Source organism: Parasteatoda tepidariorum, chromosome 10 (assembly GCF_043381705.1).
Source record: "Parasteatoda tepidariorum isolate YZ-2023 chromosome 10, CAS_Ptep_4.0, whole genome shotgun sequence".
In the NCBI taxonomy this organism is placed as follows: Eukaryota; Metazoa; Arthropoda; class Arachnida; order Araneae; family Theridiidae; genus Parasteatoda; species Parasteatoda tepidariorum.
The window spans coordinates 66,062,141-66,134,229 of record NC_092213.1 but is presented as its reverse complement, the minus strand read 5'-3'; the positions used below and the strand labels follow the sequence as shown (position 1 = coordinate 66,134,229).

Here is a 72,089-nt window from a genome sequence, read left to right as displayed (position 1 = left end):
GTGAATAATAAAGAAATAAGCGATTACGCAGGACTTCAAATTTTAAACCTCGGAAACTTTAATTGATTTCATCAAATAGTTTTAAACTTCATAAATTACTGCGATGTAATGCCTAATGGTTATCATAAGAGACATTTTTTACATTGGCAAATGGGAATGTAAAATTATTGTTGCATACTATTTTTGGCTAAAAATTCGCAAATCATATTTAACTTACTAATATACGACTTTTAATATTTTATTTTAAAACCAGCGGTGTTGAACAGTCGATCTAATTTTTGGGCTTACGACTACTAATGTTCATCTCCGTAGCCTTGTAATTTTGAGCCCAATCAAGAAGACAAGGGAACTCCAGGATCAAGTATTGGGAGAAATACTTTTTGATGGAACTAACCCTCGTTTGCGTTACATGAAGAGGAAAAGCCCGAAAACCTTCCACTGTTAGCCCGACGGCAAGGGGACTCTAACCCATGATCCGTCTACCACTGAGAATATTTTCTATCAGCACTATGGTCGGTTCAAGCTTTTTAATATTTTATTTTATTTTATAACCGTCGTTGAACAGCCGACCCAATTTTCGGGTTTACGACTACTAATGTTCAACTCCGTAGCCTTGTAATTTTGAACTCAATCCAGAGGACAAGGGAACTCCTGGATCAAGTATTGGGAGAAATTTGCCTACGTGGAGGACTTCTTGGTGGAACTAACCCGCATTTGCGTTACATGGAGAGGAAGACCACGAGAGCCCACGGTTAATCTGACGGCAAGGGGACTCTAACCCATGATCCGTTTACCACTGAGGTTATTTCACGTCAGCACTGTGGTCGGTGCAAGTTGGAAGCGGATTCGTATCGACCAGCCGTCGGTGGGATTCGAACCCGGTTTACCTCATTGGAAGGCGAACGCTCTAGCCACTGAGCCATCATAGCTCAGATTTTTAATATTAGGCAGTTTTAAAGTTGTTTCGAAATGTAAGCCCACATTTAAGTATATAATTAATAACATAAAATAATAACAATAACAGAGATCACCCTAAAATTAAAAAAGGGCATGATGCTTTTTCCGAAACAAGGCTACTTTCAGTTTTGAAGGGCGTTATCTTGCAAAATATATTAATTTTATCTAGATAAATTTGCGTCCTTCATAACGGAATTGAAAATACTCAAATAAATATGATAAATAATAACATTTTATATTAATTATGCCTAAAAATAATTTGCAGCAGTTATGGTAATCTATCTCTGGTTTCGTCTAATAAAATATCTTCCTTTAAAATAAAATAAGAGCATTTTTTTCGAAATAAAAGGGGTACAACACTTCGCAAAACGTGCAAGTAAGGTGCATTTACTTCTGTAAAAAGGCAGGCAGGGTGTAGGCCACCCTTCTAAAACCATCTAGGGCAGGGGTGGCGAACCTTTATACACCAACGTGCCATTTTTTCTAAAAAATTGTTTGATGAGGTCATAGACGTGCCGTCAAATAATTTTGACTTCGTGATTATTGGGAAAATAATAATACTAAATACTATCAACTCAAAACTCTTTATTTACATTGAAAAAAAAAAGAAAAACATTTTGCAATGTCTCAGTTATACGCGTAATTCAACTTAAAGTAACATCAGTGTGACTTCTGTTGTTGCAGATTAGATGACAAATAACTTATATTAGGTTGTAAGATGTTAATTTAAGCAGGACTGTTAATTTTTTTGCTAGTTATTTATTGTTAGCTTGTTTTTTATGGTTATTAATTGTTTCTTTAGCATTAATTGTTAATTTTTATTAATAATTGTTTATTATTTTGTGTATTTTTTGTGCATTTTAATTTGTTACATATGCTTCATAGTGTAATACCATTTGTGTAATAACAAATGTGATCGGTGGCGTGCCCGAAATATTGTGTCGGGTGCCATAAATGGCACGCGTGCCATTGGTTCGCCATCCCTGATCTAGGGAGAACACTGATAGTAAAAATTCAGATTTAAAACTTCTGAAATTTTAATCGAATTTAGCTTATTAGTGGTTCCCCTCTTGAACTATTAAGAACGAAAATATCTGATCATTAAATCAAAAGTTATTCAGGGTGGATCGTTTATTTTTTTGCGCATTGAACACTAAACATATATATCAATTATCGTTAATAAATTTTCACTAAATTTTAATAATTTCTTAAAAAAATTTTGCTTATTATATGTGGCACCATGAACTAATATGATATATTAAAAAGTCAAAATTAAAGAAGTGGAAAAATGGGATAAAAATATGAATGATCAGCAAATAATGTATATGCAAATAATATCAAAGAATAAATATTAATATTTCTGTAGTAAATTAAGTTAGAATTCGTTTATGATTAACTGAAAAGTAGATTTTAATTCAATTTTTTAAAAAAATATTTACTTAACTGGCAGAAAATATTTACCTATAAATATGAAATATTTTATAGGAAAAATGTTTTTCTCCGTTGAATAAGGTAAAAAAGTATTTTTTTTAAAGAAAGAGATAGATTATTAAACAAAAGGCGAATAAAAATGCAACGATTATCGTCGTTAGTATATTAATTTTTTCTCCAAATAAAACTGAAGTTAGGGAATTAAATCCTGTTTTTAGGTTAAATTAAACATACTCTATTTGTTACGTAACGTCATAATAGGATTAATTAAATAAAATAAAAAAAATGCAGTTCAGCAAAATAAAAACTCAACAGTTACTTAATTACTTGTAATGCATTTAAAAACTGCTATGAGTATTTGTATTTTTTTTCTTTAACAGAGTAAGTTTGATCATAATAAAACAGAAAAACGATATGAATTTATTTATTTTTTATTAATGTTACTTAACTAACATAAAGATTGTTTAATTAGAATTCATTTCAATATATTAGTTCTATTAATATTAGTAATTCTATTTTTTCGTGCAATTATCATGAATGGTTACAAAAATTAGGTTAGTTTCGAATTTTTGATATGTTGTATTGATTGGAACAGTAATAAAAATCCTAGTTTTCCAATTTCTCCAACCACCAACTGCGCCGCCATCTTGAAAAAAGAAAACCCATAAGATTTTAGTTTTTTTCGTTCTTTCCAAATGTGTCCTAAAGTGTTGGTGTTACAAAAATATTTAAAGTGATGATATTTACGAAATAAAATTATTTACAATTTGAGATAAACATGAAGCTTATAACTGGCTTACTTCTTGAGAAACTGTTTGAATTTTAAGAATTTTCCCGAAATATTTGAAATTTAGTAGGTATTTATTCTTAACACAAGGCCGGATTTACGTATAATCTAAATAAGCTGTAACTTGCGGCCCCGAGATGGCAAGGGCCCACAGATCGTCACTTAATGTTTTTCGTTTTCTATGGAGACCATTGGTTTTTAAATTTTTACCAAGCAAAATTAAACATTCCAGCAACATCCTGTTGTGGGTTATAGGGAGTCAAAAGGGTTGAAGCTTAGCAATCTTGAGACAAACCCCAAAATGGTGGTAATGCGTCCAGTAATGACAGCCTTCACCTCACAGCCAAAACTTGTACCCATCGTTTAAAAGCTGGGTGGATTTCAAAATGCTGCTGGAGACCGAACCCAGACTTTCATAATAACAGCTTAGTGCTTTAACCACTCTACTATCGATTTTCAAAATTTCTAATTAAGTTGATTTTTAAATTTCTTCTTAAAATCACTGAATAAGTAAATGAATAAGTAAGTCAGTTTGTTTTGCAACACTGAATAAAAATAATGATAGATAAAATAAACTAATAAATAAAATAAACTTAGAAAAAAATAAATAAATAAAATTAATTATTAAATAAAATTTTTTAAGATCAGTATAGTGCAGTGACGAAGTGGAACTCGTATTTGCCCTAAGTGGATTGCCTTGGAAGTACCTTGAGAAGGCTTAAATTTAAAGAGTCAATTTCCTATTAAATGAATTTTTTTTAAGCAATCTCCGCCCTGTTTTTATACGTTGTACAAGTTAAATTAATTTTTCTATGTCAATTGTATCCTTTGAATAAATAAAAATAAATGGAAAAAATCAGTTCTTTTAATTTAATTCTAAAACCGATCATTATTATTATTTTTTCTTACATTAGATTTAGAATAGCCAACTTTTAAAAATATTTTCAACAATACTTTTACAACAATAAAGTAATAGAGAGTTTAAAAACATTTTATGCAAGATATTATTTAAACAATGGTTCATTTTAAAACATTGTTGCAAAAGGTACATCTGTTAGTTCGATTAAAATTTTTTTTTACTCCTTCTTGCTTGAGATTTCTCAAATACTGGTAGTCTTTTGTGAAATTAAAAAGCGAGAATTATGCGCGATTTATATCGTTTTGCTCTATCGAATTATTGGAGAAAGGAAAGGGAAAAATATCCCTTACCCAATTATAAGTATCAAAACATACTTTTTCATATTTTTGTAGTTTTAGTTTAGCTACTTCTTGACATGGAACTAGAATATTGTTAAAACGATATAAAACTTCTGTACAGTGATCAACATTAAGCCTAAATTTAAAGAAGATTGAGGAAATTTCATAAACATTAAAAAAAAAAAAAAAAGGAAAAACTTTTAGACATTTATTATAAATAATATGATGGAGATGAAAGCTGAGCTGCAAACCTCTGCTGATGATATTGAAGATGAACTTGATGATAATGGATTTGATGGAGCTGAGTTAGTTGGTGATGAAGTTGAAGATAAGGTAGTTATGAATGAAGTTGAGGATGATGAGGTTGAGGATGGCGAGTTTGAGGATGGTGAGGTTGAGGAGGATGAGGATTATGGAGATGAGGAGTTTATTAGGTACGGTAATTAGCATATTTCTTAAAGGTATTTTAGTTAAAACGAGCTTCAGTGTTTCAATTAATGATTTTTTTTAACGTATGTCAAATAGTACTTTCGTAACTATTTTAGAATAAAATGGTGACATAAAAATTTAAATGATTACAAATCTGCTGATTAGTTTAAGTTTATTTTTAATCCCAATGAACCAATAGTACAGGTGATTTAAATTGAATTTATTGCGCATGAATCGATTGAATGCATCCGATTATTTAAAAAATTAAATTCTTCGCTTCCCCCCCCCCGAAAAAAAAACATTTAAGTATTTTTAAACAATTTAAAGTACATTAACTTTGCAAGAACTTTCCAAATAAAATAAAATAATTAAAAATACAAATGCTTAAGGAAGGGCAAAGTTACTCGTATAAACCAAATTTCTGAAAAGGATTAAAAAATTCGGTAAAAAATAAATTTTTATGAAGTACCTCAAGATATAAGAGATCTAAACAATTATACACATGGAAAGACATTTATTTTGATACAAAAAAAATATTAAAATGAATTACATCTGAACATTTTTATTGTAGATTTGATCTCATTATTTTATACTGCTTTAACGTATTTTCTTTGTAAACGTCAGTTATTTTTTCATCGACCATTCTCTATAAAAGAATTACCGAAAAAACAATACAAATTGAGTAAAAAACAAAATCTCTGTTTCATAAATTTTAGGTAAAAAAAAAAAAAAAAAAAAAAAAAAAAAAAAAAAAAAAAAGCGAATGTGGCTGATAACTAAATGGCAAACATACTTTAAATAATATAAACTGTAAAATATTTTTAAATAATCCATGGACACTATTTTGGAGTTTACTTATCATTGCTACTTTAACTAACACTCTCACGACGATCTACGTGCTTTTTTTATAAAATAAATAATTAAAACAAGTATTTAAGATAAATACTTCCATATAGTAACATTTTTAAAACATCTTATTTTTGGTTAGTTGATAAATATATTTAATCTTTAACAACAAACTTATTAAGCAAAAACACTATTTTGAAATTAAATATTTTTTTTCCCTTTTAGAGATATTTCTACATTCCCAACTTGCTTTTTCACTGAGGAAAAGATTGCAAGATTATATAAGTTGGATGTAGTACATGATAAGGACTCAATCGAATATGGCATTGAGGACGACAGGTATTTAAGCTTTTTCGAAACATTTTAAATATAAACATTGTCTTAGAACATATGTAAAGTAATGATTTTCATTTAATTTCATTAATATATATATACAAAAAATTCTTTTTGTTATCTATAATTATATTTTTAACACGTGCAAATCCACCAATATTCAATAAATATTTTTTTTAACAAATGTAAATAATTTCTCTTGAAATTAATAAATAAAATTGAATAAGAATTTTGTATTATCCAAATAATATATTAATACCTTGCGCAAGTCCAGTATTCGGGCCTATTCAAGGTAAGCGAGAAATCAAATGTGGTTCTGTTCTTCAGCAAGAACGTGACTAAAAAATATATCCTATTAATATCTATTTACCCTTTAATTTCATATTTTGTTGTTGTTGTAGTCATTTACGTCGCACTGGAGCTGCACAATAGGCTATTGGCGATGGTCTGGGAAACATCCCTGAGGATGATTCGAAGACATGCCATCACAATTTTGATCCTCTGCGGAGTATAGCCCAGCGACCAGAGTACGAAGTCGAGCACTTTACGGTAGAACAGTTTAACGAAGACCAATACTGCACATGCACTCTGTCCCTAAGCAAACTAATCCAACTAGTTCTATATATGTAAACTAAACTCAGTGGCGCGACAGCTCATAGAGAGCCAAGGCCATCTGTGCCCATCTCAGTTTTCTTGACCTTGGGCTCTGGGGTGCAGGAGCAGATGTTCCGGTCAGGTGGTCAGCCGAACGCGGAACCCCCAGTGTTTAGTTCCCAAACATGCTCGGTACTCATTTATCGACCCACTGAACGGATGAAAGGCTGAGTCAACCTTGCCCGGCCCGAGGATCGAACCAGGGACAGTTCTTTATATGTACAAGCCAATATTTTGCATTTGATTTAACCTCTAAGTTTCAAAATTTGTCCCATTTATAATTACAATGTAAGCAAACAGGATGCCAAGCCGTAAAATTATAAATTAATCAGTTGGAGACAATGGAGCCTAATTGTTATGTTTCCATTATAATAAAAGAATATATGTTTCTGTTCTATATATATATATATATAACGGACAATATCTTCTCTTAAAATTAGTCTGTAATTTTGAAATTCGGGTAAAATAATAAACTATCATTCCAAGCTACAAAATTGTAGACGAATTAGGGGCATATGAGGATGCGCCCTATGCAAATGCGCGGAACTCACTTAGAAGTTTGATTAACGCTATTTGGGGTGGTTAAATCAAATACAAAATATTGGCCTATTTAACAATAATTAGCCTTTTTACTTACATCGGTACTACAGATCACCCCGGGGTTTGAACTCGCTCTCTTCATACCACAGGACCATGTTATTCTGGCTCTTTACTCGGACGGAAACTTTTAAGTCATTTCTGTGGATTCGAATGGGGCACACCCTATTATGCCCCATTTTGCAACCCTTAGTTCATCCATAACTTTGAAGCTTGGTGTAATAGTTTAGTATGTTAAAACAATATATCTGACCAAGTATGTATGTTTAAAAATTATGTATGTTTAAAAATTGAGCTATATACTTCTAATGTAAACGAAGTATTGACATTAATATTAAACCCCATTGTGCCCAAACTATTTCGTAATTTATTTTGTGACTTGGCCTCGTGTTTACTAACATTGAAATGACTGCGACAAAGTTTAAAAATTAGAAGTTAAATCAAATACAAAATATAGGCTTTCGACACCAATTATTAATTTTGGTAATAGACGCTTTTAGTATGATGGCAATCGGTGCAGTTTGAAAAGGCACCAAATGTAATAATATCGGTATAATTAACATATTTAGTATCTGTTAAAGCTGCATCAATAATGTATAGTATAAATATAGATACTGTGGAAATTGGTTTTTTAAGGGCCCTCGAAAGGGATAAGAATCAGAGAAAATCCCTTAATTGTGGTAAACTTAGACTATCACGAGTTCACCTCAACCAAAAGAATCATGCCCAAATGATACTAAATACAATTAATCTTTATTTTGATGAGATTAACGACAAAAACGTGTTTTGTTTAATCTATTAACGTAAATCCATCAGCAAGGACAAAAATAATAATTAATAAAAACAAAATTGAAATTATTTTAGCTTTATTAAATTGTTTTAATATGTTTTTTAGTTTAGTGCATTTCACAGCGTTGTTCAATACTGATTGCCTACTTTTTTTTTTACTCCGTACGGAAAACGGGTATTCAGCTAGTTCAAAATAAATTAGGGACTGAGATATCATTTCAAAAAGTCACATATGCGGCACATTAAAAGATATCATAGAAAATGATAAAGAAAGTTCTGAGAATGGAACTGAAGAAATCAAATATCAGTCTGATCTAGAAGTAATAGTGATGAAGAAAGCAATAGAATTACAAATATTTCTAGAAGTCGTATATTAGTGTAATTAAATTAATAATTATAAATTAAACAATGGAATTTTAAATATTTATAGAAGTCGAAGATTAGTCTCATTGAAAGTAACAGTGATGAAGAAAACAAGAGAATTACAAATATTTCTAGAAGAAGCCGATTATCAGTTTGATTAAAAGTAATAGTGATGAAGAAAACAATAGAATTAAAAATATTTCTAGAATAATCGAAACATTTCTTTAGAATAGTTTAGGGCGATTGAAAATTTACAGGCAAAAAAACTGTGGAACTGCAGAAAGACTCATTTGCCAAATCCTTTAACAGCAGACTTTATCACATTTCATTTACTGAACAAGTTTGGAATATTATTTACTTAAAATTTATGTACCTTAATAAATTGATGATTTGTTTGTAGAACTTTCTGCAAATAAATGTTAAGAAAAGAAAAATTGTAGACTAATAGTTTTTCTCGTAAGAATATAATTACCTTATACAGTCAAACCCCGCTATAGTGAACCTTCAAGGGACAAAAATTTCGGTTCACTATAACCGGGAGTTCACTATATCCGTTACACAGGTAATTTCACTAATGGTTCCCAAATTCCTCCCTTTTATTACATTATATTCATATAAATGACTGAAAAATATTATGTAGTAGCGAAAAATGTGTTATTTTTCATCACTCTTCGTCTTGTGCACAAATAAAAATTAGTAATCTTTAGCTGATGAGCAATCCTCAACATCAGATATGGAAACACTTCCCGACTCTCAGATAATTTTTCCTGAGTGTCTGTTATTCCTCTTTTTAAACCTGTCTAACCAGCCATTCGAGCACATAAAAGTAGTTTCCATAGATGGTTTTAAAAATCGGTATATGTATTTATTTTGAAGTAGAAATTTCTAAATTATTACAAAGAAAATGGGGGGGGGGGGGAATCAGTTGAAGACAGAAAAAAGTTCATTATATCCAACTTCCTCACTTTTTTGGTTCACTATATCCACTAAAAATAACATTACACGTGTATAGCAAGGCACGGGACCGAGCATTTCGTTCACTATATCCGGAAGTTCACTATAAGCCGTGTTCACTACACCGGGGTTTGACTGTATATTCTTACAAGAAAAACTATTATAATATAATATTTATATTCTAACAATAAGAATTGCTACACCTTAGAAACCTTATCAAAATTATCTCAGGAATAATACTGATAAATAAAAGTTCAATCACATTTTTAAATAGAATTAGTAGGTTAAAGACAACAGGCAATTTGTTACACACATAGAATCACATATCTGACATAGTTGTCAATTTGTGTTTTAAAGTTAAATACCTTAAAACACTCTACTGATATTTCATTTTTAAAAAAATGGAAGATATAATTTAAATAAAATATGAAAATCCTTTTTTGTATAAAATTGGAAATAAATCTTCGAGCAAAATTTAGTTTTTGATGATATCGACTAAATGTGACATTGTACTTTTAAAAACTCCATTATAACTGTAATTAAATTTTTATTTTATTTTGCTGTCTCTAACACGATACCTCCAGGAAATTATAATAATAGCAAATAAATAAAAAATAGCTGACCATTTAGGAATCTGAGCATAGATTCCAGCTTTTCCCGACTCTAGTTACATTCCTACACAACAAACCAGTATTTCTGCTATTGGAAAGTAGAACATGGAAGGAGAATTTCACTCAAACTTTTCCAGAAGTGTGACACATAAAAGGTTGGTACAAAGTCCTAATAATACCTTCTTTGAATTTGTAATTAGCTTTAGCAGGTGTCCACGTGCATTTATTTGTAAACACCTGCTAAAGCTAATATAAAATTTTTTGATAAAGACATTTTTAGGTATATTTGTAAACAAAAATGTAAAGTTAAAAATATTTTAAGTGATGAAGACTTAAAATAAATATAAAAATTAATGGCACAAGAGCCAAATGTAGTCCTACTGTGCTAAATTCAAAGCAAAACATTATCCATCATATAAACGTAAAGTACCGGCATTAAACATTGGTATAAACTAAGTTTGAGAGAACAAAAATAAATAAATAAAAAATAAAAAAAAGAATAGTCCGTCACTCCAAATTTCTTTAAGAATACTTTCAGTAATTAGAACAAAATAAATACTTTTATGTTTAGATTTTATAGCTTTGTGTAAGTTTTATGAATATTAAGAGATGAAATATTCTTCTTCTTCTCATTGGCACGACAGCCCAGGATGGGCAAGACAACAAGCCTATGCCAAGACATTCTTCCCTTAGCCAAGGTTCTCCAGTTAATTATCTTTAAAATTTGTAGGTCCTTTTCAAGGCAGTCTAAAAATCTTAGGTTTGGTCGTCCTCTTTTTCCTGTACCTGTTGGCCTGGCACAGAAAACTTTTTTGGTTGTCCTGCTATCCTCTATTCCTATAATGTGGCCTGCCCATTTAATCCTTTGAATTTTGATAAATTTAATGACATCAGGTTCTTTATATGCTTTGTAGAGTTCCGTATTTGATCTTCTAAACCAGGTACCATTTTTACTTATTCCACCAAAAATGCTTCGTAGTATTTTTCTCTCAAAACTAGCTATCATATTTTCATCTCCACGGGTCATTGTCCAGGTCTCACATGCGTATGTGAGCACTGATCGATTACATATTTATTATACAATATGCAAGTTTGCTTTACAAGATTTGTGGGTAGTTTTTAAAAAAAATAAATATGATAAATGAGGTAACGAACAAAATAAGAGAACTAATATTTATTATGAGTAATGCAAACAAAATAAATACTTTTATCTTTTGATTTCATAACTTTGTGTAAGTTTTATGAATAAAAACTAACAGATATGAAACATTAAATATTTATTGTACAATATGCAAGTTTGCTTTACAAATTTGTGGGCAGTTTTTTTTTTGAAAATAAATATGATGAATGAGTTAAAGAACAAAATAAGAGAACAAATTAGAACTGAGAGAAATAAATAAATAAATAAAAAAGAATAGTCAGTTACCTAGTTACCTTATATTTCTTTAAGAATACCTCCAGCAATGTGAACAGAATAAATATTTTTATCTTTAGATTTTTATAACTTTGAGTAAGTTTTATGAATAAAAACTAACAGATATGAAACATTAAATATTTATTGTACAACATGCATGTTTGCTTTACAAATTTGTGGGTAGTTTTTTTAAAAAAAATAAATATGATGAATGAGTTACAAATAAAACTTTGAAGCAATGCAAACCTGTACACTCTACAAACTACATTAGTACAAGTAGTTTTAAAAATTTTTAACACTATAACCTACTACTACATAGTTTAATTTTTTCAAAAAGTTTATTTTCTTGGTACAATTTCTCTGTATCAGATGCACCTCCAATGCATTCTGAATTTATAAATACTCGTGGAACCTGTAACAAAACATAACAATTACTAAACAATGATGCAAATACATAAATGACTTAATATTCAACATATTTTATCCAGCATAATGAGCTTTAGAAATTGCTTTGCTAATTTTAATCATTATCATATTATAGTTAATAAACAAACAAAAAATAAAAGTGCTACATAAATGGAAGCTGAGAATAAATTCAAACTGTTAAATGTAAACTGCAAAAGTAAGTTTTAATGTAAAGAGATAAACATATGTAATGAACATTAACAAATATTTATATGTTACATTTAATTATTTTATATTTTAAACAGATGAAAAATGAAGAAAATTAATTCATTTTAAATGCAGTATACAAGCCTTTATTTTATTAGTTTCATTGAAACAAAAGAAATATTTATCTTCTTGTAGCAAAAAATAAAATCAATAGATTATACAGTTGGACCTCATTAACACGAAATTGCTTAAAGTGAAACACCGCTTTACATAAAATACATGTCTCGTCCTGTGTGTCAATATCTTTGTTTTTCTTCATTTGACTTAACGTTTTGTTGAATTTCTTCAGTTTGTTCCCTTTCTTCTTCTGAGATCTCTCTCTATGCCATAACCTCTTTTAATACCTCTAATTCTTCCCAATCATGATATGAGTCATAGTTTTGTTGAATTTCTTCAGTTTGTTCCCTTTCTTCTTCTGAGATCTCTCTCTATGCCATAACCTCTTTTAATACCTCTAATTCTTCCCAATCATGATATGAGTCATAGTTTTGTCCACGATGGTTACTTCTTCATGATTATTTTTCTTTAGGATTCATTAAAATAGAAAACATAGTTTGTTTATAGAAAGAACTTGCCTCACCACAAAGTCTAAAGGGGTCTGCTGCTGTGGAAACATGAAATAGTGCAGGGGAGCTGCTTCTTTCCTGATTCCCAATATCTCTCTAATCTGAGCCAAAACCTGTCTTAAATTATGACCCAACTTGAAATAATTAAACCTCGCAACCATAGAGACAGCCACTATTCCTGACAAATGGCAAGGGAAGTTCTTTTCATACACAAACTGTGCTGTCACATCTTACGGGTGGATTTTCTTATCTATGCAAAAAATATAATATATCTTCCAAATCTACCACTTTAAGAATGAATGATTCAACTTCATTTTAAACATTTCCATATCTTTCTTAATAGGGCTTCAACAATCGAAACAGAAATTAATTCAAGAACAATTTAAATAATTTTCAGTAATTAGGAAAAAAAAAGTCTTTTTTTTTTGGTGCTTAAAAATATTTTGTGAAATCAAAGTTCACCAAGCAATGCATTAATCTAAAAAATTTTTGCGATAATCGGTCAACAAATACATAAAAAAATCCTATTTTTTTTGCATTATCAAAAAATTAGTTTTATTGAAACTTGTCAGGGCTGTTAGTACTCAACAAAATAGAAAAACTGGTAAAAACCATCTTAATTCTAGAATTTTTTTTAAAAAAGTAACAATACAGCTTTCACTATTTTTAATTATAAACAATCCAGATAAAAAACAGTTCTGTATGGTGAAAGTCTTGAGAGTAAGGGATACTTTACTCTATTCCAAAATAAAGATTGATATAAACTAGTTTTAATGTCTGTTTTTCTCTTTCTTGGGGTGCAAGCAATGGCGGTATATGATGTCATTCAGAATTGAATGCATAAGTCAACACATCATAAAAATAAATGAAATTGTCCCAATCAGACTGAAAATATTATTTTTAGTTCTAATTCTACAGCAAAATTCAAACCCAGAAGGTCATATCTAATATAAATTTACTATGATCATGATTTTCCTTTCGCAAGATAAGATTTAAAAAGAAAGTTGTACATAAAAATTCAACATTAATATTCAAATTGTCTTCCATTTCCAAATAATATAAAATTGTATTACTGTTCTGGAGCCTGTAATTTCATGAAGAACATCCTGCATATTACTTCCATCTTCCCTTTTGTCTAATTCAATAGTTGTGAAATTTATATTGTTTTCATCAAATAACTGAAAAGATAGAAAAGTTTAGTTTATGAATAAATTTTATTAGTATGAGATAAAAATATGACTTATTTTTTTAATGCTTTTATCAGTTTTAATTGAATTTTATAATTTTCTAAACCTTTCAATTTCAGTTAGAACATTGTTTCCTTCTAAGATAATTTATTCTGAAAAAATAAATATAGCAACTAATAAAGAACTTAGTAAAAAATTAGGCATTTAATAATAATTAAATAATTAACAATTTGGGATTTAAGATAAACTGAAATCCAAATTTAGATTACAATAAAAAACAGTTTTCAAATTGACAGAAATTTTTCCTTTTCTTATTACAAATGTGATATTTATTAATGTTAGACTTATAAAATTATTACTCTGGAACTGCTCTCATTATTACAATAAACTAATTCCTGTCATTTAACTCATATGATAAAACTCTTCTGATTTAGATAGTTCGATGACCATATAACCAGTAATACCTAATAATTCCACAGTTAATTAAGCACCACTGGTATCAATAATAGTTTGACAATTTTTTACAGCCCTTTCATCTTAATTATAATTTTTTTTCAACTGAACTTAATTATTAATAAAACTATAATGTAAATATTGAGTTAATAAATTTACTTGTAATGTCATTAAAGTTAAGTTTCATATTTTTAAAACAACTTTTTAAGTAAAAAAAAAGTTACATTTTTGATGAAAATATTTTTTTTTATTAATATTCAGTAATAATAAGCAATTAAAATGGTTTACAGGAGGCACAGCTGACTTGCAAAAACTCATTGTTCTTCCATGATAAATGTGCAGTTAATCTGGTTAGGAATGTTACATTTGTGAGGGGCTACTTTTGCATAGCGTCTGAAGAGTGTGACAAAAATACTTTCATAGTTAATACAGGTTTAGTAGTGGTTCAAAATAAAATTAGGACAAAGTTTAAAAAAAAAAAATCAAAATTAAATTACATATATTCCACATACTAAAAAAACAAAGGCCTATCAAGAAATGCCTAATGCAAAGTTTTGAGATCAAAAATGCTGAGTTTCTTTTTCATGAGGTGATCAAAAGATTTAAACAAGATTACAAGTTTGAACAATGAATAATTGGTTGATGGCCATTAAATTAGAACTATTATATGATTACAATGTCTAAGAATTATAAATTTTATTATTATTAAAAAGAATAAAAAAGAAGATATAAGCATCCCAAAACAACTAAGTTTTGTAGTGTATCAAAACTACACAATCAGAAATAAACAAATAATCAGCGAATAAAAAATAAAGTTAATTGATCATTGATCATTTAATTGAAAACTGAATTTAAATGATCATTTTCATTACTTATTAAAATAGAATAATAGGAAAAAAAAAGAAAGGTTGACTGCAATCTGAAAATAAAGTGCAATATGACTTTAAACTTCATATTTTTAGATAACTTTTAGTGAGAACTAGGAATTTTTATTTTAAACAAAAATTATGGAAACTTTAAGGCATCAAGGTAAAAAAAAAACTTTTGTCACTTAGAATTCTTCTTCTTCTGTGGCCTACTTGTGAGAAACCTGCTTCACAGAACTTAGGGGTCAAGTGCCTGTTACAGATTAAGGATGAAAATAGGTATAAAATGACAAAAATTCAAAATGATTCTGTAATAAAGGTGGGAAGAATAAAGAAAATGTTTGTTCCAACGCTGATTCAGTAATAATCTATTCTAATATAAATGAAGATAAAGGGGTCCTGTTTTTCCCACTAACCTCTTTTCATTTAAAAAAAAATTTTTATTTCATAATTTTAATTTTTGAGTAAAAACATACTAGTTTTAACATTGATAGGTGTAGTTTTTATTAACTTCTTACACGTGAAAGAAATTTTTAAAAATCCAAATGATTTTTTTAACATGACACATTCGTCAAAATGTCATATTTTGAACAAAAAAAAAACAAAAAAAATAATTTAGGAACATAATGACAAAAATAAAGGAAAAAAAATGCTTTGCATCCAGAAAATCAAGACAACTGCAAAACCTGATTTATATACTAAGTGCTAGAGAGAAGATGTTATTTTTAATAAAAAGAATTTGATAACAATTTAAAATTATTTATATTTTGTAACAATGTTTTACTATTCATGCAAATAGCAAAAAATATTATTAAGAAAACAAATTTTAATAAAATTTTTTATAATTACTTGAATAAATAACTATATATAACTTTTTTCATGTATGTTTTAAGAATAATAAAAATTACTAATTTGACCCTAAAGTAAGTATGAAAATAATTAAAAATATGTTTGAACTTGTACATTAAGCAAAAGTTAATAGCCGAGTTTTTCCTCTTTCTCACTTCTTCTCAGTGATAAAAAATATATTTAACACACATTGAAAAATAAAAAGCAAACAAATTTTTTTCTATAATTAATTTAGAATCAAAGATGAATGCTGCAGAACGAGAATTTGAAATCAAAGATGAATATGACAGAACGAAAATTTGAAATCAAAGATGAATGTGACAGAACCAAAATTGGTATAAACATATAGTAGCAAACTTAATAATAATAAGTAATATTTAATTGTATTTGTGTATTTATGGACACTTAAGAATAATATAAAATTTAATAACCTTTTTCACTTTTCGACAGTATATACAATGAGATTTGGAAAAAATAACAACACAGTGTTTGTTTATTAATTCATTAATAAGTTTTCGCTCAACACTAGAAAACATTTTTGGAGAAGAGCTAGAAAAACGAGTGCCCATACTCAGGATTACTATCTTTAATAATCTGCAAATAATTTGGAGAACATAAAATCTTTCAGTTTTCACGACCATGAATTTCAAATGATTGATTGATTTGATCAAGAATGATTGTTTATTTTTATTTTGACGCTCCTAACAGTTTATTTCTGTGCGAAGTAATATTTGGAAGAAAGTATGTGGATCTTACACTTAACAGAAAGAGGCAGATGTAGACGTACCTTTTGAAGGCAACTTGACAACAAACAAATTTTGAAACATTTTTGACCGGAATCGCCCCTTTATAGTGTTAAATTGCAATTTTTATTTACTTAAAGATGATTTTTTCGTCTGGTTTATCATTGATGTTACTAGTGCTCAATGTGTGCTTTGCAATTGGTGATTTTTGCATTTCTTTTACAATTTTTTTAAAGTCTTAAAATTACTTTTATTTCATTAAATGCATATTTCATTATAATAAATTAGACATTCTTTTAAATTCCTGTAAAATACCTAATACAAAAGATTTAATAAAGGGGATATATCTTCCCTTAATAGATATGATCAGTGAATTAATGGAATGGCTTTTTAGTTTTATTAGGAATAATCAGGTTAATAATTTATTCATAGTAAATATTGATTTTTCTACTTTGTACATATTTATATCATTTTCTTCTTATTTTATAATTTGAGGGAATAAATCACATTTGAAATATTTTTCTTCCAAAAAATGCATTTTGGAATTTATTTTTTAAATGTATTGATTGACATTTGACACACTTAATTGGTTATACTAATTCATATATGTTGTGTTCCATAATATGTTGGCACACAGCATTTACGCTTGCTTTCTTATTTTGAAACAACTTTTTTAATGATTTAAAAAAAAAAATTGTTGGTTTTCTCTTTTTTAAAAAATTTAATTACTGCTTTGTTACCAATGAAAACTAAGAAATAACATAAGTTCTACTATTTTTAACATCACTGTTTATATGGTATCGATTACAATATATATGCTAATAGCTACAGTAGATAGATTTCAAAATAACGTGTATTATCACTGGTATAAAACTTTCTTCTAATTCTTTTTTCTTTTTCATAACATTTTCTTATTTTTTCTAAATTTCATCTAAAAAATATATAACTTCTTCTAAAAAAATTATTTTTCTTAAATTTTTTTTCTTCCAGGTGCATCTATAGTTATAATAAAATTTTTTTTTTAAATTTTTAGTATTTAGGATTATAATCTTTTTTTATAACCACTGATTATTCTTTGCATTTTAGATTCTGATATTAGGGAGGAAGACTTGGGAAATAAGATTTCTCTCAAAGTTCCTCAATTGTCTGAAGAAGAAAATAGAAGTAATCACATGCCTACCAATTTGAGATGTGATGCATGTCTTGCTGTTGTTTATCAAGTAAGGCTACTGATGAAATTACATTCTCTTATTATCTTTCTTATTTTGATAATTTTTAACATTAAAAACTATTGTTTGTAAATAATTGACTAATTACAGTCAATTTAAATTATCCCTTTCGATACATAAAATAAAATACGTCCATATAATATCTAATTTTTTTAAAACTGTTATGATTTCTGAAGAAAAGGGAAATCCAGTTTTTAATTTTATTTATTTCTTAAAGATGGATAATAAAATAATTACACTCTCTGTATGATACCTAGTTCCTTTGAAGTTGTTATAATTGCTGTAGCTATAGGGATTTTTCTCAAAACGGATGAACCTGTCCAGACACCTTATCCAAATTTATCTCTATTATCATGAACCAGATTCATCCTATTTAATAAATGGGTGTAAAACCTTTAAAGCTTGATCACCTATCTTGTAGATTGGCTGTTGAAATAAGTCAAATTTGCCAAGGGGCATTATTGATTATATTCTGAATTTTTCACAAGAACAAAAATTTTATTAAGAAATTTTTTGATTATGTTTTACTTTAAAATTTCACTGAATTGGTGAAATAGGATTGAAAGATAAAAAAGAGTAATAGGATATTTGTAAGTGCACCAACTAATTTTAAAAGTTCAAATGAATGAAATGAAGGTTTTTTATTAAATGTTCTGTATTGATATGTGTAATAATTTATTTATACTCAATAACTAGCATTCTCCACTAACAAAGCATACATGCTTACTTTCTTAAACTAATCAGTTTGTACAAGTTCTAATTCATTCAATAATTAATATTATTTTTTAATTAAAGGTTTTTGCTGACTACTATTTGAAAGTTATGTATAAACTGAATTACATTTATTTTTATTTTGACTATCATATGCATAATATGATACATATAAGAATAACATAAAGTAAGAAATGATTTTTTTAAAAAAAAGGTTTATTCCCATTTATAAATTGAGGACAGATATTTTTCAAGTGATTGTAATTCATATAAATGCTTTTATATTCTAGTTATATACTGCTCTGTTTGTAGAACAAAGTAAATTGGATAAGTCCAAAAAAAGAAAATCTCTGAAAGAGTATGAGATATTAGAAACCATTGAAAATGTTTGCAATAAAAATTTTGAAGAGTAAGTTGCATTATATTTTTAACAGAAAATTCTTTGACCTATACTTAAACATTTGTGTATGCATAGAATTTATTGTTATATAATATTTTAGAAGACTATTGCACAATCAACAATTTTCTATGGAAGTTTATTTTAGAGTATATAAATTTTTTCCTGAGATTTATATGAGTAATTTTCAAAATATGTCTTAAGTAGTACTTTTAGTAAGATTTCTTAAAGTTTAACTAGTTTATTTGAAATAATGCAGATGTTTTAAACAAACTTAATATTTTATTTTTTCTTTAATTTTTCGAAAATTTCATGAAATATTATTTCAGTAGTTGTATTAAAATTGAAAACTTTTTCTTTAGCCAAAGCAAATTATGAGAGACAAACTCAAAATTTTAGTTTTTATTCACTGCAATTGTAAATATCTCTGGGTAACAAATATTTGATTGCATTTATAGAAATACTTGATCTTGCCTAATTCGAGTGTCAGGCTTTCTAATCAGAATTTAGATTTGCTCCTAAAGCCACAGATTTTTTTAAAATAAAATTTATGATTGATTTTTTTTCAAAATGTACAAGTTTATATATGTTATATATAAGAAGGAGTAAAGGGAATTAAAGACACATCGTCAGGATTAAAATTGCATAGTAACCTTTGCCCAAAAATGCCATTGGGTAGGCTAGAGTTACTTCCCTATTATGACTTGTTCTGAAGTATATCAGAAAATAATTCATAATAGGGATGTGCCCCTGGCGTTGTATGACAACATTTTCAGACATTAGTTCTATGCAGTTTTAATTCTGGTGATGTACTCTAACTCCTCTAGAACTTTGTGACAACATTTATGCAACCCTTTGTGGTATATAATGTTTTTAAACTTGTACATTTCTATGAAAAAATAGACTGAAGTGCCATTTAAAAAAAGCTGTCTCTTGGAGAAAGCAACCAATTGCAGATTTAAAAAAAAAACTATAATCCAGTGTAATCATTTAACTCAATGATTTCTTAATGCACTTTATGTCAAGTCTACATATCATTGCATAATAAGTTATAAAATTTTTTTCTTCTAGATATATGGATCTGCAAGATAGCATTGTAATTGTAATAATAAAAGAGAAATAAAAGATCATGTATAAAGCAGTTAATTCCAAAGGAAAGTTGCGCAATGCAGCAGAAATTCCATAAGAAAATTGAAACCAATAGAAAATTTAAAAGAAAATAATAAAAATATAAAAAAGACAACGGAAGCTGACGTCATCAGGGGGTACCTGCTCTGGAAGTCAGAAAAACAGAAAACCTTTTCTATCGAGAGAGCACGACAAATGTCTAAAAACTGCTCTCTCTGTACCCCAAAGTTTTCTGGTTTTGTAAAGAGAAGAGTAATAAAAAAACAAAATATTTTGTATGATGTATTTCTTTTTCCTATTCCTGGACTTTTTACAAAACCTTTGGGTACAGAGAGAGAGCAATTTTTAGACAGTTGTCGTGCTCTCTCGATAGAAAAAGTTTGTATTTCATGACTTCTGGAGCTGGTAGCCTCCGATGACGTCAGCTTCGGTTGTCATTTTTATATCTTTTCATTGTTTTCTTCCTTTAAAATTTTCTATTATAATTATAAATAATAATTATTTTTTAAAAAATTTCCTATAGTATATTGTATCACAATGTTTGAAGAAGGAGCAATATATTTTAAAAACGTGTTATACTTACATATATTAATATTATTATTTTTTAAAAAGAAGCTTTGATAAAAGTTAATGATTCTTTAGTTCTGTATTTGAAATGCATTACTTAAAACATATATGCTACATTTGTATTGATGGATGGCTAGTAAAATGTCTATTTCTAGTTTCAAATTTTTACTTTATCTTATCTTGTTATGATTATTTCTTCTGTCACTTTCAATAATTCTTATAACTGTTCTCTCGCTTATATGATGATACTGTCAATAAATATACTCTGATACAAATTGTGTTATTTTAAGTGAAACTTTTCAGGTCATTTTAAGTTAAGCATGAAAATGTGTCTTTTGTAATTCCAATATTATGAAAAATTGAACCTAAAAAATAGTTATAATTATATGTTTATAATTTTAGATATGGAGTAAAGCAAGTTGATGGCCTAAATAGATTATCTGGTCCAGGTTTAGAGACACAAGGAGTTATGGGCATGACGCAAATGGGTGGCAGGTGGCCACATAGGTATCTTACATATTAAAATTTTCCTTTTCCCCATTTTTGAAGTCAATATTCACCACATATAATCCAGTTTGTAAATATTCACTAATGAGTACTACTGCTCATTGATTTGTTCCCTTATTATTGTTTCCATACCATTTTATGCTATTATATCATAGCTTAATTTATATTCTAATTCAACTAAATTAATGTAATTATTATATTATTTTAGCTGATTATTTGATTATACTTTTTTGTACTTAAAATAGAGGTTCATAAGATGCAATAGATTTCTACAAATGTTCCACAAATTTGCCAAATTCATTTGTCGAGGAAATAATATTTTAATTAATATTTTAATTGATAAACAATTTTGAAATTGTCAATGAATAAGTAGAATGTGTTGAAAGTTGGCTAAATATGTCATTTTAAGCTATTGTCCTTGTAGAAAATGCTTTTGAATAAATATACCTTTATGTTTAATAACTAACAATAGAATCTTTTTAAATAACTAGGGGGCTAAGCCCCCTGTTCACTGCCTCTCACCAACCCCAATGATTGCTTCACAATAATTGTCTTTTCTTGGCAGAAAACAGTTTTTCTACTAAAGTTAAAATTATTCCCTTAACATATATGTACTAAAAGGGATTCTATTTGCTTACGCTTGTGCCTCTACTTCCCACGTCCAAATATTACTATCTATTAATATTATGAACATTTAGATCTCTTGGTGAACAGAAGTGATTTTTCGAAGTAATCATTTTTTAAAATAACATTTATTTTCTTATAACATTATATTGTTCAAACAAATTTGATGAGTTCACAACCATAATTTTATACTTTCGCTAATAATAGCAGTACTTGAGTATTGAGTGTAGTAAATTGCGGCGGGCTCTCTGCTTTCCCTTATAGCACTGCGTTTCAATAGGTAAGGCTTAATTTTGTCTAATAAGATTTATTTGAGCTCTGAGGCTCTTCTTCAAATTCAACATGCTTCCACCACAAACCACGGACTAGGTTTTCGCTGTACTGGATATATCTTTAAATTAGGGATATAAAAATATTTAAAAGGAAACAATACCTTTACGACTTTTGTTAATTTTATGCTGATGACAACCAAAACAATATTGAAATGAATGAGGAAAAAGTGGATCCTACCATGTGATTTTTCGTCCAATAAAAATGCACCGACAACAATGGAAAACTGTGTTGGACCATTCTTTTTTTTATGTTGCATAGAGATACTTTTGGTGTAGCATGTTTTCTTCAATGAAATGTCTTACTCTGTAAATATGCATTTTCTTTATTCTACTGTACAAGTGAATTTCTATAACTTAAGTTTTAGATTTTTCATTTTCAGATTTAAGATATCAAGGTTTGATTGTTTATTGTTTCAAAATCAATGCTGTAACTTCATGAACAAGCTATATTAAAGAAATATGTGGTCTACAGTGCTATAAATGTAACCAAAGTTTATCTATGCACCTCACATTTTAAAACCTATACTATACTCAACATATCCCTTTATGAACCTTGTGCCACTATACCCCACATACAATTTAATTTTAGGAAGTGCTCACTGACAGGAATAGTGAATATTTAAAAACTATCTTTTTAGGTATAGGGTTTAAAAATTGATGCAAAATTAGCAGAATAATAAGGTGCAAATTTGTTTGCAAGTTGGAAAACCTAACGCCCTAGTCCTCAAGATAAGGGCACCCAACATCATTTGCTTACATATGCAATTAGTTGTCTCTATTTGTAAAAATTTTATCTATAGTATGCAAACCTATCTAATCTGTTTGAATAACTTTTGATGAAGAGATTTCTATGCAACATCAACTATTAATAAGATGCAATATTAATAGTTGGAGGCTCATACCTCAAATATGCTAATTAACTAGTCGGAATTACACAATTTCGGATTAGATGCAAAAATATACTTTCTCTAAATATACGTCTTTTGAATATTTGATCATCAAAATATAGAGAATAGCAGCAAATTGGAAAACATTGTTCCAAAATTTTAGTCAGGGGAGCAGTAAAATGTTTGAGTTCCTAAAATATTTATCTTATTTTTGTGTATCCTATTTGTGTTCACAATATCTTTTTAATAATTTTTATAAATAAAATATTTTTTTGTGTGCACAGAATTGAAAAACCTTAAAATTTTTAAGAAATTGGTTTACTAGTTATCACACTACAAAGTTTCAAAAAAGTTACTTTTTTAATTCTTATGACCAACTAACATGAATAACTAGTTTTTTTCTGATCTTGGATTATAACCTTTTTTAGTTGTATTAATTAAGACAACGTTCATACTTATACCTTTCCACTTTTTTTCTGTATGGAGTTACATTTAGGTTAAAAAATTTTATAGTTGCCTGCAATTTTTTTTAATACTTTTAATCTCTTTTCTGGACTGACCTATCAAGATCATTTTTTCGAGATTGCAGTTTTTCTCTACATTTTGAGTTCTGATCCCTTGAAAAAATAAAAGTATATTTACACAGAAAAATTATATTTTTGTGTCTAGTTTCTGACCTTAAAATACCTGTGTTCTATAGTGTATATAAGGTTGACCCATCGAACCACTAACATTACATTTTAATATCTGTATGAATATCTGTTTATTAGATTAAAAGTTATTCAGGATTCAATATTTTTTCTTGCATACCATACATCATAAAATATGGAACTCAATGAATTTATTTATTTATTTATATCCATTCATTTATAGGTTGCAAGAAATGTGTCATTATTATATTGGAGAGGCTGGTGAGTTTGATATCTATGAGATGTTCCTTGAAGGTAAAAGTAAATTGACTGAATTTTTGTGCTATGGCAAAGGAACTTATGGACACTGCGCACAGCTAAAGTCATCAACAAAAACTGAGTTATAACACATTTCTGTTGAACACTACTGAGGACTATTAATGTATCATTAATGAGGCACATCTTAGCACTTACAGCCTGTGATATTTTTATTTTCAGGCTCATTTGTATTATACTAGGCTCAGAAAACGTTTAAATTTTTACATGCCCTGCCGGGACTCTTAGTCTATTATTAATCTGTTGAAAAAATTATAATAACAGCATACATATATATATCAACAAATTTATTTTATATATAATTCAGAAGTATTGAATATTATTAATAAAGAATAATTAGGCATTATTTACTGCAAAGTATAATGAGTAAAATTTGAGTCAATGATAAAACATAACATTTGAGTCAATGACAACAAAGAAGTAGAAAACATGCAGAAAATCATTTTTAACAAAGAAGTTATAATGTCAAAACAATTAAGAACTATTGACATGTACATGCTCTTAATCATGTTACTTAAAAATGATCTTCTAAATTTTAATATTAATTGTTTTCTTGTGTACTGCAATAGGGATAATCTTTTTTTCATATTATTTTCTTTTTCCCTTTTTTGTCACGTTTTCTCCTTATCCAAAATTTTGGTGATTTTTGTTTAAATTTAAGAACTTTTTTATCAGTACTTTTTTCTATTTCTAATTTGATATTTACATGGCCGGTTCGGAATTTAGGGGTAAAAAATGCATGCCAGATCAGAATTCTTGCATGCCCCAGCATGTCGAGAGATATAATTTTTGAGCTCTGGTGTAATATTTAGAGTCATGATCTCATCTGATAGTCAACGTAAAGTCGTAATATTTAATCATTTTTGAAAGGACAATCCACTTCATAAAAGTTTTTTGTGTGTTAAAAATTATTAAACAATCTTTCTTATTGATTAAAATCTGATAATTTTAAACTAATTTCAAAAAGTTTTAATGACTAACAAAACTGTGGTAAAAGAATTGATGCTCTCCCCACACAAATAAAGTTACCAGTAGAAACTGAATTCTATCCAGTTGATAAATACTTAAGATTATAAAGAGGTTTTACTAAGTTCTTACACCCAGTCATTCTTTTATTTTCAGGTCCATTTGTATAGCATTTATAGTCATATTCTTATCAGTTTAAGAATCTTATTTCTGTTAGCTATCATAAAATCATAATATATTGTTATTCTGAAATGATCGATCCACATGAAAAAATGTTTTGTAAATGGTTCAAAAGCCCATCAGTGTAGGTCACGGTCTTCTTCATGAAAACTTTTCAGGTATCTCTTCTAAAACCAACATGCCTCCAATTTTTAACATGTCTGGTTAGAAAGTTAGTTCCAATGTCATCAGCCTATCAAAGTATAGGTCTTCCTCTATGTTGGGTTACAAATGGTTAAGCCATAAAAATCTTCAAAAGTAGTAATCATTTTTAAATAACCTGTCTATTTCAGTTAAGTCGATTTAACTTATGTGAATTATATCTGGTTCTTTGTTGGTTTTGTGCAATTCTGAATTGAAACATTTATGGTACACATTGTTAATCTGTACTCTTTTAAACTTAGCCTTACATTCTAAAAATCTTACATTCAAAATTATCAATCCTATTTTTAACTTTCTTTGTTAGAAATCAACATCAAATATTTCTTAGTACTTGATCCATTCTTATGCGCCCAAAGAAAATTTATATCGCATTCCTCATTTAAGAAATTTTACAACCAAACATATTTTTTTAGGTTTTCACTTCTGAAAATTGTACTATTTTTTAAAAAAAACTATGCTTTAACTACTTTTGTGACTTATTATTTTTTTTACTTTTATATGTATACTACTTATTTTTGGTTTACATATGTACATTACTTATTATGATTACAAAATGTTTTGTTTTTGATAATATACTACAAGCAGTTGTTGATAAAAATAACTACATTTATAAATGGAGTTAGAATTTCATTCCTAATAAATGTTTGTCGTGTATTGAAACATATAAAGAAATAAATGAGAATCTATTTAAAGAAATCAATGAAATATTTAACTGTATAAATTGTATATGTTTACCTGAATAAAAAAAAGAAGTATGTATGAAAATCTAGTTTAATAACATTAAACTAAACGTGTTTTATTCAATCTAGCTTAACAACAATAATGATCATCAATAAAAAATTTATATCTAGTTATAATTAGTATGTTTAGATAATTTATTTTCTGATTGTACGAATTGTAGAAATATATTAATCTAAGTTACATGCTTTTTAGTTTTGTTAATAGTTGTACTTGATAATATTTATCTAAAAAACCATTATTTATTGCGGTTTAAATCTGTTTTTTTAAAAAAACACCTATACTAATTACTAGTTTTAAATGAATAATCCTAAAAAATTGAAATAGTAAGATTTGACCTGTTAAAAACTTTGTGGCTTTAATGCAGATAGAAATAACAGTTGACGCCTTTCAAGCACTCAAAAACAGACGCCCATTCTCAAGACTTGTCGAACGACGTGATAGCGAAAAAATAAGTTGTCAACAAAAAAATGGAAAAAAAGGTGAGAAACAAAACCATAGAGTAAACGAGAGTAAAACAAAAATAAAGATGAAAAAACAGGACAAAGAAAGCTACTATTGCCTAGTGGGGCAATTTAGCATAAAATGTATCCCCCTAATGGTTGCCTATTTTTGATCACTTGACATGTGGACTTTAATTTCCATTTACATATTTTTAAAGCCAATGAAGTTTTATAATAAGTAATTTTTTTCCCCTACTAAATTATGTCTTCTAATTTATCAATAAAAAAAATGGTGGAACAATTGAACAAAAATAGCAAAAAAAAAGTTATATTAACACTTACATTGTGTAATATTTTTTCCCTGTGATATAATAAAGTCTATGAATTTAAAAATCATAAATAAAATTTATTTTATCAGTCTACTTCTATGATTATTGTATTAATAACACCAAATTATCTTTTAAACTAGTTTTTAGAGTATGTATATTTTAGTCACTAAAAGGATGTTAAGGCACTTGTAAAGTACAAAATTGTTTGATTCTGCCAAACTTGCTCTATTCCACATGAAAACATTTAATTATACACCAGTAGATTATAACAAAACCACATAAAAATATTGTGATTCAATGTATTCAGTGTCATGCAAAATACAAATTATGCTTATTTTATTGTACGCAGTACTTTATAATAGTGCAATATATTTTGTATATCATGTCAACATATGTTGTACATTTTGTGACACTGTGTTAAATCATAATAATGTTTCATGATTTAATTCTTTTCTAAAAATACTTAAATGAATGTATAAAACATCAAAATTCATTTTTAATGGAGCAATTTTATAAATGGATTATGCTGAAGAACACATTTAAATCATCATTAATTTAATATTTTGAATAATCATTTCAACCTTGTGTACCAATGTTATATGCAACAAGCGGAAAAAAGATGAAACTAAATACACATTTATTTTGAAACTATTAATTTTGATATTTAATAAGAAAAAATCCGTTTTAATTAGATTTGCTCATCGCTTTTTTTAATTCGTTCACTAAAAAAGTATTCAAAAATCTTAATATATGTAAGCAAACTTAAATAAAAATAGTAATCAGTGCTAAATTTGTTGGAATGTTCAGTGTGTTGCTTTTTAAATAATTAATATTATAAAAACAATTTTCAATAAATTATTACATTAAATGTAAAGAATAGTGTTTTATTATTAAACTGAAAATTTATGAAATATTTTCGAATTTGTTAATTTTTACATTAATGTTGACTATTTTCAAACTCAAACTGATATTTATTCTGTGTAGCATGAAAAGCTCAAATTTGAAATTTGTGCAACTTCTAATTTCAGAATAAATGGATTTTTCTAAGAGTATATCAATATAAAATAGAATAGTATGAAAATATATAAAATAGGAATTTTTGTGATGTTTTTTTTCCAATCGACTGCTTATACACAATTCTAAGACATTAAATTTAATTTAACAAAATATTCATATTGTATTTATTATCTCTTTAGACTATTAACGCAATCTGAAGTATTGTATTTTTTTTTAAATAAACTATAAAGAAAAGTAATACACAATAGTTAGTTTTCAATTTATTTTGTAAAATATTTTATTATACTTAAAATATTTATGCTTACACGTGAATTTTAAACTTTTTAATAATAAAATTATATTTTAATATTAAAAAAGGTGCAAACACAGTAGAGTACTTTAAAAGTATGTTTTTAATTTAACATTTAATATATTTTAATTTCGAATAACCATGAACACTAGATAGTTGTAGGAAAATTTAAAAATTGGGTGTCACAAAAATGCTTTCCCGGGTAATTTTAAAATGTGGCTTTTCATTATATAATCTCAAACTCTTCACCTTAAGTATTAATATATTTTGGAATATTTTACTTGTTACTCTTATTTTATTTGTTCTTATTTTACTTATCACACTGTATTTTTAATGCCATATTTTTGTGTCTCATACTTTGACATTTTAATTAGTGTAAATTTTTTATGAAACTAAAATAAATATTTTTTCTGTAACTAAATTACAAAGAAAGATGCACTCTTAAAATAAGTTTTATTTCTAAAAATTTCAGAACAGTTTTATAATTAAGACACAGAGTGTTACAAAGAAAATTATAAAATTCAAAAATTTCAAAGGTAAGTACATATTTTCTATAAATATATGTTATAAAATTATAGCATTTCCAAAAGAAATGAAAGACAATTAAAAAAATAGAAAACTGTTATGATATAAATCTTTATCTAAATTAGCTAAGCTCATTTTATTGCTATCAGAGATATCACAAATGACAAATTTTAGTTAAGGAGTACACTACAATTTCTCTTAACACATTGTTTGTTAAACATACTATCTTCACAAACTGTGGCTTACTAGCGATATTTCACATTGAATTGTTTTCCCTACATTTTTATATTATTAAGTACTCATTCCACATTCATTTGCACATAAATAATAGTTTTTATAACAAAAATGAATGCATGCTTAGATAGAAAAAAAACTTCCTCACTTAACTGTGTTGAAATTGATAAGAGGCTGGCAGATATAACAATAATAGTATTTAAAGACATTATTGGTATATACCAAACTGTATGCGGATAGGAATTTTTGATGTTAGATTAAAAGTTTTGTATAGTTTCAGTACAGAGTTGAGCATACTGCTCTGAAACAGTTTTCTGTTTTGTACGTCACATAATTTGCAGAATTCTAAACATTAAAAGGAAATTCCATGATAACAGAGTTATAGATAAACAAATAATGGTTTTACTCTATTAAAAAAATTAATCCAACTATAATTAGAATGTGACCTTAAAAATAATATAAATGTACTTATAAATAATAAAATAAATTCTTTAAAAAATTATAATTAAAAAAATGCTGTTAAAACAGATAAATAGAAATCACCTTTTGTTTTTAGGCACCTTTATATTTAAACATATTAATTATAAAATATTGCATATTTTATAGAAAAAAAATAATGCATTTTATTTAATAACGAATTCAAAAATGTTGCTTTTACAAAATTTAACTGCTATTAAAATTTAAACAAAAGATAATTCTTTCCTGTAACAGACTAAAATCTGGAGCAACAAATTTTAACTATTTTTTTTTAGTTAATATTTAAAATGATGTTTTGCAATTTACTGCAGGTTATTTGCCTAGTAAATTCAGTAATTCAAGATGAATTATATACCACCTAACATCTGATTGACCTTTAAAAGAGGAATAAAAGCAACATTAGCATGGAATGGCCCTATAGTATTATGTACTTCTAGCTCGGCAATAGACATCAATGAAGCATATAAATAGTATGAATAGTCTCAAAATAATTCAATGTGAAATAATAAAACAACAAAAAAGTGCACAAATTACTCTGATTAGTAATAACATTTGTATTTGGGAACAAGAATTCTTAATTTCTGGAGAAATAAAAATTTATACGAGCTGTTTGTGATTGTAATGGCAATAAAAGTTTTTAATTTAATATTTGATTTTGGAAGAAATGACATATTCGTTATTAAAACTAGCATCAATAATTTAGAATTTATGTAGCCAGTTCAATAACGACTTGACTCGTCGGAAAGAATTAAATTTATTTGACTCAACTAAATTATTTACGTTCTTATATATTGTTGTATGTTATTTATTACTGCAGTACAAATATACCCTTTGTTAATTGCTAGCATATTAGCATTTAAATCTTAACATGTATTTAAGAATCTCTTTTGTACAAAAAGATACGAAGAGACAAATAAGTTTCTCTCATTAAATATTATTAAAAATATATAATTAATATTTTTTCAATAAGTTACAAAGCATCAATCATATTTCGATTTCATTAACCAACTGGAAACAATACATCATTCGTATAATCAAGTTCCACTGTACTGAAATACTATATACAATAAGGCTACTGTTTCTCTATACAAGTTTAGACTTCTAATATTTTATTTCTATCTATTTATCTCTTTTTTTTCAGATTTTAGTCTAAATTAATATACAGTAAACAAGCTACAATCTAAATACCTATCTTTAAAAGTTACTTTTTATGTAGACAAATACTGTAAAAAAGACATTTTCGTGATATACAAATTATTCACTTAGTAACAAAAAATAAACAAGTAATTCACATTTTAATAAATACATTACTTTCAAAGCTAACATAATTAAATGCAAGATTTGTACTTTTGTTACAACTACTGTAATATATTTGTTTTCCAGAACAGCACTATAATAAAGCCTATCTGCTGGTGTATCTGTAAGGTTTCTTTTATAACTAACTACTGACTAACTCTTTTTTAATTATAATATACATGTCATAAAAAAATCACAAAGTTTATTTTTACAATACTTGTTAATTTTTAAATAGATTACTTAATATATATTTTCAAAATTGAGAAATCACAGAGGACCATGATGTATGTAAAAGAATTAAAGTTTACGTATATATATATATATATTTTGGTTGTCATTTAATAAGTTAGTGCACTTTGTTTCATTGATGAAAGTAGAATAATTTTATTTTATTCTTAATAACTAAATTTTGGATTATCAATATATTTTCAAATCTAGTTTGGGAGAGATTTTTAATAATAATACTCGATAGTTTAAATAATAATGTTTTGTTACAAATAATATAAATACTTTAAATATAAAAATACATAACTACACAGTTAAAATAAAACAAAAATTACAACGTATAAATAATTTTTAATGTAATATTAAGTACAAGAAATGAAAACTTCAACAATTTAAATTTGCAGTCAGACAAATATCCAATTCAAACAAATATCCAAGATAAAAGAGGAAATAACACTTCAAAATAAATTTTCTGGAATAAATAATAAAATGTACTAATCTAACAATCCTTATTCAAATTAAAATAGCAAATGCAATAAAGAGATAAAAATACTAATTTATGCAACTTGTTATAATTATTGTATAAAATTTTTTTTAAAGGCAAACTGAAATTTAGTGTAAAGGAAGAAATAACTTGCCTATTCCTATAAATTAATTTACACATAAACTATTTTAATCATTAACATAGTATACTATTTTAATAATTAAGAATTATTTTATTAAAATTCTAAATCATTAATTAACAATTCAGTTAATTTAACAATTCAGAATTTAAGGAACCTTGTTAGCTATATGGAGTATTTTTCTTCTTCTGCTGCAAGTTTAAGGCACTTTGAAAGATTATAGTGAAATCTTTCAAAAATAGTTTTTCTCTTTTTTTGTGCTAAATTTATGCATAGAGTAATTATTAGGCAGAACTTTAAAGCTTGTTTACTTTTTGAATTGGAATTTTAAAAATATTTTTTTTTGAACGCAAGTAGTATTTTTCAAAGCTGCAAATATTCAAGTGCAATTTTTTATAATTGCACAAACTTAGTTTTTTTTATTTATCAATGAAAACTTGTAACTAGGTAGTTATTTTTGAAATGAAAAAATTAATTGAAAATTGTTTTAAATTGCAATAAATTTTGCATGTATATAAGAAGTATTACCTTAAAAATGTTGCCATTATAATTTCTTTAGCTATTTTAAAAAAAAATACAATTAATGTTGAAGGAGAAAATGACAGAAATTACTGTTCTCATAAATTTAAACTATTGAACAACAGTATTTGACATTTTACTTTCTTTAACTTTTGGAAGACAATTTAGTTATAAATATTAGTGTTAAAATATTTCATTATGTTCTCAAAATGCATTAAAATAAATTTTCAATAATTATTATAGTAATATTTATGTAAAGTCGCTTGTTATATAGTTACCAAACTTCATAGAATAAAATTTTTTTTTGAAGTTTTCTCTATTTTCTTTCAATTCTGCTTTTCCATTAAAAATGTTTCGAAGGTAATCTTCAAAATTATGTTATTTTAAGGTGAAAACTTTGTGAGATGCTGAAAAATTACAGTTTTACAACAAATCTAAGTTGGGAAAGATCACAACTGCTTAGGTTAAAGTTATAATAAAAAAAAATGAATTATATCGATATAATTATTGTGATACATAATATTCATTATCATTGATGTTACAGGCTATTTAGTAATTAATGGCAAAAAACATAGGAGGATGCTTATGTCTTCCCCAATATAAATAACTTACAGTGATGTGAATGTTAAGTGATTCAGATCAGTAATTTTCTTAAGTTAAAAATAAGCTAGTTTTCAGTTTTATAACTTAAGTTTTATACTCATAAAGTCGTTTAAATTATAATTTTATTTTTTTTGGGATTTGTAAATTTATTAACAATACTGACCTAAATAAAATTAAAAACATCCCACTTTTGCAATAATATAAAGTACACTCTCAATATAATGAACTCAGATTACTTCAAAATCCTGTTATGTCAAAAAAATACTTTCCTCTAGGCATTATATATCAACCTAATGTTAATTTGAATTTCTGAGTCGAAGAGTTTCTTCTCAAAACCTTGCTATGTTGAATTTTTTCAGAAAAATTACAAAGTAAGTTAAGTGGAAACCAATTCTTTTCCATTTAAAGGCATAATTATTTTTGTCTTACTTTTAAAAATAAAATTATTATTATTGTAATTAGACTTATAGTCAACTATCATTACATACATATTTAATAGTAAGTATTTATTCTTGTGTTTCATGACTCTACTTTTTAGAGCAATATTTTAGAATATATTTCTCTACTTTTTAGAACATATTTAGTTCTGAACTTGTTATTTTAAAAACTCGCAATCTCGAAATTTTTTTTAGCATCCCTTCAACGTTGAGATATCGAGAGTGTACTTGGAGCAATTTTGTGCTTATGTGCATGTCTTGGATCAATTTTTTACTAATATATTACAGAACTTTGGAACTGTTGTGGAGAATTGGGGAAGTGATTATGACACTGAAGTTATTAATCATAGGTAATGAAGAATCTGAGTGTTGATAATTGTCAAAATTATGAAATTGTACAGTTTTTTCCTCATCTTTTTTAATTTGAAGAATTTTAGGATTTGTTTTAAGAAAGGCTTACAATTAAATTACTTTGGTGTTCAATGTACTATTAAATTAATATAAATATAACATAAAAAAAAACTGATAGGTGGAATAAGGTTTGCCATTAGATTATAGCTGCAAATATAAGAAATTAATTTATAGAGATATTGTTTTGCTGTTTTAATTAATCGAAATATATTTAAAGCAATAGAAAAAATAACTTTTCTACCATATATTAATTAAAAAAAATTTTAAAAATAACACTCTAGTAGTCTACTTTTTAAAAAAATTTAATTACCCTGTTCAATTAAAGAGAGAGTAGAAGTTCAAGTTCAGTACAATTTTAGTGATTATAATAAAATTATGATAAAATGACTTTTTAAATTCTGAGGTATAATTTGCAGAGTAAGATTTTTTTACCATAAACCATAATATTTCATCTATCTTTAACTTTTCTTATGCTATTCTTCAAAGTGTATTTTTTGATGGTAAACTATTTTACAATTACATTTTTAAGTGCAAGATACAATTATATAATACATTTATCATAGCTTTAAATCACTATATAGCAAGCTAAACAATTTCATAAAATAAATTTTCTTTAAACGCAAACGCTATAAAACATATTAATAATAAATAAACATGGTTTAAATTAATAAATACATTGCAATATTTTTAAAAACATACACCAAAGCTAAATTAGTTAAATCATATTTCAAATTTTCTCTCTCAGCAAAAGCCATTACATAAAAAAATTAACTTTCATAAAAAAATACACTTGAATATAGAAGTATTAGTTTACATCACTTTTTAATTGACTTGTGACATTTTTTCGATATTGTAACCCCTTTTAACAGTTCTTCTACTATTCTCAAGGCAGATGTAATACAACCATTGAAGTTGGATTCTGTAAAGCTATCACCGCCACAAATGAGGCATGGGTGTGCATTTAAAACAACACAACCAGGATTATCAATATAAGCATCAATAACCTGTCAAATAAAAATAAATATGTTTATGATATGAAAAACAAATATGTTAAATATATTTTTCAAGCAGTTCCACAGCAATAGTTTCATTAAAAGTAAGAAATTACTTTAATTTTACTAAGACTTTTTTTTAAAAAAAATGTGCTACATACAGGGTCAGTCACAATTCTCTATGGAGTTTGGAAGTCTTATAAAAAAAAACAACCACCATGCTCCCCGTGAGTTTTTCCACCGGTTACATCAAAGATTATGTGGTGTTCAATGCCACATCATTTAACAAAATTATGACAAAGGATCATGACTGCATTTGCTATCATTGATTTTGACATGACGCAGCGAATGTTATCAAAGATTATGTGGTGTTCAATGCCACATCATTTAACAAAATTATGACAAAGGATCATGACTGCATTTGCTATCATTGATTTTGACATGACGCAGCGAATGTAGCGGAAATTAGACTTGAAGTCAGTCGCATCACTATAGGTTTACAAATGAAATATTTCTGAAAATTAAAAAAAAAAAAGAAGGTTATCAGTTTTGAAATTGTACATAAATTAAAGGCTGCACAAGGAGCCTAACTGCAATGTTAATAATTCCTTTACATTGTAACTAGTCAGCAACATAGGTTAAAGAATTATTTAGACAACTCTCCGAAGACAACAAGAAAATGTATAATAATAAAATAACATGTTGAATTTTGAGAAGGGGAGGATTTTGCGTGATGGTACTTGATAGAAGATGAAAATGGAGCACCCCTTTTTTTGAATTTTAGGTCTGACAAAAATAAAACTATTTTCTCCTTTTAACTATACCCAAATTACGGATGGTAGTAAGCTTGATGGAAGGGTTGGTCTTGCTTTTGTAATTTATGAAAATGGAACAGAGAAGGTTACTGCCAAGCACCGACTACATAATGAATGTACTGTTTTCCAGGCTGAACTTTTGTGTATAAACCTGGTTGTTAAGTGGATACAAAATTCTTTTAGTGAAAATCAAATTTTTAAATATCTCATTTGTACAGATTCTCTTTCTTCACTTTTTCTTTTGCGTGACACGACTTCTACTGAGAAGCTTGTGGTGGAAATTCACTCGATTTTGAACGCTCTTGAAAACGTAACTATTCATTTTTCTTACGTTCGTGGCCATAGCGGTATTTTGGGCAATGAAAGAGCAGACCAATTGGCTAGGGAAGCTACGTGTGGTGAAATAGACTTAAGGGTGTCTGTTCCAGCTTCTCACTGGAAGCGCATCGCTAGAGATAAAATCATTGCGGACTGGAATGCTGAATTTCTTGCTTCGCCTCGGTCGCTTTGGACGAAAAGGTTCTTTCCATCCATTTTTCACCGTTTGCAATGTAAATTCTTTGCAACTGATTTTAAATTGACCCAAATTTTAACAAACCATGGAAATTTTAAGAGATATTTATTTCGTTTCCATCTGCAGACCAGTGGAATTTGTGCTTGCGGTGATGCTGATGAAGATGCTGAACATATTCTTCTTCACTGTAGTCTCTATGCGAGTGCCCGAATGAATTTAAAGACTGATTTGAGACGTCTTTCAATTTGTTGGCCACCTGTCTTATCAGAACTGGTCAAAAGTATTGAAAGTCTTGCGGCCTTGCGGAATTTTGTTTTTAATGTAAATTTGTAAATTTTTCTCCTTTTGTTTTTTACTTACAACTGTAAGCCTCATGCTATACTTTGTGGTGCATGAGGAGTTTTAAGTCGTTTAAATTAAAAAAAAAAAACTATACCCAAACCTAAAAAATGTTTTTCTTCTTTAAATAATTTAATTTTATAACTATTTTTCTAATGTTCTGTGTCTGTTAGTTTACATATTTTGAAAAGTAGTATAAATTTTGTTTGGCATCAAATTTTGCTTGAACCATTTAGGAAACAATTTAACTTACAAGGGAATCAAGATCAGAATTTCAGCTAAAATGTGTTGAAATTTAGATTGATGTATAAATTTTATTTCACGATAAAATATCTTTTGTAGTGGACAGAAAACATTTGAAAGGTATTATTCTCCAAAAAGGGGGTTCCGAAGAAGATTTTAGCTATCTAGTTAGTTGGAAAGTGGTTTTGTTTGACAACAAACTCTGCTTGTAGCAGTCTGGAAATGAAATGAAGTTGTAGTTGTTGAACATCAGGCATAGAACTCTATTAGAGATTGGAGTATTTTAGATTGTCGGAAAAGGTGAAAAGTTTGATCGCAAGACTAAATTTTACTTGCGTAAATGGGAGTTAAAAGAGAGAAGCCATAAAATAATTCTACACTTTAACTCTTCATCACTTTTTAGTTACTCTTATTGTACTTAACACTTTTATAATTTCTAAAAATATTTATTCACAAAGACATGAATTCTTAAAAAAATTATATAGCTTCGAAAACTTATTATAATTTGTCAGAGGTATGCATTTTAACTTTACTTTAAAAGTAGCATATAGTTAGATACAAATATGTTATAGCAATCAATGTAGTTTAAAATCTTAATTTTTAATTACATTGTATCATATTTTATATCAATGAAATTTAAAAGCAGAATTAGCTTCAACTTTAAATTTTTTAATTAAACATTATTGTTCACTGCAAGCTAATATAATACAATGTTATAAGGAATAAAATTCACAAATCAGAAGTAAAAAAATTAGAATATAATTCATAAATCTATAGAAGATATTTCTAATTATTTTTTTAATTTTTATTTATAATTACACTATAAAAATAAATAAAAATCAGAAAAAAATTAGCAATCTTTGATTTAGACAGCACTTATTATAATGAGGAAAAATTGCAAAAAATTAACATAAACTTTAGATTGCTATTTTATATTTTTACATCCAACTGTAGAACAGCCGAACCAATTCAGAGTTTACAACTACCAATGTTCAATTCTGTAGCCATGGTATATTTATCACTGAAGATATTTTATGTTAGCATTGTGGTCAAAGCTAACCGGGATCAGAATTCGTATTAAATAGCCATTGCTGGGACCCAACCCTGGGTTACCTCATTGGGAGGTGAACACTCAATCCCCCTAGCCATCACAGCTGTCTAGATTTTGATAGAGAATATTTTGATGCATAGAAACAGTAAAGATGGAAATTAAAACATGAACGAAATTTTTTTAGAACTGATTACCTGAGCATTATCCCATTTAATGCACTCTACATGAGATGGTTCAGGTACATTGTTTACAAGGCACTTTAATTGCTTAAGTACAAGATCTTTTATTTCATCTTCACTTGAGTCAGAGTATTTATGAAAAAATTTAACAGTTGTGTGCATAACTAAAGCTGGCAATTCGTTTGGTTGACCTGAAATATAAATGGTATTACAGAGGTCCAAATGCATTTTGTAAAAAAAATTTATCTGTAATATTTAAAGTTTATTATGCCAATATATAAAATTTTTCTATTGCTATCACACAGGTATAATAAAAAGAAAATTCTGAATTAAAAAGATTAAAATTTATAATCATGGACTTTGCTAATTATCTTTAAATCATTCAAAGCAATATTAACATTTATTGATTGCAGAAATCTGTAATAAATCAAGAAGGTTAGGAAAAATGGAATTACAATTGAAGGTAATTTATATGAGAATATCACTTTAAAATGAGAATATGATACCATGCAAGATTAAAAACAATTAAGAACTATCAAACTTAATATGCTATCTAAATTAATATTTCACTTAATCTTTTCCTTTTAAGTTTTTAAATCTAGTTGTAGGTAAATTCAAAATTCAGATTATTTTATACTTAGCTGAACAATTTAAAACATTTGATAAGTGTGAAAAATTAATTTCTAGATGGAATGCACTTTGTTGATAACATAATATACAGAAAAATAAATCAAGTTTATATTTTATAGATTTTTGTATTAAGAAAGTAATATTTACAAAACTCAGTTTTAATTAAAATAAAGATTTTATAAAAAAAAAAGAAGCAAAATTAAGTCAACCTCTTTTACGATTATCTAGAGCTATAAAAGCAATGATGTCATCATCAGGAAAATATTTCATAGACCAAGGCAATTCTTCGAGAACATTCTGTGATTGGTTATACATCAAGGTGACAGCATATCTTGAGGAATATTTTACTTGCTCCATTGCCATTCTGATGTCATCATCTTGATCTGAAATAAATACAAAAAGATTATAAATACAAAATTCAAAATTAAAAGCTTTAACAATTGATAGCTGATAAGTGTAATTCTAGAAAATAATCAATTTATAATTGATGATAAGAATTATTTCAAAGAATCATAATAATTATATTAACAAACATTGCATGAAATGTAAATGAAGTTTTTAAACCCTTTTAAAAGATATTAAATTTTCTTACATGTACTTATTCTGCAATCTGCAATTATTAGTGTTGAACAAAGCTATTTTGAAGACATTAGTAAACATTAAATATAGCAATAATTTTTTTCTTCAAAACTAACTTTAAAGAGATTAAAATTTCCCATCAATTGTCATTTCATTAAAATAATACTAATTATGTTAATATTATTTATACATATATAGAATGACAATTGAAAAAACGTGTGTATATATATCTATATATATAAAACAGAAAAAAGTGCTTAACTTATAGAGCAGAGATTCCCAATCTTTTTACGGCAAAACCAATGCTTCTATAGACTTAGCAACTTAAAAATTTTTTCTGAAATAGCATTTTCAATGAAATGTCATTGAGTAAAATAGCTGTTTCTAAAAAAACAGTGTCAAGCTAAATTGTCATTTGAAAAAAAAAAAAAAAATGAACTGAAGAAAAGATTGATTTTGTATGAAATAGAATCACATGAAGAACATTAAGAGTCTTCTAAAATAATAAGATAAATAAACTAAAATAAATCTAAATATGTCCTGTTATAATGTGTTTATGAAACATGTCTAAAATTTAATTAAAAAGTAAAATTTTAAGAAATTTTTTTTAAAAAGAAACAAAAATTTTGATAATCCATATTGCAAGACCTAATAATCCAAGTTTTGTAACTCCTGATATATTGAAATAAAATTTCTAAAATTTTTGTAACGAAATTAAAATATTTTACCAATTATAAAAAATTTTAAAAAAAGCTACAACATTTTATTTTACTAATGATATCAGAAAAAGGGAAAAATGAAACACCATATTTAATTTTATTTATTTATTTCCTTTAAGTTTAAAAAAATAAAATATTTGATAGGTACATTTGCGCAGAGTAAATGAAGTGTTGATTCTGAAAATTTACAAAAAATACACCAGCAAACATTGCACAAAACTTACTTAATTTTTGAAAATTTCCAGTTAATTTCAAAACTTCTGGAACAGGTATAGTTAGTATAACAGCATTAAATTCTTTTACAATTCCATTACTAGCTTTAATTTCCCATGTGCTTGTATCAGGTTTTAAATTCATTTCTGTTACTTCATATCCTAAATGCACTGTGGCATCTACAAAGATATTTTTTTATTACCACTATTATAAAAGGAAAACATAATACACGTTAATGATTTAGGTTATATACATTAATGATAGAGGTTAACAAGAATATTTATGATTGCTGAGCAAGTAATGATTTTTGAAAAGAGATATAAATCAAAATATCACACCTTAATTTTGATATATTTTTATTTTTTTAACTATGAAAATAAAAATACAGTAGTGTAAGATATTTTTAATGCATTCTATATTCCTTGATTAATACTGAAATTTCTTTTTAACTGAGTCTAACTTAAAAAAAAAAGAAAAAAAATTTTTTTTTTAAGTACAGGATATTATAAAATAAATATTTTCTAGGTATCTTCTAGAATTTATATTTTTTTGCCACAGTTTGAAAACATTTTTACTAAAACTAAATGCATAAAATACATTTTATTCAGAAAATTTTTAAGACACTTTTGTTTTGCAAAAACTTGCATAATGACAGTAGGAGGTTATTATTTGTGATATGCATTGAACAGTACAAAAATTTATTTTATAAGAACTTCTACAAACTTAGATTTTTCATCATTAAAATTTATTTTAAAAATTTAATGGAGTCAATAGTTTTTTTTAAATATAATTAATATAGTTTTATAGACCTTCTCAAAGTCAAATACAGTGGAATAAATAAATAGCAAATACAGTACACTTTCGATTATCTGTGCGCGGATTATCCGGTTTGCGGATTATCCGTGCTCATTCGGGAGTCACACAAAAAAAATAAAGAAAAATATTTTCAAGTTTTATAACACAACCAAATTTTTCGAAGCAATATTCGTATTGAATTGCAGTATATGGAATATCAGCAGCATGGCGAAAGGTAAAATCGTCTACGTTATCACGATCGTGGAGAAAGATCATACCGCTTGATGAATAATCTTCTTGAAATATTCAAGAAAAATATGATATCAGTATTCTTGAACAAGCAAAAGAAATCTAAGGTTTCGAAATTCTTGACGAAGAAAATTTAAAAGTTTGGTTTCAAAGTGATGCATGCGAGCCTGGGTTCCAGTATTTGACAGATGAAGGCATCGTTTTGTTGTTAAATCAAATAGTGATGATAGTAACTGATGCAGAAGATGTAGTAAATGAGAGAAATACACTTTCTCATTCTGCTGCTCTGTGGAAACTTTATTAGATTACATGGGAGGATTTGATTACGGTGACATTACTGAGGTTCGTAAAATATGTGTATCGATATATGGCGAAGACGCATTAGACATTTTTTTAAAAGGAAAATTACTTGTTTTATGTTAAACAGCATGCAAATGTCAGTAATTTTTATATTTTTTGTACTGATATTGATTTTTTCTTTAGTAAAAGAGAGTTTTCGGATTATCCATGGTTTTTGATTGTCCGTGCTACCTGTCTTGGTGATTAACCCGGATAATCGGGAGTGCACTGTATTTGTAAACTAAGTTATAGTTTACCAATATACATTTTTTAGAACTGCTAAACATATTGTAAAATATATTTTTTAAAATAACAATAACATCAATTCATACACTTATTATTTACCTGCTCTGTCTAAAAAGTGCCGAATGAGTGACGAAGTACCACCTGGTGCAACCAAATTCATTTTACTTTCAGAGAGTTTTCGGAAATTTTCGATTTTCTGACCTAAAGGAACTAGTTCATCTTTATCAAGTAATTCATCATAAAACCTAAAAAATACATAAATAAACAATACAAATTAAAAAATTTCCTATAATAATTTAAACTACAATATTATTTAACATATAACATATGACAAATAGCAAAAAGGATTTTTGACAGCAACAATTTCTCGTAACACTCATGCTCACTGTTACGAAATTTACTATTCAACTTTTGTAGATTAAAATTATTAAAAATCCATATACACTTGTAAGTGAGAAATGTATCAAAATTTACTCAAAGTCATTTAAAAATTCTTTTCCCCTATAGTTAGGATAAATAGCAATAAAAATTTGAGCTACAATTAATAGCTGTATATCAGTTATCAACACTGTTATTGGGTTAAAATAATGAATCTCTTAGTTATAATTTTTGAAATATTAATTTTACTTTTTTGAAAAAAATATGTAGATTCAAAATCTAATCAGAATAGTTAAGAAATTTTGAACTATTCAAAGCAAGAAATTAGGGTCAATATTTATAAGTTCATAAAAAGCTTAGTAATCGACTTTGAAAATTAAATAATTAAAAACATATGACAAAATAATAAATTAGAAAACAATGTTTGATCACATATAACATGAATTAAAGAATTAGTCACATAAAACAAAGACACACGATTAAATTTTCTTTTATATACTTGCCTTGCATGACTTCGAATGAACTCCAAAGTGGCACTTACGTACTGTGCACCCATATCTGCAGAACAATTTGGTTCACTTGGATTATGGAATGTATGAAATCTGCCTCCTAAAATTCATAAATGAGAAACTGCAGTTAAATCAATATTTATAAATCTTATATATTACAGTAGAAGAGTTTTTCACCCAAATTAGTAAATAACAGAAAACATAAAATACATTACCAAAAAAATTAAGAAATAGAAAATCAGTTCAAGATAACTAATGCTATTTCTTGCATTGGGGAACAAATTTTTTACTGCAAAAAATTATCTTTTGTTTTTACCATTTTATATTAAAATTTAATTACTTTTTTTTTAAATATAGAAATTGTTTACACTGTTAAAGGTGAACTATTTAGTGAGGATTAATGATGAGGAAGCAATGAAAATTACAGGGATGAGATTGGCCAAAAGGCAAAAAAGCTGAATTTTCATGCAAGTAAATTGTGATTTATAGCAAAAATATCAGTAACATATTCTTATCCAGTTTCGCTGATGTTGTAATGTCAACATAGTAATGATTTCGCTGATGTTGTAATGTCAACATATAGCAAGAATCGTCGATAGAAAAACTGACACATTTATAGGAACTAATTTTAAAAAAAACTTACTTTTTACAAGAATCACGATCTTGGATTTTAAAATCGCGTGAACATAAATCACGATATTGAAATCACGTGAATGAAGCTCGATATTGGATTTCAAAAATGTGAAAATACAAATCATGATGCGTAATTTTCAGATCGCGTAGATACAAATTACGATGCATAATTTCTAAATGGCGTGAATACGAATCCAAAGGCTAATTTTTAAATCACGTGTAAATACGAAAATAGATGTTGAATATTACAACCGCGTAAACGAATCACAACATTGGAAAAACTCGCCGTGAATACAAATCGTTACATAGAATTTGAATGCCTCAATACATATCGTGATATTGGATTTTTAAATCTTGCAAATAAGAAATGCAATGAACGATATTGAAATCGCGTGAATAAGAATCACAGTGCGCAACTTTTAAATCAGGTAATTACGAAAATCGATGCTTGATATTAAAATACGAGCTATCTAGCGGAAGGGGAAAAATTAGGAAAATCTTATTTTCTGCTCGTAAAAGCTAAAATAAGTAGATATCTAGAAGGGTTAGCAGTTACGTAGTTTGAATCTTCAATCTATCTTTCGATATATTATATCTATATATCAAATCGGAAATAAATATAATTATTTATAAAAAAAACTGAAACTTTTAGAAAATCTGAGTTTTTGATAATAAGGCTGAAATTCAAGAGACAAAAGTGAAAAAGGCGGAAATCCGCTATAAAGCGGAAAAATCTCACCCCTGAAATTAACAATCATAAACATTGCATAGAACTAAATTTCAATAAACTTGCTTTAGTTTCTGTCATAAATTCTGCAAAAATTATTTTGCAAACTCCTGAGTGAATTCTTTTTAAGTGCTAAGATGCATTTAAATAAAATATGTAAAAGAAAGACATATTTTAATCACTAGGCTAAGCTTAAAAATACTAAATTTTGATTTTTAATGACAGTAAAAAATAAAAATGTTTTATTTAAAAAAATATGGTCACATAAATGAACTGATTTTGTACCAATGTAATTTTCTTTTTCCCAAATTTCAATATCAGCAGAAGCTTCATGTTGGATTAAATTTGCTGTAACACTACCTGTCAAACCGCATCCTACAATAAGAATTTTAGAAAAAATCTTTTTATCCATCTTACTAGAACATTTGTTTTGTATTACAGTTAATAAATAAAACTTGTAAAATGAAAAAAAGTAGCTGACAACTTTTCAAATTTCTTCAGTTCCACTTTAAAAACTGATGGATCCAACTTTTGTTATCATAAGTCATTGAAGATCCTCAGTTCGCCTTTTTAGTTAATGTGTCTTTATTACCATGAATGAATATTTCATTAAATTAATTAATTTATTTGGTTTCATTTTTAACCCTGACTGTGTAAAACTTTAGTAAAATAAAGGAACAAAAATTTATTTCAGTTTTATATTTTAAATAAAAATGCCAAATGGCAACAAAAACGTTGTTTTGTTTTGCAGTTGGTTTTTCCGTCTGTTCTTGAATGAGTCACACTGATAAATTGTTATGTTTTGTTCTTTTGTTTTCTTTTCATAGACTGATCAAAAACGTTGTAAAATAATTATTACAATTCTTGGCCCATGGATAACCATGGTGAAAAATAATAATGTATTTGAAACTGTGTTTTAATTCATGTCGTCCGCACAATGGGTGCATGTGTAACTCGGTGTTATAATGAAGCTCGCCGCTGGAGGTATGAAACTATGAAACACACAAAGAATTAGGAAGGATTAGAAAAAAATTAATATATATAATATGTACAACTTGTGAATTGCACACGCTATTTTAGAAAAAAAAAAAAAAAAACGAAATGAGTTAAATATGTCACCATATCAAGCTTTTACCCGGCTAAACTATAATCAATCTTTTCATTAATGTTTTTCACTAATTTTGTCATTAGTATTATACGCACTATGAAATGAACGAAGTCATAATTAAAGTGGTTTGTTATTAAGTTTCACTCATTTCCCCGTTTTGTCACAAAAGTATCAGATTGCCTATTGATGTTGCATCGTATACAATAAAAAAACTGCTGCTGAAAAATGCAATATAAAATGCTGATGAAAAAAATGCCGATGGAATTAAAAAATGCCTTTGCCGATGAACTTTTTTTTGTGCTTAAATTCTAATTTACTCTTTACAAATTGATATATTGAATGCACGGAAATATTTTTAAATTCATACAAAAATAATTACCAGGTTTTTTTCAAACTTAGGCAGTCAGCTTCCTGCAATAAAGTAAAATAAAACATCAACTAAGGGACTTATTCGAAGAGTATAACTCATACCCACCCATTTCTAATTTTTGCAAGTTAAGTTTAAAACTATTTGATGATTGAACGTGGCGTGAATAGGTACAGATATGGAAATATTTCTAAATGTAAAATTAACTTATGTTTTTTTATCTCTGAGGCTGTTAATCAGAAAAAGCTAGAGGACCAATGGTCTTTTACCACGATAGGGAAAAATAACAATATTTGTTAGAAAAAAAAGGTAGTATGAAGAGAATGAATTTTATTTCCAAAATAATTGTAAATTCTGTAATTGTGGCTAATTTGAAATATCATGGCTTTATTCCTGTTAATACACTTGGTAGTGGAAACCCTCCAGCATGGAGGGGGGCATTGCAGATTAAAACAGCATTTGTAGATTGTTTTTCATCTGAATTTTAATTTTATTTATAAAAAGCAAACAAACAAATGGGAGTGATTTGCTGAGTCTCCTTTGCAAAAAATATAAATTTCTTTCTGATAAAAACTAGAAAGCTGAATTGAGAAAGAAAAGTTAAGAGTTTTTTTTTCCTTTCTGTTACTTGATTACAATGATAACTATATAGGAATTTATTCCATTTTTTTAGTAAGTATAAAATTAAATTTAAGTGATATAAAGTTTTTATATAGAATTTTGAGAGATCTTTTATTCAAAAATTTTGTTATCTTATTGTCAGAGATGCCATCTTCTTGGGATTCTGCATAATATTTAAAAAACACTTACATTTCACATTAACATTTCGGTAAATTCAAGTCTTTGAATTATTTAGATGTGGTGGATAAAATTCTTTTAATCAAATTTACCATACAGAAATCATACATTAAAACATACATATCACTAGTAATGGAAAATGTTTATCTGCAATCTGCAACAACTTGACATGTTTGGCACATTAGATTAAGTTGAATTTTTACTTCGGTATTCTTTGACTACATTAAGGAACTTTGTACATGCTGCTACAGTGATAATTCATAGTATATTTTTTTTCTTCTTCTTTTTTTTGTAAAATTAAGTTCTGGAGGTACAATGGAGCAGCACTTAATCTTTTCAAGGCAACAGTAATAAATATCTTATTATTATATTGTTTATTATATTAGCTGTATTGCTATATTAACTGTATTGTTTATTTGTACTACATTCATGTACTATGATAGGTATATGTGCATTTATCAACTCAACTTGTATCTTTTATTTTTAATTTAATGTTTGTTTTTTTATGGAAGGAAAAAAGTTATAGATTGTAAGTGTCTAAAATAACACGATTCAGTAGAATTTCTTAGGTTTTATAAAAAATAAAATGTGTTGTTTATGGTAAATAATTTTTGTTAATTAATTTTTGCTCTAAATTTTAATTATTTAAAATTCCATATAATTATTAAATGTATGGTTCAGTGTGTTTTTAGATCAAAGTAATTTTCGTTTGAAAATTTATACATATTTTATTTATTTCCTAAGTTGCTGGCAAGGAAATTCCTCCATTGAAGATAGAGATAGGCTGGTTGATGTAAGATTTATTTTTATATATATAAAGTATAAATTTTTGTTTAGGGATAAATTGCATGTAATTTTGAATAAATTTTACTGTTTTTTGTGTTTTTGCTAATTGTGAGGTAGTGATTGAAAGCTAGTTTTCTATAATTTTCATATTTGTAGCATGTAAAATTACTAACAAAATGTTATCTAATGAATAATAATTATTTTATACAAGTTAAATAATCTCATGTTTCATAAAGACCTAAAAGAATAAAAACTGTGCTGTATATATTTTGCTATAAATGTACATTTTTTATTTCATGCTTAATTAATTCTGGAGTCTTCATTTTACAGTTTGACATGTTTCTTGATCATGTAAGTCCTATCATATCTCTAACTAAGCTACATTAATATTATTGCATGTTATAATTTGTAATGTAAAATATTAGAAAATATTTTCACTGCTAGAAAAGTTGTTATATAATGATATTTAGTCTTAAATATTTAAACTATATAAAAATATCAGCTGACTAAATCATTAAAACTGAAATATTTTTTTACTAATTTGCAATTTTTTGAAATTTATTTTAAGGATGCAGTTATAGAAAAATATTTAAACATTTTAATAAAAAAAAATTCTTCGACACAATTAAAGGTAACTAAAGTCATTAACATTTAATACCTATGTTACTTTCTCACTGTTTTCAAAGTTCTTATTCGTTTTTAACTACTTTCTACATTTTTCTGAGTTTCTATATTCTCGATTAAAGCGCCATTTTATCCCATCTTATCATTGATATTAGAATCAATGCAGGTAAAAGGCAAAAGTTTCAGTCAATTTGTCAGTCAGATCAAAGGCAAAAGTCAGTTTCATCCAATTTGGTTTTATGACCTACATTTTTTCAGAGAAAAAATGGGACAGCGTTCAGTTGGATAATATGCATACTTTTATGCAAAATCATAAAATTTAGTGAAAAATCAGGTTATGGATATTCCTACGAAACAGACGCCTCTCAATACGGATTTACTTTTAATGCCCCGCGAATCATCTATGAATAAACCTTTATGTACATTCTCTGCAAAGCGAATAATCCCGTAAACGGATGCGGACATTCATTTTTGTCCTGAAATGGTTTTGTCTATCTTTTGGAAATGGACACCATTTTTTCTAAATGAAAAAATAAGAAAAAAAGAACTTTCTGCTCTAAATTCCAAGGAAAAAAAATATGCAATTTTAAACCATTTCTAATGCATGCAAATGTTTTGCCTTATCCATAACTGAAACATTGTTAAGTTTTTTCACTGCTAAAGAATCGATATTTCTCTTGTCATATTTCTTTATCTTTGCAAATGAAGGAGAGAAATGATACTGCTCATGTGAAATAATTTGGAGAGCAGATCTTTTGATCTTTTCATCTGGATGACGCAGGTTATGAAACTCCTCAAGTTGAAATGAAGTCTTAACTGCTCTCAATGCTTCTTATCCACTGAAAATTTCTTTAATTTTGTAATCAATTTGATGGCTGTATTGTAATTACATATGCATTGCTTTATTTATTTATTTCTGTGAATTGCGGGAGGTTTATTTTTAAGGACATATTAACCATGTTTCCTACCAAGTGATGGGTAGGTGTTAGGGGTGTAGACCTAATAATTGAAACGGACTGAGGACTAAAAGCTCCTATTTAGTCATATGACTAATTTCAGTATCTACATTAATAGGAAAATCATATTAATTTATCTGTAGCTGCATCTGGAATTATGTATTTATATCAAACTTTTTCATATTTTGTATAGAAATTTTTTTTTAAAGTTTAAATAAATATCCTTGTAGATAGTTATTGTAGATTAGTTCTTTATTTGTATATCATTGAAAATGTTCTAAAAACAATTTGTGGTGTTAAACTTCGTTATTAGGGTACCCTTCCCATAAACAGACAACTCTTTCGGTCCCAAAAGTGTCCACTTAATTGAGGTTTCACGGTACTTAATGATGTTTGCTTAATGTCATTTTCAGTGGTATATATTTCATGCTCTACTTAAAGTGCTTATTATTTTTTTCTCTCTTAAAATAGTGGTCATTCTAAATGTTTTTTTTATTCGATAATTTTCAATCCTGAAAAGAAAGATTCTATGAAATAGCAAACTAAACAGTAGATTTTTTGCCTGCTAATTTTTCTTGTATCAGTATTATACATAAAACAGTATTTTTGTTAGACATAAAAATAATTTACTTAAACAGTTTTTACTTGTGAATGTATATTATCTTTATGTAAATTCAAATGTATAGGATATTGCCATGTTTAAGAGCTATAAAATCTTATTGTGGCATATTCATCTCCCTAGTACATACAGTGAATCAATAAGAATTAGGTTTAGTTTTTCATTATTAAAAACTACTTTTTTGCTCATCAGGTGTCAAAATGTTTCAAACCAATCAAAAGTTCTAAGGAAGAAGACACATACAAAGAAATACACCTCTGTAGAATATTTAAAAATTCATATTTAATAGTGATTTCATTGACATAGTCAAGTTAATCGTCCAAACATTAAACTGTTAGACAAATTTGGACTGAATTATTCCTTCAATAGTTTTCTTCTGAATAACAAGGGGGAAAATCTGTTAGTTGGACAGGAAAGCTATATATAAGTGCAGGAAACTTAGGTTATGCATTCTAATAATTAGGAAATTAAACAATGTACTACTATGTGTAAAAATCAATTTTTGTGAAGTTTATTCATAATTGCTAATTGAGTTAATTGTATATGCTTAGTTATAATGAATTTATTTATTTTATATTTTGTTTTAGGAACCAGCTCCAAGACCTCTTAGGTAACATGCTTATGATTTGTAAATATTTTGTTCATTAAATTTTATTTAATTGAAAGTACTCAACTTTTTTTAAAAAATTATAATAGTTATTGAGTTGAGATAATTATTTTAGAAAAGAAATTCAGATTAGCTTGATGTGATAACTTCAAAATATATTCTTACACTTTGCTATTTGTAAGAATTACAGATTTAACTTCTTTGAATATTTGTTGCACAGAAACACCATTTATTTTTGTTTATAAAGTTTTATCTATATTTTATGATAGGTGCTGATTATGTAATTATTATGATTTGAATAGTAAGGTAGAATAACATTTGGATTTATTGATAATTTCATAAATTAAATTTTCAATTTAAGCTGTATATATTTTTAATTATGATATATGAAATATGAAATCTAATCGTTTTAAATAATTTAACAACAAATTTTATTTGTTAGTTGATATGTTTAAATAACATTTATTCATAAAAGTATTCAAGTTGTCTAGCCGAGTTTCAAATTTGAAAATGAAATCTTTTTACTTATATATTTATTTATTTTTTAATTATAGTGAAAATAAATAACTTCTTTTTTAGTATGGAAAAATAGAAATCATCACTTTTAATAAAAGTACAGAAATGTACACAAGTTAGTTTTGGTTTTGCTTGCAAGAGAAGTAATTTCTACTTAAAATAATAAATAAATAAATGTGTAAAGAATATAGGTGTCATTTATCATTTTGCTACTAGGTGACTCATATCTACTTTTTAAGTAAAACTTCCTTTTGAATTAAAGTTCCTAATCAACTAAAATTTATACTGATTCCTGGTTCCAAGAATCATGGATCTCAGTCCTAGCTACAAAATAAAAAGAACAATAAGTCTTAATATGGTCAACAACATTTTGGGTGGTATAGTTTTTTTTAATTTTTTTTTTCCATGGCAATTTACTTTTTAAAGGCAACTTACTTCTTTGTAAATGTCTGTTTTCTGTATTCTTTTTGTGATGCCACAGTGCTTAATTGAGAAATCTAATCTAGTAACTAACTTATTATAATTGGTTATTACTAAGTGAGAGTATAAGAGATAAGTAATGAGGAGCCTAATGGAACTTTATTATTGAATGCAAGGATACTCAACCTATGGACATTGGGCCAAAATTGGGCATTCATTTGGCCAAAGAATTTGATTTGTTAAAAATTAACAGCAGGTGACAGATCATCATAATGTTACTGAAACATTCTTTTGATTGAGCATTCATTTAAGTTATACCAAATTATTTTATAAGTGTTCGCAATAAGTAATTTTAATACATAATACTTTTTGGCAATGATATGCTAAAGAGACTAATTTATTTTTCAAAGCTGCTACCATTTATTACATGGTGTGTAGCGTTTTTAAAAAGTGCTTAAAGGTGCTTATTTTTGCTTTTTTAAAAGCCCTTAAAGGTGCTTTTTTCATTGTGTGTTTTTAAAAAGTGCTTAATTTTACCTTTTCAAACATGAGATTTTTTCTTTGCCTTGTCGATTTTCGCCACACATTATGCAAAAGTGTACTTTTCACATCGTTCTATTCAGCGTTTTCACAATTCTTTCAACCACAATCTATTTCGGCATACCGTTGGTGTATGACAGCTCAAATCATTTAACATGATTGATGAAATACTTGTGAGTCCACATGTTTTGACAAACTTACTACTGAGCTGGGTTCTGTGAGATTATTGCACTCTCATATGCAACTCTGCTGCATTCTGCGAGATATTCAAGCTTCATTTTCCACCCCTTGATAGCGAACGGAAAAATCTTTTAATAATTTTATAATGGCTAATATAATCAAGAAAAGAGTTCTTTGTTTGAAACTAGTTATTTTATCATGATCTTTGAAAGTTATTTTGCATTTTGTTAATGTATTTAGCGCTTAAAAAGTACTTAAAACGTTCTTAGTTTTTCTTGAAAGATTAGGCTACGCACCGTGTATTAATTTTTTCGAGCCATTCCAGAATTTAGTTTTGAGGCCTGTTATTAAAAACAAATTATGATTTTATAGACATAAAATGATTGAATGTGTAACTTTCATTAATGTTGGCTGCTTATTTCAAATACATGTAATATTTTCAAGCAAAGTAAAAAATATATTTTTCTTTTAACAAATGTTTTATTTTCTAACTTGTCAAAAAAAATTTTTTTCTTCTTATATGATGTTTCTGTTTGCTAGTTTTCTCAAATCAACTAACTTGTGTTTCTGTCTGCTTCATTTCTGCTTTTTATTGTTATTTAGCATATCTTCATGGCTGAGCTGTGTTAGGGGACAGGTAAGCTTTGTTTTTCTGCATTATGTATATCAGTGATTAAATTTAGCTGTGCCATTATAGTAACCATTGCTTATTGTGCACTGTCTTGTATGCTTTTTGTTTCTCTTAAATTAAAAAAAAAGGTCTTTTTATATTAAGGTTCAACATCATGTTGCATTTTCTTTTCTTGAGCTTAAACTAATATTTTTGAACATATTATATTACAGTTTTCGTCATAAACATGAAATATGTTTCAAATTGATAAGCAATATTTTTGCAACTTCCACACAAATAAGGTTTTTCATTTAAAATTTGGCAGTTGAAATATTCCATGTTTACAGTCATGAACATTAAGTTTATTATAGTTATTCTTTTAAAATAGTCTAATAAAAGTATAAACTTTATTTATTTTCCTATTCTCTGTTAAAAATCCTTACCTTATTTTATCATATTTGAAACAATATATGTAATAAAATTTTTCTCAACAAAAATATTTTGTTTCTTTCATGATTTTAACTAAGATTTTTCTATAAATGTTTTGGGATTTATCAATTTCTGAAATTTCAAAGCATAATCTATTAAATATAATGAAACGAAATTTTATAACGTTGAAATAAATCAGAACAAAGAAAAAGAAATGAAGTTTCAAAATTCATCTTAAGTGTAAGCAAATAAATATTTTTTTTTTACAAGTGAAATAGTATCAATCGTTCGTGTATTATCTTCATCCATTTTTACTATATCCCTATTGATCTGCATATGTTGAGTCAAATAAATATTTTTCCTATGAAATGAGGTAATGTTTAGAGGAAGTTTAGTAATCATTACACAGAATGATTCTTATGAGTTCTTTTCATATTTTTTTAAAAATCTATTTGTTTGTTAAAATTACAGTTTAGAAATGTATAAATATTTTTATAAATACTTGAGATAAGCCCACTAGTTCTCATTTTATATGTTTTATGTCATTTCTCCAACTTCCCCTTCCTCTAATATGTTCAGTATGTATCATGTTTGAAATAGATAACAATTATATGAAGGTTACGTAAAGTCATGTTGAGTAAAATAGTTTTTTTTAGCCTCCCTAATATTTTGCTCCTTTTTTTTTTTCAATATTTAAAGCTTTAACCAATTAGTGCAATGTGTGCATCATAAGCATTTTGAATTTTCCTAGCAATTATATTAACTAATATATTAAGGTGGATGAAAAACCTAATATTCAACACATAAAGAGAAGATAAAAATAGTTCTATTTGTGTGAATTTGATTTATTGTGTTGAAAAATACAACATATTGATTTGACAAAAAATCTTTTTTGAATGGTAAATTAGAGATATATGATATCTTCAAAAGTTCTTCGATAACACCTTTAAAAAAAATAATTTGTCTAAAACTTTTTGAGTCCTGATTTTATTAGTATATTGATTCTTTAGAACCATTTCTTTACTTATAGTTTTGTATTGTTATTTTTGCATCAATTTGTGTCACAAAATTACCTGCATGTTTTTGCCTTTGTTGAGTGCATGAAATCATGTTTTAAATTTTTTCTTTGTTTTGTTTTTTCTGTTTGTGTAAATTTTAGTTTAGCATCACTTGAGCAAAAAGAATTAGATTCTAGTGATGTTTCTCTTCTGCATGATTCTGAAAGTGAAGATTCAGATGTTTTATACCAGGTACCTTATGATTTTTTTTTATTTTGTGCACATCAATAGATGATTTTGTAGTGCTGGTATTATGTTTGTTGCATGGAAACATTTTCTTTCTTTCTTATCAATGTCTTATATATCTTTCTTTTTGTTTTATCTAGATGATCATTTTTTCATTTTGTGAAGTTATTACTGTTTTGCTTTGTCAAATATTACGAAACACTTATAAAAATTAATGAATAATATAAAATTATAATAAAAATGTGATATGTAAGACATGTTTATTATTTAATTAGTTGAGTACTTTTTGTTTCTAATTATTAGCAACTGATGAATTATTTTTAAATGTTTTAAAAGGCTAAAAAAAGTTAAAATTTTTTCCCGTTTTACTTTTTGGTGAGTTTTGTGTTTTTTTATTTATCTCCCTGCTGTCACAGAAGTATTTAAAAACTAACTCTTAAGCACATTGAAAAACACCAAGTTTTTTTTTCCCACAATTTTATCCTTAAATAACCTTTTTTCTTTAAAATTTATATCATTTCAAGTCTTTAACTGTTATTTTAACAAGGTTTTTGGAAGATCTGTCTTCAAAGAAAATAAAAAAGCCTCATTTTAAGTGCCTTACATTCAAAGCAATGGGATGATTTTAAACTATTTATATCATCTTGCCCTGAAGTATTATCTGGGCTTTAGAATGGACAAATAATTTAAATGCTATTAAACTTTTTTTTAAAAATCTCCAATTGGGCAACATTTTTCCATCTAGATGAAATTTACCAAAATCACTGCTTTATTCTCCTTTTTTGAAATTTTTTTTATTTGCCTAGATAATGCAGCTTTAGAATAAGTTTTTAAATATTAAAAAATTAGACCACAAAAATTTTTCATTTTCACAAAACTATGGTTTTCTCCATATTGACATTTTGTGCCATTTTCAGAATCAACATAGGTATTCCATTTTCATGCATAGGTATACCATTTTCAGAATCAACATTCAGAATTACTGACTTTAGATAGGCTGAACTTGATCCGACAGTTATGAGTAACTGCTAACTCACAGCAGTTATGAAAATAGCAAAAAATCATAATTTCATATGACAACGGAACTTCCGAAAAACAACCTTAGTTGTCAAAGGCAATGTTTTTAAGAACTGGGAAAGATTTTGACTGTTTTTTGATTAATTTCAATTGTATATTTTTCAAATTTACTGTTCAGTTAGTAAAAGTAAAGCATTCCCGCGACTGTCCTCTGTGGGCCAGAGGGGGTCATGGAAGTTAAGGCTCCTCAATTTTAAGACCAATGGCATGATTGTGGCAATGTGGTCAGCACTGCACACTGGCCGTCTTTACTTCCCAGACAATCTGGTACTCATCAATCTGAAGTTGGGTAGGCTTCAAGTCACCGCTGGGGATTGAACCCTTGTTCTTCATAATATGTTGGTAAAGTTTCACTTACCACAACTTGTGATGTGTTGCAGTTTCCTGTGCTGATTGGATTGTACTTTTAGTAGTTCAAAATTCACTCTAATTTACCTTGCAGATTATAAGTCCATGTTCACTTAAAAAGCTTGTTACAGAGATGAGGTGATTACTACTCCAATTGCTTTCCATATTAAAATTTTGTTTGTGTATTGCACACATGCATTACACTGAGACAATCGATATGTAGAGACAAATGATATGTACTGGAATCCTCGCTAATACTGAATCACAGACAAACATCAATAGTCCATTTGTGCAACATGAACAAACAAATTAAACCTTTCAGAATTCATTTTTTATGTTGGGGAAGTTACTAAAATAATAAAATTTTTTACAACTAATTTGCTGCTATTTTTCAGAAATGTTAGACAATCTCTAATTATTGTATAGCCTCTAACTGTCAACCTCTAATGTTTTGTCGAGAATCTATGTTGTAGAAAATTGTAATTTGAATGCTGTAAATTAGTACTACTATTTAAATCATCTCTTTTTTTAGCGTCCATATGCAGTTTCTCGCTATGTTTTAATTTTTCAATGTGGCATTTATGTAGCTATCAAATTTACTTTCAATATATAACTCGGGAAGAAAGTGCTTATTATACAGTTTTGTTTTGCCAGTTATTCCAAAAATTCTATTTTAGTCTTTTGTTGTATCCGCCTTTGTGATTTTGTGTTACCTTTTAATTTATGTATTTTTAAAAATTAAGTAATTTCTTTTCTAAAAAATTTACAACATTTAAAATGAAAGCAGCTCAATTTAAGGGTATTCAAATCTTCCCAAAATCACCAAAATTAACTTACTAAATGTGTTATATAACATCCATTTGTTGTCATTTGTTTTCAGCATCATTTACGTACTGATTTGGGAGATTGCAGGTGTCTTAGCGTATCCTGAAAGTATTTTTAGACTAGGATATTCACATAAATAAACATACTACTGATAATTTTTTTTATGAGCTTTACTAATTTTTACTTTATTTTCTTTCAAAGTATTGTTAGACATTAATTATCTATTTCTGTTTCAGATTTCCCAAATGTATAATAAATTCCCAAAGAGATCTTTGTGCTATCTAAAGTTTTGTTTATTGCTAGTTTTAATCATTTATTTGTCCAGAAATAAGTCTAAAAGATTTTAAATTATCATATTGTATTGTGATTTGCATAATAGAATGCATATGAATTGCAAAATATATACTTATTTGGTTCTGAGGACTGATCCTTATTCATTTTTGACAATTTTTGAAATGATCTGTCTGATTTGTGTATCCATGTGATTTTCTTATGCTTCTAAACAATAGTTTTTTCTAAAATCAATATAATTGAAATGCTTATCTGTGCAAAGATTTAATTTTATATGGAACACATTTTTTATTTCATATAACACAAAATGATCAGCTTTTGTTCATTGTGTTTTTGATTCTAGCAAATTTCATTCGATAGATTATTTATATTTTAAAAGGTTAATAATTGATCTTTAAAAAATTATGTTGTTTGTTTTTGGAAATGTCTTTATTATTATATTTTAAAATGTTAACAATCGATCTTTAAAAAATTATGTTGTTTGTTTTCGGAAATGTCCAAAGAGAAAAAAAAAATTTCATGATAAAAAATAATTTAATTAAGAAGGGTAATGCGGTAATGTTGGTAAAGCAGCTAAAATTAAACATGATTACCTAATGTCTTTTTATTGTTTGAGTATATCATTTATATAATTCAGATTTAATCTGCTTGTTATTTTATTTACTATTTTACAATTATTTTAAACAAATTTTTATTGAATTAAATTTTAATTTGTTTATAGCTGGGATTTGAAAATGAAGAGGTTGAATTGCAGGAAGAAGCAGTTGCAATTGATGCATACAATGAGGCTATTAAAGTGAAAGATATAGCAGAAAAGTCAACTGAATTAATAAATCCAGCTAAACTTGCTGTTGACAACGTTTCCCATTATAATATGTATGTTTTCTATTTTATGTTTAATAAAAAAAAAATTCTTTTAAATTTTCTTAATCGTAAACCCTTAGTTTTATATAAGTGTGTTTAAGGTATTTTCAAAATTTGATAATATTTTTTATGTTATTACTCGCTGTTCTAAACATTTGTGTGACATTTTTACCAAATTTTATTTGCCTCAATATTTTCAGGTATGCTGAAATAAATGTAATTTGAAACCGCCTTTTTTTCCTATTTCTAACTAGTTAAATTATGAGATTCTTCCGACTTTTGGCAAAATTTTTGTATTTCTAAACTCTAGTAGAATTCTTTGTATTTATTATTTTGTTATACTTTGTTTTATTCTCTTTACATTAAAGCTAATTATTTCTGACATTAAAACTTAAAAGTTAGTGCATGTAAATAAAAATAGGCTTTAAATAAGTATGTAATAAACTAAAATGCTTTCTTTTTGTGCAAAATTATTTCATGCACTTTTTTATTTATTTTTTTCTGATTTGATTTGACAGGTATTTTTAGACTTTGTTCTTTTTCCACTTTCATAACTGCTAGTAATTTTTTAACTTGCCCATAATAATTACTCTAATGGTACTGTAAATAATACATAACTTTCTTCCGACCTACTGCTTTCCTGAAAAGAAAACTTGTTCGAATAGAAAAATGATGCATTAAAGTAGGTGAAACAGTTGAAGAAATAAGCTCATATGTGTTAAATGATAAACTTGTCTAAATTTGAACTTTCATGCCATAAAGATAGACAGAGTTCAAGAATTGCATAACACATTTAAATTTTTAAAAAAATTTAAAATCTATTTAAATTTTTTTAAAGTTTTAATAATTTCTTTTAGTTTATTTAGTTTCATCTATGTATGAAAATAATTTATTCAATGCCAAATTGTATTTTGAAAATTTTTTATTTATTTTGAAAAAAATTGCAGTGAAATTCTGTTTTTCATAATTTATTTATGTTAAAATCTTTCTAATTTTTGCTTCAAAACATTGACACACTAAACTCTAAATGACTAATAATAGTAAAATTTTTGTTCATTTACGTCGCATTAGAGCTGCACAATGGGCTATTGGCGACGATCTGGGAAACATCCCTGAGGATGATCCGAAGACATGCCATCACAATTTCGATCCTCCGCAGAGGGGATGGCACCCCCGCTTCGGTAGCCCGACGACCTGCACGCGAAGTCGAGCACTTTACGGTAGAACAGTTTAACGAGGACCAATACCGCACACCCTCGGTCCCTACGCAGACTGATGCAAGTGGTCACCCACCCGCACACTGACTGCAGCCAGTGATGCTTGAACCGTGTCTTAACGATCAGTCCACTGCGGGACAATAGTAAAATTTATATTTGGTTAAACTAATATTTGTGATTCCTTTTGACGAAACGTTGCATTCTATTAACAACATATGGAAATGCTTTTCTTTTTCTCTAAAACTATTCTTCCCTATTTTTAATAATAGTTTTGTGCTTACTGAAAAAGAAGGTTGCAGTGTTTAATTACCTGTTTTGTATATTTGCATAATTTTTAATTTTGAAAACTGATTAAATAATGCTTTTTTTCCCCTAGAGAGAGGTTTTATTCTGTGAGTAGCAGGTCTCGTGCCAATTTTGGAGGTGGGTGGACTTATTTTCTTACATTTATAATAATTATTATATTAATAATTATTATTATATTAAATAGATATGTAATTTAGTATTAAGACTTGAATGGAATATTAATGTATTTAATTGAAAATATATGCTGAGCTTTAAAATTTTTTAAAAGCTTGTCGGTTTTCAATATAATTTTTATTTATTTGTTTAATAAATTTAATAATTTTTATTTTTCAATAAACTTATTAAGAAATACTTAGGAGTACTTCTAATGAAGATATTAATTTTGTTTCTACAGATGTTTCCATCAATGAGAAACAAAAAAAAGATGCTAGCTGTAGCAGCCCAACTTCCTCCGTAGATTTAGAATGGGAGACTGAGCAAGGTATTTAATTGTTTTTCTTCATGAATATCATAATTTGGCAATAATAATCTATTTTCGTATCTGAAACTAATATAAGTTGTAGCAGTTCATGAAAATTATGAATGTGTAAAATTTTGTCTACATGTATTTTTTAAAATTTTTTAAATTTTTTTTTTAAATATAATTGTTATTTTATTATTAAAAATAATATTTTTTCTGATTTTAGTTAATAATGTAAATGTATTAAGTTATAAAAAATCCTCTAGTTATATATTTTTTGTACTAGTCTGAAATATTTAACTTATTTCCTTTTTTCATACTTCCCTCATATAAATATTATAAAATGAATAATTAATAAATAAAATAAAAATATTGGCAACCTAAGTACACTCATGTCCATAAATTAAGGATAATGAAATTCAGGCACAGAAAGAGACAGAAGCCAAACAAATTTGACTTATTTGTAAAGTCTATGTATTAAGCAAAAGGTAAAGAGCAAAAAAGATGCTATATGTTTGACATAATTAATAAAAATTGCGATTTTTACTCCCTGGAGCAAATTTCAAAAAAGAACCTATTTACAAAAAACAGTATAACAAGGTTAGTATGATGGTTAATACAGAGTATGTCTCCCGGACGATGCAATACAGGCCGTACAACGCCTAGGCATGCTGACTATCAAATTATCAATCTGATCTTGGGGAATATTACACCACTCATCAAGCAATGCCCTCCGAAAGTCCGGTAGACAGATGGGAGGGGGTTGACGGTCTGCAATTCGTCGGACAAGCATATCCCACACATGCTCTATTGGATTCAAGTCCAGTGAGTATGCTGGCCAATCCATACGGGTGATATCCTCCGATTGAAGGCATTCGTCTACAATGTTTGCACGGTGAGGACAGGCGTTGTCGTCCATAAACAGAAATTCAGCACCCATGGTGCCCCGAAACAAACGTACATGTTGTTCCAGAATGACATCCCTATAGATGTGGCCTGTCATCGTTACACTCTGAACATGCAGGTCAGTTCTGGAACCAAGAATAATTCCTCCCCAAACGAGCTGTCTTGCACCACCGTAACGGTGTCGTTCAATGGTGTTGTCTTGGTGGTAACGGGTACCTGGCGCTCTCCATATGAAAGTCCAGCGAGAATCAGACTGCAAACAAAACCTGAACTTGTCGGAAAACATCACACAAGACCACTGATGCGGCGTCCACAATGTATGCTCTCTACTCCAGGCTAATCGCAGGCAACAGTGAGTTGTGGTAAGTGGAACACATCTAACAGGCCTACGAGCATATAGACCAATGTGCCCTTAGCGTCTGTACACGGTCTGCCTTGACACTGTCGTACCAGTAGCTGAAGAGAGCTGACGAGACAGGCCTGATGCTGTGCTCTGTCTATTTCTTTTGGCAGTAACTGCCAAATACCGGTCTTCATTCGGCGTTGTAACACGGTGGCGACCTGTGCTGTAACGTCTACTCACATTACCATCATCTTGGAATCGTTGCCAAAGCCTGGAGATGACACTCTGGTTGATTCCAAGTTCCTCGGATACTTCCAGCTGGGTACGTCCACATTCCAGTCGTCCGATGATTCGGCCAAGTAAAAAATCATCCAAATGCTTCCTTTGTGCCATAACTATGCTGTTATTGCACTGAAAGGCTTTTAAAGCGCTTGTGAACAATTTTACTTCTTTGCCACCATTCCTTATATACCCCTCTCTTACACTCTCGTCATTGTGACGTCCTACCAGCGTCATCTAGTGGTTTCCTGTAATTTGCATATTCTTCTTCAGGATATGTGTGATAATTCTACAGGTGAAATTTTAATTTTAGAGTTTGATTTCCGTGTGATTCTGAATTATCCTTAATTTATGGACATGAGTGTATTAAGGCATACAGTTGTTACTTTTACTAGTTAGTAAAAGGTCATATAAAATTTTAACTCTTCTACTTAATTCACTTAATTTCATGCTTTATGTTGATTCACTTTTTTTCTAATAACTTTTATTTTATTTCACGATACTTAAAATCTGTTAGTTAAAGCGTAATATTTTTGTCTATTAAAACAAATCTTTAAATTAGGAAAATGTATAACTTTTTTTAAGAAAGTTATTGTAATTTATATTTTAAATTGAAAATTGTTAAAAATTTATAATTAGATACCTATCAATAATTAGGATATATTTTAAAATGAAGTGTGAAATTGTGAAGTGTGAAATGAAGTGTGTGTGTGAAATAATCTTAATGTAGGAAAATTTTGATTATAGTATGTGGACAATGAACAAAATAAGCACATGAAATACACGCTGAATTATAAATTTGACAAGTTCTGTTGGTTTCCTTTTAATATACTAAATAAATGGCATTGGAAATAAGAACAACTAATAGTTGTGTATTTGCTGGTGGAAACTGACTAAGACTTTCAGGGAATCAGCGGTAGAGCTTAAAAATATTGAGAATTTTACAGTTAAGAGCAATTGTAGGATATTTCTACTTTTATTAACAAATAAACCAGTTTTTTAATTTACTGGCGTTGAATAAGTCTCTAAAAATTTCTGTTTTGTGAGTTTTGCAATACTAAAAGAAAACAAAAAATTTATTAAAATTCTAAATAGATAAAACTGTTTTGAAAAAAAAACGTGCTAAAAAGCAGCCGAAATTTCAAAAAAAGAATAAAATTAGTAATAATGGAAACGAAGGAAATAAAAATATGGCCACCGAAGCCGACGTCTTCAGGGGTACCGGCCCCAGTAGCCATAAAGCAAAACCATTTCTATTGAGGGAGAAGCAAATGCCTAAATTAACTCCCTCAGTACCCCGATGGTTCCAGAAAAAAAACATGAAATACAAAAAACGAATTTAGAAAAGAAACTCAAACAAAATAATAAAAAAATAAAAACTCACTTAACCAGGTCAAACAGCGATTTCACAAGCAAGCCGAGTGAAAAGGAAACACTAAAAACTAAAGAAAACAACGCCCTCTATTACAATGCGCAGATAGAAAATAAAAATAAAAGATTTATATTTCATGTTTTTTTCCTGGACTTCTATACAAAACCATCGGGGTACTGAGGGAGTTAATTTAGGCATTTGCTTCTCCCTCTATAGAAATGGTTTTGTTTTATGGCTACCGGGGCCGGTACCCCCTGAAGACGTCAGCTTCGGTGGTCATATTTTTATTCTTATTTCCTTCGTTTCCTTTATTGCTAATTTTGTGAATTTTACGTTATCTATATATCCCCTGTTGTATAGAATTTGGTTTTATAAAAAATATTAGATTTCTTATTTTTCTTTGTCAGTAATTGAATTTTCTCTTGGTTTTAGAATATAATTATATTTAACAGTATATTCATATCGTCTCTATGAAATATTGATCTCCAAATAAATTTGATTTTTAAAAATGTTTTTTTTTTTTTTTTGTACAAACTAATAGGTTTTTTAATTGATTTTTATTCTACAGATTTTAAATCATAAATTGCTCATGCTATTTATTTATTAGTCTTAAGTTGGAGGAAAATCTTTTTCAATGTGTCTTTTTGTTTTTAAAAATCCAGGCTTATCCCCAGTCTCTCACATGCCAGGAAAGGATGATATATCATCTGACACTACTGCAAGTTGTGGTTCTAGAGCTTCTACTCCAGTCTCGAATGGAAATGAAGAGCTTGAATGGGATGGCCATTTCACTAGGTATTCTATTCTGAAATTAAATGTAGTTACTTTAAATACCTAGAAGTGCCTGATTTGTGGCGCTATCTTTTTAATTTATATTTATTAGTACAATGTATCAGATTTTGAAGTTTCATTAGTTCCACAGTGAACTGATCAATAAAACATGGTAGTATATCATCAAAATCAAGTCTGTAGTTAGCGGGTGGGTGACCACTTTGATTAGCCTGTGAAGGGGCCAATGGTGTGAGACCTGTGTTTAAAGTGCTTGACTTTGTACACAGGTCATTGGGCAACCGAACGGGGGATCCAAATGTGATCCAAATCTGAAAAACTGCAGAGGATCAAAATGTGATGACATGTTTTTGAATCATCTTTAACAATATTTCCTAAACAATTGCCAATAGCCCATTGTGGATCTCTAGTGCAATGCAAATAAAGTACAACTACAGTAGGGAACCGATTATCCGGAACGATCGGGACCATCGCTGTTCCGGATAACTGATTTTTCCGGTTTTCTGAATCGCTACAAAAAGCCGTTTTTTTTATTGTTAAAAGCAACTAAAAAAAAATATTTGGAAATAATCTTAAAAAGAAGAAAAAAATATGAAGTAATACACTAATGATTATTTCCAAAATTATGGTAAAAAAAAAGAAAAATCCTAAAAAATCCTTCCTTTCAAAAAAGAAAAATCCTAAAATTTTACGAGGAAAAAAAAATTTTTTTTTTAAAAAATGGCGGGAAAATTTACCGAATTTCGTTCCGGTTTTTTGGTTTTCCGGTTTTCTGATTTCCGGATAACGGGTTCTGTACTGTACTAGTACTGAAGTTTTATTAAAGTATTTTAACATTTCTTGCAATAATGAGCTTGAGTAAAATGATAATATTGGGTTATTTGCTGCATTTCTACTATTTTTTTTCTGTATTTATTTAGTATATTCTAGGACGTTATCAAGTTATTTTATTACTATAGCATGGATAGGATTAATGATTTTTTAAGGATCCTTTTATATCGTAGGATTTCCTGGAATTATTTTAATGATTGAATTATTTTGATAATTGATTTTTTGAGTCTCTTGTTCATCAACTGCAAATAAAAATTTGGTTTAAAGAGAGAGGGTATCAAAGAGTTTTATCAAATTCTTGTCTAACAGTGACAAAAAGTTTCATGTAATTTCCCTGAGCTGCTTGATTAAAATTTCTCTCATCTTCATTGAGCCTTTCCTAACGATTATTTGAGTTGCAAGGCTCGAAAAAACTCAGAAATGCATTGTTGGACATCCCTTGTCCTGTCCAACAATGTACCCGTCCTCATTTGAAACTAATCCATCGCTTCTAAATAAATAAAAATATAATTTTCTCTTATTTATTGCAAACATTTATATAAATTGCACAATGAATTAGTAGTTACTAGGATTACAAATACTAGAATTTCATTATACAGTAATAAAAGAAATAACCTCGATTTATAGATTAGAGGGTCATTTTAGAAGTGAGGCGCTAGACTCTTGTAAGTTACCAAAAATTGAACCTGTATCACGAGCATAAACGGGGAAACGGCCATCCGCTCGGACGTCGGATTCGAGAAATTTGTTGTCCGCGGGGAATTTTTGACTACCGACAATGGGTGGTTTTTCGAGCCCTGATGAGTTGTGAATTTTGGTTCCTCTAAAAATCACAAATAAATAAAGTAACTAAATAAATTTAAGATAAAATATTGTATGAAATTCTTATATTAATTAAGTATATAATTTAAACTTTTGTGGTTTTTGATGTTATAATGACAATCTGCTAACTCATGATTGATTTCTTATTTCAAATTTTTTCTATTTTAGTACACAAATTAGCCAGCTTGATATGGAAACGGAACGTTTAATAACAGAAATTGAACTTTTAACTACTGGTGCACTTCAAGAGCAAACATCTAACAGGTGACCGAAATAATAAAGCAATACTATCATTTCTAAATCATCATTTAGGGATCTAAAGGTAATGTTTCTTTCTAAATAGTTGTTTTAAATCTACATAATTGTTTATATTTTATTTGTAACACATAAAAATAGTTGAAGAGAAAGTAGAATCATAAAATGTAGAAAAATACAGAAATTAGCTATTTTTTTTTATCACATGTGAGAATAAAAATCATATTGACTGAAAGTAGCAACTTTTAAAAATTTCATAAGCAGTCTCTTTAAGAAAGAACCATTTTCAAATAGCAATATATGTATCCGTTGTAGTTTCTTCAATAGTTGCAAGTTAATTGGTACATTTATGCTTGTTATCTATTTTTTATAATTATCTTTCTATATTTAAGACAAATCCCTCTTTTATTTATAGAGAAACTTAAATTTCTCGAGAGAATTTATTTGAAAATTTTATATGTACATCTCCAAAAAGTCGGGTAACATTCAATGCATAAAACTGGAAGATATCAAGATGAAAGTATTAGCTTATAGCTTACCTGGAGAGATAACTTATATTTTAAGAGTTCAAGTAAGTTAAGAAAGTAAAAGTGCTTAATTGAGTGATTGGAGAAATAAAAGAGATATATGAAGAGAATGTGTGACAAACATCACAATCTTAATAATGATTTTATTGCTTTGTGACTCCTAAATTTTAAGTATTTTCAAACCATTTTCATATACTTATATAAAAGATCTCATAGATTTTATCATTTTCGCTTAATTGTGTTCTTATTTGAGTCATTTATTCATGACTTAACTCAATTAAATCAGTTAAATGATGTGTTCCTTTCTATTTGAAAGGTAGTAGAAATATATCTTAAAGCCAAGAGTTCTTTGTGGGCTATAAAAATCAATAATTAAATTGATAGTACATTTAGTAGTAGTTTTGAAGTAGTTTTTTCTTATCAAAAACTATTTTTTAGTAGTCAAAAGTAGTTTTTTTTTGTAATGTTTGTTTAAGAAAAGTGTTAAGTTGTTTAGTTACTTATCAATTAATTTATTTACACAAGGGCATATGTTTTATTAAATAAATCTGTAAGTCTTTTCTTTCTTTCTGCTTAAAGAAAAAAAAAAACTATAGAAAGATTTTAATAATTGAGAAAATTTTCATAGATTTTTGTTTATTACAAAGAGTTTTGACAGCTAGATTTCACAAATTTTTCAAAAACCAAAAAAATAAATTAAAATCTAGCAGAATTTTTGCTAGTAATTTTTTAATTGTTTTCACAGCATTTAATTCTGGTATACAAAATATTATAGAAAATTTACTATTCACGTATTAAAGTGTTAGATATCCAAATCATATTTGTGTTTAATGATAAAGTTTTACTAATAATTTTGGCGTACAAACATAATGCTAATGATTTTTTCCTTAAACTTTCCTAATACACTGTATTTATTATATTTTAAATTTTCTTTCAGCAAATTTCACTACATTCTATAACTTATTTCATTAAGCAATACAGAACTCCTATCAGTATGAAGAAAACAAAGTGTCTACTTTCTTTAAATTGTATAAATCAGAAACTAACAACACTGTTTTTCAAGCCTTCATGAACTGTGATTAAAATTATTTATCAAAGCTCTTCCAAAATATAAAAATTGTCATATTTTAACGTGCTTATTTTGTGCTCAATTCCTTCTCAAGTAATTCATTGTAAATGCTTTAACAAGAAACTTTTTCTTGAGTATATCCTTTTAACACTTTGACTTTAAATGATACTTCACTCTATAATTAATTTCAATAATTTTGAAAATTTACTTTAGTATAATGTTTTTTTTATGCATATAATATTTATTTTGAAAGCATTTTCCACCAATTTGCTGTATCAATTTAATTTTATATGTGCTAATTTATTAGAAAGAAAAGGGAATTTTGATTAATTTACAGTTTACTGAAAATTAAAAGCATGCTTTATAACTTTTAGCCTAATAATCATATTTTTACATTTCTGAGAGGCTAACTTCTTGATTTAAGGAATCCAATTAAAATATGTTCATTAATTGCAGCAAGTGATAATTTTAGTTATGCTTTTTTTGGTTAATCTATGAGTTACAAGGTTTGGTAGTTTAATATTGGTAGTCATAACTCCGAAAATGGGTCACTTGCTTAAGACCAGTTATAAAATAAAGCAGTTCAAAATTAGATACAAGAAAGCAAACAGCTTAAAGTTAGTAAAATGCTGGGACTAATACTCAAAGGGTTAAATATTTCCTTTTATCCTTTAATGGCAAATAATATTTTAACAAATCATTTGGGTCAATATGCTGATTTGCTTTCTCAATTTTTTTTTCTCAATTTGTTGTGTTGGAAGATAAATAAACAATGTTTTTGAGGGAGCCTTCTTTCAATGCGCCAAAAAGTTTTCAACATTACAAAAATCTTCCAAAAAATTTATTTTGCTGTCAAAGTGTTAATCTTTAGTTGGTTTTCAATTTTAATGATATTTTGACTAATGGCAGATGAAATGTAACTAACTATATTGTCCTATATCACCATCATGATGTTTGTTCAGAACATAACAATGTTATGAAATGCAGAAATAACTCATATTCAATTCTACATAAACATTTCATGTTGAATAATCATTTTATATAGTATATCATAGCAATTCATACATAATGCTACTCGCATTGTATTTTTATTCCCTAAGTCAATTTAAATAAAAAGAAAGGTCTTTTTGCCAGTGTAACTTTTTAATTTTTGATTATTTTTAGTAACATTTAACTACTTAAAGAAAATTACTTATTTTGATGTATATTTTTGTAATCTTGTTCAATAAGTTCAATGTGTTTCACTGAAGAAGCAAATTATAACTATGAAATTAAGAAAAAAGAGAATTGTATTGCATTAATTTATTTTAGTTAGCCTTTATTTTATTAGGTAATGTCCCGCAATATCACATTTCTTTATGTGAAATTTTTCTACTATTAATTATGCTAACTCACCAAATATTAATTACATAATTTTGCTGACAGCAATTGCAGAAAAGCAAAGCTAATTTTCTGTTAAACAGAACAGAATGACTTCAAATGAATCCCGGTGTTTGTGTAGTTATTATATATGTATTGTTTCCGCTCAAAATTCAGTTTTAAAACTGTTTTTTCACTCGTTGAAAATAGATTAGCACTAAACCGTTTGTATTTTGATTGCAACAAAAATATGCAAGAAAGCCTTTGAAAAAATACTTATATTTTTAATGAGAAACTAATAGCTAACTTCTGTGTCTTTTGTTTGAATTTGTAGTAATTCAGGTGGCTTGCTTTCAGGTCAGTTAGACCAGACGAGTTACACCTGCTTTCCATAATGATATTTGATGAACATTTAATACAATTAAGCTATGTTTTCTTTTTTCTTGTGTGAAAGAGGTGCTTTAAAATTTATATTTAAAGTTTCTAAATTAAAATTATAAATCTGTAAGTGCCATTTTAACATTAATTTTCTTGTACAATTTAAATACGGTGCTTTTTTTCAGCGTGTACAGTTTACACTGTTCAAATTGTATGGAATAATATTTGAAACAATGAAACGTCCACTAAATCAATATTATATATTTAAAAAATATTGTAAGGAAAAATTATTTATTCAAATATTTTTCAATTTGTATTTGGAATTTATACATATATATTTCTATCTAAAGTTTTTGTATTTTTAAAAATGTTTGAAATTTTAATTTCAAATTATCTTATGTTTTCCAAATCAACATTACCTTATCACAAGACATTTTCTAAACAATTAATTATTGATATTCAGTTTTAGTTTAGCTGTTAAACATATTAATTTGTTATTTATGTAGAGATTATTTTGTCTTGATGTTCCTTATAGTATGAAAGATACTTCATGAATAGTATTTTCAAACATTTTAGATTAAATATTGTTTTCTATATTTTCATCTGTGTATATTTCATAAGCTGAAGACATTTTAGAATTTATAATTATGGATTTTAACCAGGGTTTGAAAAATGTCAAAGTTATTTCATGCCTTAGCAACCGCATTAATGCATCTCTGAACATCTTTTTGGATTGCATATTATTGTAAACAAATGACTGTACCTTATTATTAATCTGTCAAAAAATTATACTACCAACATTATCTACATCAACATTTTTATCTTAAGTATAAGCCTGAAGTATTAAGTTTTATTGACAAAAAGTATTAGGTATCATTACAAAAGGTATTTTGCGTTAATGGAGTAAATGTAAAAAACATTCTAATAAACTAAAAAAGTATGCATTACATATATTCTATAGTATTTAATAATATTGCCGAAATTATTAAATACTATAAGCAATACTCTTCAATAAGTTTCTTTTAAACCATATTTAAAATTTTTACAATATTAATTTTGTTCATATGCACTGCAATTGGAGTAAATATTTTTTAATGAAAATAAACATTACTATTGGATTAAAATGGAATAAGCTTCTATTATTTAAGAAATTCTGATTTTTTATAATTTAATTCAATAATATCTAAGTCTTATACATTGTCAAATACAATGGATTTATGTCAAATACTATGCTCTAAGTAAAATACAATGGATTTTCTTTTTCTTTCTCACCTTTTGAGGTCGCTTTTTCATCCCATCTAACATCTTAGTGTCTTTTGCTAAAGTTTGAGAGTATTTGACTCTTTGCTAAAATTTTGTTAAACTATTTTTGTTACATATTTTGTTAACATTTTATTAAAGTATTATTTTTGCTAAAGTATTTGACTCTTTGTAAAGGCTTTTGCTAAAGTTTGAGAGTATTTTTCTCTCCAAAATGGTGTTTCTTAATTCTGGTTGAATATTTATCTGCCCAACCTAACTATAAGGGTAAAAAATACATAGCCAATCTGAATTTTTACATGCCTTGGTCATGTATCATTATTATTTTCAAACCTTGGTTTTAACAATTCATTTTCTAACAATGTCTTTAGTATTCATACTTCTTCCAATTTCTGTCAATTTTTTGTTTAGTCTTAGCTTTATATTTTATGTATGTATAAAATTAAATTTAGTGTAAAGAAGGAAAAGATGTCAAAATCTTAAATGCTATATTTTTATCTGAATTAGTACTTAGCTATTTAAATGTGAAAATTAAAAAAAAAATTAGATAGTATTTTTATATTGATGAATTTCTGTACAAATAATTTACTTTTCTGAATTGTAGTGATATTTATTCTAATCTTGTTTGTATGTTGGGTATTTGTAGAATGATAAATAGATTATTTTTCTCTCTTAAAATTACATTCTGAAAGGTCTAAGAATTTTAGATACATAGATAATAGTAAAACTGGTTAAATTAAATATTCTTAATGTCATAGATTTCGTTAAAATGTAGTGACATACATAAAAAAGTACTACAAAGCTTGAGTAAAGAATATTTTGTGTGAGTAAACTAAAATAATTTTATAATTTTCTAAAATTAAATTGAAGTAAGGAAGTGAGTCAAGTTGAAATAAATGTTTATCAACTTTGTAATTGACTGAAGTAAAAATGATAAATAATAATACTGCCCTCTGAACTCTCTCCTGCTATATTTATTTCAATGATTGCTATATATGTTGGGAACTCTTCCTAATTATTATAAACATAACAAAGTTATAAAGTGGTTGTTAAATTCAACTATTTAAAATGTAGTAAATTTATTGTTAAAAATATGCTGTGTCAAAAGCTGACATCCGATTAGGTAAGTTTCAAATTAATGCCATAGGAGTTGAAAAAAATGTACTTTAAATTTCAATTTTAATTTTCATTTTAAATTTTGTAAAAATGAAAAATATTACTATCCTCTGAACTCCTATATTAGTTTTTACAAAGGCTACATGCCTTGAGAATTTTCCCTGATTATTAAAAGTATAAAAAGGTCGTGAGCAAATTATGAAGTGGCTGCGAACTATTTAAAATGTACCAAATTAATTCTTAAAAATATGCTGTGTCAAAAGTTAACATTTTATAAAATAAGTTTTGACTTAATGGCCCTAGATAATTGTTTTTTTAAAACATTACTTATTTTTGTCAAGAAGCTACGAAATTAAATAATGAATGTAATCTTATACGATAACTTTTAATAGTTTAATTTCACAATATATTTAATAGACTTAAAATCAGTGTGCCCAAATATTATAAAAATAGTAGTCAAGCCTAAAATTTAAAATATTTGCATATAATTAACTGCAAATTTCTTGGTATTTAAAAAAATTGCCACTCATGTAATAAATGCCTCTACTTTTAAGAAGACTTGGATTTGATTCCCAGTGGTGGCTTAAAGTCAATCCAGCTTCATCGACGAGTACGAGCTTGTCTATAAAGTGAAGGCACCCTGTGCACAATGTCGACCGAATTGCAATAATCATGCTGCAGGTCTCGAAATTGTGGAGCCTTAGCCTCCATCAACTCCCTGGCCCACAATGGGCTGTTGCAGGTATACTATAAAGAGGTTAAATACACTGGTGGTGACCTAGCAAGTCGCTCCCCCCCTCCTGGGCCTGTGGTTTCTCCTAAGGGACTTATGGGCAACCGGTTTTACATTCTAATATACCCTGATTGGGTGGTGGTGGAAAGCTATAAAAGGTCTCTGCACTACTTTTTTTTTTTTTTTTTAAATTTTCCTTGTTCAAATAAAAAAATGTTTCTTACCATCATCTTTACAGCTTAGAACTTAAATCATGAACATCAAAATTTGTTTATTAAGAATTTAAAAACATTTTACAAATGTGCTGTTTTATTGCTTATTGTGTGGACATGCATTAACCTAATTTAGAGGACAAACAAGAGGGATATGAATAAGTCAGTAAGTTGTCAGATGCAACAATCTCTTGTTTAGAAATCAATAAATATTGCTCATGTTATAAATTAATATTTTTATTGCATTTCCATCGTCACTCAGATAGTTGTGCTTGCTATTGTAAGTTCATCAATTTAAATATTTGAATACTTGCCTATGCAAACCATAATAAGCAAAATTCAACTTCTTTTGGGAAGAAATTAGTACTTTTAGTTATTGATTTTATCAATCATATTTATTTGCATAATAAACTCAATTTAATTTTTTCTCCACATTTTTTTGTCAATAAAAGTTTAAAAAGTTGTTGCTAATAAAAAAAATCTTGCTCTTAAATCTGAAACATCTTAACACGACTTAAATCTGAAACATCATCTATCATTTATTTTGTTTGAACTTAAAATTGAAATATTAAGAAATGTCATAAAAAAAATAATAGTTTAACTCATTTTACTGTGTAATTATTAAATCTTACTTTTTCTTAATGTTTTATGCTATCAGCGATTATCGGATATTAAGAAATTACTTCAGTATTTCAAACTTCAATGAAACAAAAATTTTGATTTTCAAAATCACAAAAATTTAAAAATATATCATGATGATTAATTTAGTAAATTTAATTTTATCATTCATATTATATGAAGGCTTACTGAATGCTCCTATTAACTTATTTTGATTGCTAAAATTATATTTTTTTTATAAATAAACTTATTATTTACTGTGATAATTCCAACAATTTCATTGCATATTTTACTGAAAATTTCAAAATAACTATGCTCAG

At 27.3% G+C, this 72,089-nt stretch overlaps 4 protein-coding genes across 6 annotated transcripts; 2 read left to right on the top strand and 2 right to left on the bottom strand.

The window, feature by feature from the left end:
* Positions 1-11,488: 11,488 nt before the first annotated feature.
* On the bottom strand, positions 11,489-16,631 carry LOC107441862 (uncharacterized). The gene is made up of 3 exons (XM_016055254.4): positions 16,387-16,631; positions 13,674-13,778; positions 11,489-11,774 (listed from the first exon to the last, which is right to left on the bottom strand). The coding sequence occupies exons 1-3, from the start codon at positions 16,594-16,596 to the stop codon at positions 11,661-11,663; spliced, it is 429 nt and encodes a 142-aa protein (XP_015910740.1). The 5' UTR covers positions 16,597-16,631; the 3' UTR covers positions 11,489-11,660.
* Positions 16,632-16,736: 105 nt separating this feature from the next.
* LOC107441861 (marginal zone B- and B1-cell-specific protein) lies at positions 16,737-24,391 on the top strand. Its single transcript, XM_016055252.3, has 5 exons — positions 16,737-16,899; positions 17,785-17,918; positions 18,929-19,047; positions 21,133-21,237; positions 23,954-24,391. Exons 1-5 carry the CDS (start codon positions 16,839-16,841, stop codon positions 24,114-24,116), a joined length of 582 nt encoding a protein of 193 aa, XP_015910738.1. The 5' UTR covers positions 16,737-16,838; the 3' UTR covers positions 24,117-24,391.
* A 7,439-nt stretch (positions 24,392-31,830) lies between these two features.
* LOC107441860 (renalase) lies at positions 31,831-44,216 on the bottom strand. 2 transcript variants are annotated; one of them, XM_016055251.4, is made up of 7 exons: positions 43,994-44,214; positions 42,343-42,448; positions 41,561-41,706; positions 39,844-40,011; positions 38,531-38,704; positions 37,707-37,882; positions 31,831-34,562 (listed from the first exon to the last, which is right to left on the bottom strand). In XM_016055251.4, the coding sequence occupies exons 1-7, from the start codon at positions 44,118-44,120 to the stop codon at positions 34,374-34,376; spliced, it is 1,086 nt and encodes a 361-aa protein (XP_015910737.1). In that variant the 5' UTR covers positions 44,121-44,214; the 3' UTR covers positions 31,831-34,373. The 2 variants fall into 2 exon arrangements, with proteins under 2 accessions (XP_015910737.1, XP_042908391.1); XM_043052457.2 differs by lacking the exon at positions 39,844-40,011 and having other exon boundaries at positions 33,820-34,562; positions 43,994-44,216.
* Positions 44,217-44,438: 222 nt separating this feature from the next.
* On the top strand, positions 44,439-66,408 carry LOC107441864 (uncharacterized). Of its 2 annotated transcripts, XM_016055258.3 has the most exons (11): positions 44,456-44,692; positions 46,726-46,774; positions 47,098-47,118; positions 49,554-49,576; positions 51,833-51,866; positions 56,775-56,929; positions 58,511-58,557; positions 58,835-58,921; positions 62,463-62,595; positions 64,411-64,564; positions 65,962-66,408. In XM_016055258.3, exons 1-10 carry the CDS (start codon positions 44,646-44,648, stop codon positions 64,508-64,510), a joined length of 696 nt encoding a protein of 231 aa, XP_015910744.1. In that variant the 5' UTR covers positions 44,456-44,645; the 3' UTR covers positions 64,511-64,564; positions 65,962-66,408. The 2 variants fall into 2 exon arrangements, with proteins under 2 accessions (XP_015910745.1, XP_015910744.1); XM_016055259.3 differs by lacking the exon at positions 47,098-47,118 and having other exon boundaries at positions 44,439-44,692.
* Positions 66,409-72,089: the final 5,681 nt, after the last annotated feature.

Coding starts and splice junctions, on each gene's coding strand:
- LOC107441862 (XM_016055254.4), bottom strand. CDS start 16,596: ATGGTCGTGAAAACTGAAAGATTTTATGTTCTCCAAATTATTTGCAGA. Junction 13,779..16,386: donor ACTGTCGAAAAGTGAAAAAG/GTTATTAAATTT, acceptor CTATCTTTTCAG/TTATTTGATGAAAACAATAT. Junction 11,775..13,673: donor AAATTACAGGCTCCAGAACA/GTAATACAATTT, acceptor GTTTTGTTACAG/GTTCCACGAGTATTTATAAA.
- LOC107441861 (XM_016055252.3), top strand. CDS start 16,839: ATGATTTTTTCGTCTGGTTTATCATTGATGTTACTAGTGCTCAATGTG. Junction 16,900..17,784: donor CAATGTGTGCTTTGCAATTG/GTGATTTTTGCA, acceptor TTTGCATTTTAG/ATTCTGATATTAGGGAGGAA. Junction 21,238..23,953: donor GGTGGCAGGTGGCCACATAG/GTATCTTACATA, acceptor ATTCATTTATAG/GTTGCAAGAAATGTGTCATT.
- LOC107441860 (XM_016055251.4), bottom strand. CDS start 44,120: ATGGATAAAAAGATTTTTTCTAAAATTCTTATTGTAGGATGCGGTTTG. Junction 42,449..43,993: donor GGAAAAAGAAAATTACATTG/GTACAAAATCAG, acceptor TATGAATTTTAG/GAGGCAGATTTCATACATTC. Junction 34,563..37,706: donor TTAAATGGGATAATGCTCAG/GTAATCAGTTCT, acceptor TTTATTTGACAG/GTTATTGATGCTTATATTGA.
- LOC107441864 (XM_016055258.3), top strand. CDS start 44,646: ATGGGTGCATGTGTAACTCGGTGTTATAATGAAGCTCGCCGCTGGAG. Junction 46,775..47,097: donor ATAGAGATAGGCTGGTTGAT/GTAAGATTTATT, acceptor TTCATTTTACAG/TTTGACATGTTTCTTGATCA. Junction 51,867..56,774: donor TGAGCTGTGTTAGGGGACAG/GTAAGCTTTGTT, acceptor ATTTGTTTATAG/CTGGGATTTGAAAATGAAGA.